This window comes from Corvus hawaiiensis, chromosome 3, assembly GCF_020740725.1.
Source record: "Corvus hawaiiensis isolate bCorHaw1 chromosome 3, bCorHaw1.pri.cur, whole genome shotgun sequence".
Classification (NCBI taxonomy): Eukaryota; Metazoa; Chordata; class Aves; order Passeriformes; family Corvidae; genus Corvus; species Corvus hawaiiensis.
In genome coordinates, this window is record NC_063215.1 from 72,436,583 (window position 1) to 72,497,530 (window position 60,948).

Sequence of the window (60,948 nt, forward strand, 5' to 3'; positions counted from 1 at the left end):
TTGCACCCAGTGCCACAGACATGAGCATATGTTGTGGCTTTCAGGCAGACATCAGTAGGTGGGAACAAGATGTCAATGAGGCATGACTTGCAAGGAAACATAACTTGTATCAGACCTAAAAACAGCAGGACAGAACAGGGGTGAGGGTGTACAAGCTCTTCATGGTAGGAGGCCTGACAGACCACAGAACTCATGTGCCCTGGTGCTTGACTGCTTTCTGTACTTACATCAGGTGGCTTACTGAAAGTTCTTACCCACAGCTGTGCCCTGCTGTATCATTAAATCTAGACGACCACAAGATGTTCCATGGCTCAACAGGCACTGCCCTCCCACTGCTGCTGTTTGCCAGACTTAAACAGAAGTTTGTGACATATTGATTCCTCTGGTTTACTCTCCTAAGTTTAGGAAGGACTCATTCAAAAGTTAATTTGGAAAAATAAATAAAGGCAAAAGTTTCAAGGGCAAAAAGCTTCAAAATAAAAATCCACATTTCAGATTACTGAAATCTAGTTCATGAACTTGACAAAGCAGCTGGGATTTACCAAGTTTTGCCTAATGTGAAATGTGAAGCCACCCTGTTTTACCATGTATGCTCACTTAAATCAGTCCATAGTAATCTCTAAGATCCATTTTTACACTGTTGATGCCCATAGGTCATTATTTCTGTCTACAACCAGAGTCCATAAACTCAATTCTGGCAAATAAGAGCTGGCTAAAAAGCACCAATGGAGGTAATACAATAAAACTTGCAGGACTTGATCAGTTTCAGGCCAGAGGCAAGTTTGGTAATTGCAGATTTGCTGCATCCACTAAAAGATGGTCTCTCTCTGGTGCACCCAGATCTCTGCCCACTCTAGAGAACATCACAGAGTCATGCAGCGGAAGTGACTCTGATGTGCTTTACTTAATTCTTGTTTAAGAATACAGAATAATGTTGTTAGTTCCTGTGTTCAAGGCTTTCTTTGCTTGCACATACAAAGAAAATGTTAGTGCTTGTAAATAAAACTGTCAACATGTGTAACAGCAGCGCATATTATAAAATCACAGAAGATGTTTGTTCTTATGACAACCACACTGAAAAATTATATATATAGTCCAGACTCTTCATTACCCCAGCAACCTGTAAACTGTGATTATCCCTCTCCCTACTAAAGGCTTGTCCTCAGTCCTTGCTAAAATTTTATAACATTGTGGCAAATTTCTTTAAAAGAAAGAGGCTTAGTAGGCACTACAGCTTTGTAATATGCTGTTGGGTTTTGATTGCAATTGTAAGACTGCTTTTTCTGCAGATGTTTCCTGAAACTGATTTCACAAAGAAATCCTATATTAGGATTTTTATGTTCGGGGGTTTTTAAACATTTTTATACCACTAGCAAAGTAGCATGCATAGATTTAAATTGACACTAAAACATAAGATTGAAAATACCCTAGTGTTTAGAAAACTGTGTTAAGCTACATTCAGCTCTGTTATAGTAGATAATATTTATGTATACAAGGAATAGGTTTTTTTATTGCCTCTTAAAATTATCCATTATATACTTCTGACAGCCAATTCCTTATCCTTCTAATATGGCAGTAAAAAGCTAAACTACAACTGATTTTGGAGACAAGCATTTCAGAGATGAAGAAATAAAGTACCCTCTGTAACTAACATAAAGTGTTCTGAACTGAAAACGGAGTGAACACTATGACTTAAAAATATGATAGTTTATTTCTAATTTGTATAGTCCTTTATGTAGCCCAAGAGTGTGACAGTGCTTGATTCTTCCAAGGTTTTAGGGCTTTTCTAAATACACGTGATGGAAACTTTTTTCCAGAATCAAAGGTACAAAATGTAAACAAATACAATGAATTCAACTTAATCTGTTGAACAGAAACAGTTCCTTTGTGAAAAGTACAAACCTCTTGTGATAAAGTATGGAGTACTGATACTGAGAGCAAACTATGGCAATGTAAACATTAACATTAGCTGTTCTGACATTTCTTCTCAAAATGTCTAGCAAACGTATTGCTCCACTGATGCTGGAAGTAGGAATAGGTTCTTATTTAGTCATCTGTTCCCAAATTATGGTTGTACTGCCTGTACTCCAGAGAGGAAAGAAAGGAGCAATTACATCATCTCTCTGGAACCGGACTGACAAACTGCTGCCTACTTCATCTCATGGTCTCTGTGATTCCTAGACACCATCCCTTCGAGGCATTTTCAGCAATGCAAAACTCTGGCCCCTTAAGGACAAATGTAATGGAAAGCTAATTTGAATTAATTTGTAAGTAAATAATAAAGGTCAATCTTAAAACTTTTAAGCTCTCTGAAGTAGTTATCCCAAACTTAAAGCTTGTCTCCACACTCTGGTAAAGGAGTATTCTCCAACTGAAAGGGTGTAAGAAGAACCTGAGTTAGCATCTGAATTGAAAATAAAATCCTAATTTCAACAACCCTGCACATTAAATCAGTGCAACACTCATGTTTTTCACAGGAATATGACTTTTTGCAATTCTTGAAATGAATCACAGATAAACATTTAACTGTTGGGAGCAAAAGATTGGTTCTGAGCTGCCCCAACAGTGGGAGCAGGGGGTCCTGCAGCCCTGCCCAATTCACCCACATAGTGCCAGTGCAGCATGGGCCCAGCCCGCGGGGTTATACTGGGATATAGTGGGCCAAACTGGTTTATACAGGTCTGGACTGGGTTGTATGGATTGGACCAGATTTAGACTGGGGTTATAGGGGGATGTGCTGGGACATACTTGATTTGTTGAGTCTAGAAAAGAGGAGAGTGAGGGGAGACCTCATTGTGATCTCCAGTATCCTCACAAGGGGAAGTGGAGGGGCAGGTATCGATCTCTTCACTCTGGTGACCGTGACAGGACTCAAGGAAAAGGCCTGAAGCTGAGTCAGGGGAGGTTTAGGCTGGTATCAGGAAAAGGTTCTTCACTCAGAGGGTGGATGGGCACTGGAAGAAGTTTGGACAACAAGAAGAGTTTGGACAACACTGCTGGGTGTCACTCTTGGGGATGGTGCTGTGCAGGGCTGGGAGTTAGACTTTGATGATCTTCGTGGGTCCCTTCCAGCTCAGGATATGATTCTATGATACCGAGCTTAACCGGCTGATACTGCCTTGGCCTGGGTTATACTGGGATGGACTGCGATATACTGGCCTGGACTCAGTTTAGGCTGGGTTAGACTGGTTTATACGGGTCTGGACTGGGACAAACTGGTTTCACAGCGCGCCTCCGCCGCCGCTCCTCGCGCGCCCCTCCTCACGCGGCCCTGCCCGCGCCGCGCGCACGAGCCCAGCCGCCCCCTCGCGCGCCGCCGCCACTTGTTTTGGAGGCGCGCGTGGTCCTCTCCGATTGGGCGCCGGCGCCCCGCCCCGCCCCGCCCCGGGCAAGGGAACTACATCTCCCGGCGTGCCGCGCGGCGGCGGCCCGGGAGCGGCGGGCGCTGGAGCAGGGTGGCGGCGGCGGTGCCGCTACTTCGCGAGAGGAGCCCGGGCGCGCGCGGCGCTGCCGCGGACAGGTCGCGGTGAGCGCGGCGCCCCCGCCCGACGGGTCCCGTCGCCCGGAGGAGCGGCCGCGCCGGGAGGAGACGCTGCCGCCGCCGACCCGCGGCGCGTCCCTTTCCTTCCTGTGCCGGCGGCGGCGGGGCGAGGGCTGCCCCCTCCTCCGTCAGTCGCGGCGGCAGCAGCAGTAGCAGCATGAGCGGCGGCGGTGCCGGCCGGAGCGCGGCGGCGAGGGCACGGCTGGCAGCGCGGCTTCTGGTGGTGCTCGGCTGCGTCCTGACACCGGAGGCCCAGGTAGGAACCGGCGGCTGGCGGGGACGGTGCGGCGGGGTGGGACGGCAGGGAGCAGGAGGGACCGTGGCTGGGCAGGGATGCCCGCCGGCTGTGAGTAGGGCTGCGGAGCCTTTCCGGAGGGACCGGAGGGCAGAGGCGGAAGGTGAAGTCACTTCGGGGGATCGTGGGCAGAGGGCAGCTCTGGGCCGTGTCTTCCGCAGGCTCCCCGCGGAGAAGTCGAGAAATCTGTTGCTGGTGGCTGTAGCACACGTCCTTCCCCTTCCGTGCCCTGTGGCTGGCACTTGCCGGGATCCAGCCCGGGGCCGGTGCCGCCGGTCTGTGGGGAGAAGTTGGTTGACCTGGGAACCACAGGTAGCACCAGCTAGTGGGATGTGTTGAGAAGCTCTGGGTTGGCTCACGCCCGTGGCTTCAGGCAGAAGCTTCGGTGCTCTGATGAAGTCTGTGAGAAGCCATATGTTCAATGGTGATGCCAGTGCTCGGGCTTGGCTTGTGCTTAGGTCGTTTGTCCACATTTCAGGCAAGAATGAGAACGCTCCTCCTTCCTTCTGTAAACTGCCTTCACAGCTTTAGGACAAGTGTCTGTAGTTAGGAGCTCACTATTCATCTGCCGTGTGACCGTGACTGAAATGATAGTTGGTGTCAAGTAGGAGAGGCTTTCAGCTGGGCCAAAGACGTTGGAGTGAGTTTATAGAGGAATACACAGACCACGTGAAGCAAAGCTTGTCCTCCGGATTATTATTTTTCTTATATTTTCTAAATTTCTGCGTTGTATAACATGCTATACTGTAAGTAGCCATCCAAGGTGGTGATGACAGTAGCATAGATAACTTTAATTGCAGCTTTTTTGGTAGTAAGTTGAGGTTGTCTCCAGTTTAAAAATCTAGTATTTTAGTAATTATTTTAGCATAACTAAATGCTAATTGAAATAAAGTTCTTAAAGAAGCACTTAGTAAAGTGGCATGGGTTTTTTTGCACTGCTTGGCAGAGAGATTGGTTGTTGCTATTTCATAAAATTGTTAGCATGTTGTGTTCAGAGTTTGGCTTGTGCAGAGAAAGGTAAGCTAGCCATTAGTTCTCGGAGTCATGTTACCTAGGGCTGTTCTCTCATTCTGCAGCTATGGCAAAGTAGAACATCTAAGGAAAAAAACAAGGTGTCCCAGGTGATCTTCTAATTGTTAAAGCAATTAAAGTACAATAACCTGATAACACTAATAAGGTTGTTTATATGAATAGGTTGCTTATTTTTATATACATTCATTCAGGTTTTTCTTAAAGTACTGACTGTGTTTCTCTTTCCAGATTTCATAAGGAGAAATTGATGCAGGTTGGACATTGACCTTTTCTTCTGAAAGGTTGATTTATCTTGGAGAAGATAAGTTAAAAGTTTCACTTCTCCAGTATAGCTCTAATACCTGTTTAAGAGCTAAACTAGATTTGACAGTACTTTGATAAGCATATTGGAAATGTAAAAAAAATAGCAGCTTTGCAATCTCAGGTGACTTCTTGAACACAAATTATAGTAGGCTAATGCTTTTAGAGTTTATTGTAGAGTTCAAAGTAATTAATAGATGGAAAGAAATCGTGATACTTGTCCATTGTAATAAAAGTGTGATAACTTACAGTACAGTTTAACTTTATATTTGTGGACTAAGTTAACTAGTATAGTTTAATTTAAAAAGGCAAAGTACAAATTGTGTGAATAACAAAGTAGGTCTTGCAATACATAGTTTTAACCATGTAGTGCAATGTTCTTATTTTGATGTCTCCAGTTTGAAAAAAAGAAATCATTAGAAGATCCAGGTGTTGACAAAAATGGAATAATTTTCTGCATGTTCTTGGAGTGTTCCAAGCCTGCACTTAGGCTAATTAAAAAAACCCTCTAACTGGAGTACTCGAAGCCAGTGTTGCTGTTGCATTACTGTGCTGTGAACTGACTCCACTGCTGTGCAGTATTACTGTTTTATATATGCTGTTAAAGTATTTTATAAATTGTGATTTGGTACAGATATAGCTTAGTTTAATTTTAGAGCATGCTTTCCAAGGAAGCATTGATTTTGCTATTTTATGTATACAGGGAGCTAACTGTTCCAGTTCTGAAAATGTTGTGAGAAAAAGAAATGGAGAAGTTAGTTTGCTTGCTTACTCTGAATTATTTTTTCTCTTCATAATTTCCTAGATAATTTCTAGTTTTTGGGGAGGATTCATTTCTGAAACTTCATTGATCTAGGTAAACTGTTCTGAGTTTTCAAAGATGTTCTTAGAATTGAGATCTTAGTTAAATAAAAAGGCTGAAGCTTTTTATTGTTCCATGAGGATTTGACACTGAGTGTAACTATTGCATTTCTCTGGGACATTTTTCCCCTGAAAAAGCATTTTCCATTTTGCATAGATGGTAAAATTATTTTTGTAAGCAGTGGATAGTCTTATGTACTGGTCATCAAAATAGTTTCCTACTCTTTATCTTCTCAGTTCAAAAAAACTTTATCTTATCATCCTATTAATACAGTCCAGTAACATTTGAGCAAAATGTTTAGAGTTATCTTTCTGCCTTTTTATATTACAATGAAATGTTATGCTGTTTGCTTTGTGGTATGGTGTTACCTGTAAGGGCTGCACCTTTACAGATTCCTGCCTCTTTGTGATCAATAAGAAAATTTGGAATTTTTAATTGAATTATTATAGATTAAAATGCATGGGGGTTTTATTTCTGGAATAACAAGTTTTTTCTTCTGGCTTTGAAGTTGGCAGTTATGTGGGCTGTGAAAAACCTGTAATTACACATTGGCTCTTTGTTAGTTCTTTGCCCAGGTTTGAAGTCAGATAACATTAACAAGGCAAGCATAACAGCAGGAAAAAATTTTGGTTAAAGTAACTTTCCTGAAATTAGTTTTACTTCATTGCCATATCTGCTCTACAGAATTGTGACAGCCTGTTTAGTGTCTCAAGAAAAGTAGGATGTATGTAAGGTGAATTTTCCATTTAAGTGCTTTATTGCCATATCCTCACCTCTTTATTCTCGCAGAGAGTTGGGGGAAATCCATTTCCCAGGCCTCCTTTATGCTTCATAAAGAAGCAGAAGCCTACAATTTGGTTTCTAGTGGCTTTTGTACATCAAGCTTGGTTATATAAGGGTATCTGTTTTGTAAAGTACAGGAGTGATTTATCATGCATAAAACAGATTAGATGATTTCATAATCTCATCTGTGTGAAGTCTGTGGAGGAAAAAAAGCCCAAAAATCTTTTTTGTCTCCTTTTGCACATAACATTTTAATAGTTAGAAGTTCTTCTAATCCCATGCAAGATATAAGATGTGTGGGAATTTCTATTTTAAATACATTCTAGGCCATCATGGATGTCAATGAATTTCCTGTGTGGCTGAAGGAATAGAAGCAGTAAACACCAGTGTTTGGTTCCATTGCCTTAATGTGGTCTGAAGCCTTCAGACATGTCTGTAGCAGTTTAAGAAGCTATGCCTAAAAGAGTTCATTTAGATTTATTGAAATTTATCATTCATAGAATCACACTTTCAGTGTTTCCACCTTTCCATCAGACACTGCCAGGGTCTGAGCAAGAGTGTTGCCGTAGCCTAGTCTACGACGTTAGTTGGAGCTGTCCTCTCTGCTACACGCACAGTCCTGCCTTCCATTTCTGTGTTGGCAGTAGAACTTCTGCACTTGTAGTGTGCTGCCTTTCGTAGAGGTGGTCTTAACCTAGTGCAGTAGCAGTACAGCTTGCTGTCCTAGCAGAAAAAGAGGGATGAGACCTGGAAAAGACACACTCAGTTTCATGATAGATTCACAGCATTACAATATAGATCCCTGCACTTGGTTTTCCTAGTATTTTTTTGTTGAATTTATTTGTGAAATTACAAACTTCTTGGGCACAGAAGAACCTAAACTCCTTTTCCTTATGCCTCTAAGGAAACTGGATGGAGTGTTTTCACACTTTGAGAAGAAATATGAAAATAAGATGACAGTGTGTGATTGTAGGGTTTTTTTAGGCAATTCGACTCATGAGCATTTGGTAGGAGAATACTTGATATGCAACTCTGCTAATATACCACATGTTTGTAATTTGGAAAAATCTTGTTGCTCATTCTGCAGAAAGTTCTATGTGCTGAAAGTGTCAACAAATTTCAGGGATGAAATTGTTCATCTTGCTAACATTGATTCAGCATTGCATTTAGAGGTGGGCTTAAGCTCAAAAAAGTTCTGCAGTCTTACTTTGAGTTTGTGAGGTATATTACAGAGTATTTTAGTGATGAGAAATATTTGCTATGGAACTATATTTCACTCGTATTTCTTTCAACTACCATCTTTTTCTCTTTAAAGGATTTTTCTGCAGTTAATATTCTATTTCTATATTAAAAATAAATGTTTATGTATTTTTCAATAGCTCACAGGAGTCCTAGATGATTGTTTATGTGACATAGAAAGCATCGATGACTTCAATACTTTCAAGATCTTTCCCAAAATCCAGAAACTGCAAGAACGTGATTACTTCAGATATTACAAGGTACACTTAGAATGGTGTTTTCCTGAATAATTTAAATAAAATGCAGAAAATATACGAAGGATTGCATATTAAGTCAACTTGCTAGTGTTAGGCTGTCTATTAGAAGCCCACAGCTCTTTAATTTGGTTGAAGCTGGTTTTCAGTCCCTGACAGTTGTGTTGGTAATAAGTCTTGTTTGCTGTGTTAATCCTGGAGTCAGTGACAATAGATCATGACCACTTTCATTCAATTGATAAGCGGTAATTTTAAAGATAGTGCCTTTGTACTGCTGCATCTAGGAAAGGATCATATATTAGCAGTTTTCTGACAGCATGCAGTGCTTATCTTCTAAGAAATGTGTATAATTTGAAATGGAAATATTGCAATGACTTACTTTTCTTGTAAGTTGCTGTCTTATTTCTGATTTAGTGTTTCCTATCTAGACAACTGTTATTCCTTTGAAAAATAGGTAAAACTTTCCTTTTTCAAGTAATATATAATATCACTCTTTATTACTTGAAGCATTTTTTTCTCTGTATTACTATCTGATGCACAAATGAGGATCTGAAGCCTGATACTCCTGTTTTCAGATATGCTTAATTTAAAAATGAAGTTGCATTTTGGCTGAGCTAATCAGATGGCTGCCTGCCACTGGAAAAACGTGGTTACACTCCTCTAGGGCAGCATCCTGCCCCTTTGCTACTTTTAGCTCTCAGTTAGGCCAATGCATCTCTTTAACCTGGTGGATATTTAGTTTGGGTGTTTCAGTTTGTCATTTGGTAGGGGATTTCGTTGGTAGGGTTTTGTTGATTTTGTTGGGGGTTTTTTGTTGGTTTTGGGTTTTTTTTCTCCTCAGGATATAGAAAGTCATCTAGCCGACCTGGAATTGGACAAATATTAAACTTATGCAAGATGGGGTTATGAGTGTGCAGGAGAAAAGAGCACTAGACTCCTCCCTTTCTAGCCTGAGCAAGCAGTAATGTGTAACTGCAGCCTGAATCTCCTGCTACATGATAGAGTTCTAAATTCGCTTTTCAGGAGAAACAGGATATGTGCGACTTCAGTACTAATACATCACATAGCAGTGGTAATGAGATTCTCCAGAGGCAATAGAAAAATACAAAACAAAGTATGCGAAGATGAGGAGCAACAGGTATATGAGACTTCACACAACAGTAATTTTATTCTGCAAATTTAGAGCTTATGTGCATTTCAACAGCAGTTCTGCAGATCATACTCTAAAGGTGTATCACAATCCTGCCTCATCTTTTATACTGATCTTCCTAATAGATGGGCAGATCCAAGGACCTGTGTGCAGTGCACCCAGCACCACACTTCACTTAGTACTTCCAGTGGTGGCAGGGAAGAATTTGTGTTGAACAAGTGAACTGCATAAATCAGTCAGAATGTTCTTCACCCTTTCCTGTTTGAATAAGCAACAGCTTTTTTGATATCCCTGTGCAGAATGTTGGAAGTGCTTTTAAGCACATAAATGAATGTGAGAATTGTGAAGGTAGGTGTCATGGTTTAGGAGTGGTACTCCCCAAATCAGTGCCCCCACTGAACCATGCACCACTCACTCTTGTTCCCCTGTTTTCCTCTCCCTCTCCATGCTATGTCAGGATGGAGATGAGAATTGGAGGCACAAAAGGTAAAGATCATGGGTCCATATAAGAACAATTTTCTGGAAAGAGCAGTGAAATAAGAAAATGAACAGTAACAGCAACAGTACTAATGAGAGAGGGCATAAGAAAAGAAATTATTCACATAGAGGGGAAAAAAATAATAGACAATATCAGGTGACTCTCTCTGCTATGTTTTCTTGACTGGAAGGAACTCCTTCTCCCTGGAAGACAGTCCCTTTCCTCTGCCCCTGGCAATGATGTGAGGTGTTATGCAAAAACCTTCAGGTCCTAGCCATGCCCTCTCTCGGTTACTGCAAGTATGAACCCTGACCTGGCCAGAACCAGGACATTATTCAATGATCATCTAGGTCAGCTACAGCATAGGGGGAATATACTTGTTCTTGGAGTGAAAACACTCCTACTCTGAAGTAATTGAATTTGTAATAGGAACTTGGATTGTGAACTTTTGTAATTTCTGTCACAGTATTCCTATTGTGCTGCTAGTTCAACAGCTGTAAAATAACTCAAACCTTAATGTATAATACTGAATGGATGAGGTAGTTTTTACACAAAGGCCAGAGAAAACTTCATAAAGTCTTGCAGAAATTGTGCTAGGTGGTTTCTAAATAGTACAACAGTTCTCAATGAAAGAAATAAAAATTTTTGTCTCTTTAGTTTTATGCATCAAAACACACAAACTGTGGAAACCTCATGATCAAGAATCTGTCTTTTGATTTGTGAAAGGACTGAATAATACTCTGAGTGATAATGATGAAATCCAATACCTCATAGCCTGAAGAAGATAGGATGGTCTATGTAGACAGTACATGATTGGTATTGATTAAAGTGCAGGTGCTATACAACCTCATTTTGTGTGTGTACTGGTTTTTGGTGCTCTTCAGTCATTCTGGGACTAGTATATCTTGATTTGTATGTGTTCTTTCTGAATTAATCTGCTGTTTAGGCCGTGGTATTTTATTTATATAGTTTATATTAGTTTATTTAGTTTAATGCAGTTTATATTATTTATTTATATTTTACACTATATAATATAAATATATACTATTGTATAGTATATATTTATATTATATAGTGTAAAAGCAGTGGCTGCCTAGTTACTTACATTTTCCTCAGTGTGTAAGCATTTTTTATTGTGAGAGTTTACTTTGAAGAAGGTTATGATTTAACTATGTTAGCTGGTCTTTTTTTGGTAGAAATTGGTAGGAGGCAAAAGTTTTATATAATAGGTCTTATTGTGAAGGTGAAGTGGAATGTAAAACTGTTTTGTGCTTTATTTAAAAAAATTTGAGGGAATGAGTACAAAAAATAATTGTACTTTTTTTTCTAGGAATGATATTTGTGCATTGAATAGAGGAAATGGGGGGGAAGCAACCTAAAATCTCTGCTTTTGTTGTATCTGTGCTAGCAAGGTTTGAGCTGTAAAGAGAAGATGTTTGTGATCACTTCTAAGAAGTTGTACCATCTGCTAAATGTCTTGTCAGGGGTTTTTTGACTAAGGAATCTCTTTAACATTTTAAAATAATAATCTGTTTTTAGTCTAATTTTGAAATCCAAAATCGTCCAAGCACTTACTTGAATTAGTAAATTTTACTAGTGAGAGATTTAATTTTTGCTTTAACATACTATGTGTTTGTGTTCACTCACTGGAGACCATTATCATTAACAGTTTTACTGCACAAAGCTTCAGCTCATGTAGTTAGAGAGAGTAATTAGAAGAAACCAAATGACAGACCAAACCCCTCCAAAACCCCCTAAACTTAAAGTACTTAATATAACACTTTTTCCTTGTATCCTCTCCTTTAATTTAAAGGATTTCCTGATACTGAGAGCTTTCTTCTACAGATGTCTTATGTAAGTGTTGATTGTAAACTTCTGGTTTTGTGTGTTTAGGTCAACCTGAAGAGACCATGCCCATTTTGGGCTGACGATGGCCATTGTTCTATAAAAGATTGTCATGTAGAGCCTTGTCCTGAGGTATGGATCAAATAATATATTTATTATGATATATAATAATATCAAATAATATAAAAAGGGGGTTTTGGCTTAAAATTTGCCAATTTGCGGTGGCTAGTACTATAGTAACAATGTTTACTAATGAGAACTTAAATTTAAATAAAAGTGACAAAATTCTTTTCCATCCCAAAAGTAGAAATACGACCAAAATATTTTAAGGTCTTACTCATTTTATGAACAAAGCAGGTAGCTTCAAGAATAAGTCTCTTCTAAGCTCTAGCACTGTTTTGGATATAACATGTTGAGAAGCTAAAGGAGCAAATTAATTTTTCAAAAAACAAGTTTGCTTTGACCTCTGTAGGAGTGTTAGATAATTGGTAGGTTTTTATCAAGCATAAACATTTCTATGAACAGTGTAAAAGCTGTGATTTATTTTTTGTTTTTAGAGCAAAATACCTGTCGGAATTAAGGCTGGGAGTGCTAATAAAGTAAGTACCCCTTTATTTTCTAAGTTCTTTCTATTTTTTAAAAATCTTAACTTTATAACAGCTGTGTGACTTTTTAGTACAAACCTTCAGTGTTTGCATACTGATGAAATAGTTAAGATACCTGATTGATGTGGCTTTACCTTTTTACCTTTATGTATAGTAGTGTTTCTGACATAGCTGGTACGGTCATGTCATTTTGAGTCTGTCATTGCTGGAGAGATGATGCAGACTGAATCAATGGATGATGGGGGACTGCACTGCATAGCCACAGAATGACTGGTGCAAAATTGTTGCTTCAGTTCTGAGTACAGGCCACCTTCTAGAAAGCTATAGGCTAAGGTGCACAGAGGCAGTAGCAGTGCAGTCTTTTTTAAGAATCATAAGTAATCACAACATCTAATATTACGAGAACTGAAATGATTGCATGTAGTTCTGCTAGGTCTTATTTTCAAGAGGTCATTAGTCCAGAGATTATTTGGTCATTAGTCTAAAGACAGTTTAGGCCAAAGTGGCCAGTGCAAACTTAAGTAGTCAGTCTGTGCTGTTGGCTTTGCTTACTTCTCTCCAAGTCATCCTTCCTAGATCACCAAGTGATCTTAGTAAAGCCAAAAAAAGTAGAGAGGCTATATATGCCTAGGAAAGAGGTCAGAGCAGAAAGACTAATAACCACCCACCCACACATCCCAAACACAGTCCCCAAGAATGAGGATTTTAGCAGTTGATGGGATAATGGTGCCCAAATGAGAGATCTTCCTGAGTGCCTCGACTGTGTTGTAGATACTTACACTTGATTAACATATCATATCTCCATCCCCCCCCAGTGCTTTCTACCTCACTTGGCAGACTAAGTGTAGTCCACCATATCATAAAGGACTTATGAAAAGGACTGTTGGCATTAGGTTTAGACCTCATGCCAAGAAACATTATCAGAGATAGCTGAAATGAATACTTCATTGTGAATTGATGACTTGTGTCCTGCTGTCTTGAGCAGTACAGGCAAGTCTGTCTAAGCTTTAGCTCAAGAGGAAGTCATGTTTCCTTTATACATACATTGTTAACTCACTCTGAAGTAAAGACTGCCTCTTCATTTAAAGGTTCCTGGTTATCAGAGAAGAAAAATCTTTCTCACTGACATAACTTAACTGTCAGTCAATTCACCATTCCAGCACAAGCAGCAATAGTTGTTCTGAAAAGCTGACACTATCTCTGGGCAGCAGATCTTGTGTTTTAGCTGAATAATCTGTTGCCAGTTCTCTTTTTCATTGACTCTTTTATCTTCCAAGCTTGATTGTAGAGAAGATGACTCTTGGAATAGCATAATGCCTCCTAGAGAGAGGGACTGCAAGACTTTAGACTGTTTTAGAAAGGATTCTTGTAGCAGGCATTTGAGCTTCCTGATTGATTAATCTTGAAAGCCATAAATAAGCTGTTAAATAGTAACCAAGGGTATGCTGTTCTTTAGATACTTCACATAAGCATATCAAATTGGATTTAGGAAGTGAAAAAACAGATGCCTTTTGCTGTCACCACAATAAATTGGGATAGCTTCTTTGGGAAGCTGCCATTTGCTGTGTGTTTGCTACAGTGGTTTCCTTTGAGTTGCCTTGTAGGTTGTTGAAACCAGCTACAGTACTCAAAGTTAGGCAATTCTGTACCTTTAATCTGCAGTAGAAGACACTAATGCATGCTGCTTTTCTGTTAGAGAAGCAAATATTTCTGGGGGAAAATTGTCATCAGAACAGACATAAATCTTACCTGTGCCATTTTCTTACTTCTTATGGTTCAGTTAAAAGATCTTTCTTGGAGCCAATTAAAAATCTACAATCTCATTTAATATCCTTTTAAGGAAATATAAAATTTGTTTTAGTATGAATGTTTTGTTTCAAGGACTGGGCAAGTACTGTGCTATTAGCCTGTGCTAATTTCCCATTTGGGGGAGTCTTGCACCTTATGGCTAATCTGCAAAGTACTGGGTTAACAAAAAAAGGGGTTTTTTCCCCAAGGACATACATGTCCAGTTTCTCTCTTTCATCCTGATAGTGTTTATCTTGGAAAGCTGAAAATAACCAAAGGTGTTGTTAACAGTGAGAATTATAATCTCTTGAATAGATATACTCTTGGTGGAATCCTGCAGAGAAGTTTTCTGTGGCTTCTGTCCAGTTTCCCTTTGCCTTTCTCTCCTTGTGTAGAGGAGCTTGTAAACTTCTAGCTTTATTTAGGCTTTTGTGGGGGATTTTTTTTTGTTTGTTTGCTGAACAATGATGAGAACGGTTCTTTTGAAAGCTCATCTAGCTGCAAAGACCAAGGTTACACTTGTACAACTTCCCCACAGGAGTGCAGTTAGCAATAGAAGATGTCTTTTAAATTCTTGACACCACCATAAGCCTTTTGAAATAGTGCTGTAGAGGCAAACAGTAATTTCCTTTTCTATAGCATATTTTGGGGCTAGACATTAAGGCTGTATTAATCTTCGAAGCACGGGACAGGATGCAGTAACTCAAGGTTACAACATGTAGCTTTAATTTACTTCCTGCCCTTCTCTTTTCTGTTTTTTTTTCCAGTAACTGGTCTTAGGAGATCCTGGTTGTCAAGAACAGATATTTTGTCCTGATCTTGTCAGTGGTCACAGAGCACTGATCCAATAACTGTTCCTGTTAAACACTAAGGAATAGGGAAATCTGGAAACACATTTTGAGACTTGTTCATTTCGTTGGAAATTTAGGATTATAATCTTGGCAGTAACCTTTTTTCACTTCAGGGTAGGGATTGGTTTGCAACTCTAGACATGCAGAATGTTTACTTCAGCATCTCAGTATGTTATTTCATCAGCAGTATCTATTTCAGTCTAGGTTAAAGCCATTCCTTGTTCCCATTTTTCCGTTTAACATCCATACAATGCTGAAGAATGAGGTCCCGTGCCTGTCAAATCCAAGAAAATTGAGTGAGAAGTTCCTTCTAGAGTAAATATTTATGGACACGGCTCCTAACAAGATTTAAATTTTTTGGTTTTTTTAATCTCCTTCACTTCTTTGGTCTTCAGTAGGTTCTGCTGGTTTTCTTTATGTTGGTTCAGGCAAATGCATTTTTAAAAAGCAACTCATTTTGCTTACTCATCTGAACAGTTTTAATTAAATACTATCTTTTTTTGAGAAGTATCGTGATACGTATTGTGGTGGTACTTTGCCTCTGGCATCTTGACCACAAGACTGTCCTCAGAAATGAATTATTCTTTCTTTTAAAATTTATCATTTATTTATTTTATTAATTGACTTAAGGCTTAGTCTGGAAAAAACACATATTCTCACCCCCCTCCACGCCCCCCCCATCCAAAAACCCCAAAGAGGAGGAAATTTTGTTTATCTTTTAAGAGAGCACTGCTAGTACCTTTTATGTTCCAAAACTTAGAAGAACATTTTGAGCTTTAAGCTGACAGACTTGAATTCCCTGCTGATATAACCATATTATTATAGAATAGTGGAATTTAATCTTTAATTCTTCAAACGTTTTCCTTAGAAATGTTCCAGAGGTAAGTATTTTAGTGGATTACTTTTTAAAAAATATTTTAGAATCAAAGTTCATCTTACATATTTCTATTCTATCTTTAAAATAAGTAAAATTTGAGTCTTCCAGACCTGTGCACATCTGAAGCAAGCCAGTGAATTGGATTAAATGAAACATGAGGGGGAAATGGCCAAAACTAATAAATATACCTACTGAAATAACCAAGGAAACTTGGGGTATGATTATACTTGAAAAACAAAGTGTGTTTATAGGTATAGTGCTGCATGGCTTTCAAGGTCCTTTTATGAGACTGTAAATAAGTATCTGGAACACTTATGTGGGTGTTTCATAACAAAAGAACTCCATTTAATTTAAACAAAAGGCAAAACAAAACTTTGACATCTTTAGCTGAATTCCCTGTAGTAGTTAAATTCACAGAATGAAATCAGCTTGATGAACTTAAGTGAAAAAAAAAAATCAAAGTAAGAAATGTTCCATAATCATATACTGCTTCTAGAATAAGAGGGGTTCCCTTAATACTAGGGTGTTCACTGCTAAATTTAGAAATCCTTTCACAACACCTGTTCTTAGAGGATTTAAGTAATTCATTTGCATATTAAATATGACTTTTCTTACAGTATTCAAAAGCAGCAAATAATTCCAAAGAATTGGAAGACTGTGAGCAAGCTAACAAGCTGGGAGCAGTTAACAGTACCTTAAGGTATGCTGTTATTTACATCAACAGTACCAAAATAGTAAGAAAGGAACATTTTAATTTCTGTCTGGTTTTGGCAATGTGCTGGTTTTTGTTCTTCATTCTTTCCATAACCCATTAGAAAGTAAATGTGAAATGATGGAAGAACATCTGAAGGCTAAGGTGTTAAATGATAAGTAGACCTTTTTTGTTGTTGTTTAAAGTACAATTTTATATTATTTAAAAGATGTATCTTAAAGCATCAAGAGTCAGAAGAAACTTGCAAATAAAAGCACTGCTTTTCTCTACTCTTTGTTCTTGACGACTGTGATGGATTAAGGGGTTTTGTCCTGCTTTGTCCCACTGTTGCACTGATGTGCCTGTTTGTGATCATTCAGTGAACCAGATCAGGGAGTTGAGTTACTTTTGTTGTTGGCAAAGTTATTTTTAGCTTGGATCAATTGTCTCATCTTTCTTATTGCATGGCACTTTCAAGGTTGGGTGGGAGGAATTCTGCAGGATGGTGTTGCCCCTGGGTACAAAAGTGTGTGGAACAGCATCTAGAAAACATAGCACTCTGCTGGATTCCCCACTTTTGAAAAACAGAAATAGAAAAATCAATTCTTCACTGTTGATGGAGGGATGTGGTGTCTTTGCCCACAATTTTCAGCAGTTCTCCCTGGTAAAGATGTTGAAACTCTCTTGTGCCACAAAAACCTGACTGTTTCTGCATGGTGTGTGGTGTTTTAGGGGAAATAAGAAACTATGAATTCTGTTCCATTTCTGTAAGGCAAAAGAATGTGAGATTGGAAATGGACAGCAAGAGATAATGCCTTTATGAGAGTAGGACAGATGATTAAAGTTTGGAGAGGACAGGTAATGGATCCTTTATGTGGAGGAGGAGTTTGTGCTTTGCAGGAAAATCTCCATGTTTTCGACCTAGCAGTGCATCATCCTCTTGGTGTTTTGGGTTATTTTCCTTTATAAGTTGTATTTCTTGTGGTTATCAAATCTTGTCTGTTGGTAATTACCACAGAATTTCCTCACCTAATGCCTAGTATAAAGTCTCCTACTGTGATTTGGCAGAAGTTTAGAAATGTATCTTGTTGTTGAATTGCCTCTGTTTGTAGAATTGAGATGGTACTAATTTGATCAAACAAAATAGGTTGTTTTTGTTGTTTCAAGGTGCCTCACTCCACCCTGGAGCAGAGTTCCCAATCTTAACTTTGCTTACATTTTTCTGTCAGGAGTGTGGCATCAGTAGTTCAGTGCTGCATGCAGTCGTAGAAGAAAGGTTTTGGCACTGTTTGTGTTTCATAGTGTGGGAACTTCAAAGTACTTGTCTCTCTAGTACAATGCACCTTTGAAAATGCTAGAGTGAGTGGAATACCATTATTATTAAAATGGCTTAGGATAAATCATATTCACAGAGTCTTTAGCTTAAAGAGGGATTTAGACATTTATTCTCCCAGTAAAAAGTAAGGCACTAACTATTGTAGGTTTCATTGAAAGTTCAGGTTATGAAAACAGGGTGATTCCTCCCTCCCTTACCCTCAAAGTGACAGCTGCTAAAGTAGTACTTTGAAATGTGTTAAAAATATATTCTGTGAACATATTTTCCCAAGTTCTTACTGGAGGAAGAGAAGCCACTGCACAGTTTGTTCAAATAATGGTGAAATCTTTGCCTCAACATTAAGGTGACTTTTGAAAGTATTGCAGTTGATGCTTGTTTGAATTTTTGTGCAATTAACAAGGGGTAACTCCATATATCCTCAATTTTCAGATATACTAACTCAGAATCAACTTCCAAGCTATATGTGGGTTGTATTTCTTTCAGAAGCTCTTATTGGTGTTGTTTATTTAGAAGTTTAAAATCAAATTTTTTTTCCCCTCAGTAACCAAAGTAAGGAGGCTTTCATTGACTGGGCAAGATACGATGATTCACAGGATCATTTTTGCGAACTTGATGGTAAAATGTTTAAGCTTTTTCAGAGTGCTTGTTTTATTTGCTGTCTCATAAAAATGCAAAAGATCATGGTTTCTCTACAAATAACCATTTTTAAAGTTTTAATTTTGCCTTAATCGACAGAAATGTGACAGTTCGTATCATGCACACAAAGTGCAAATTTTTTGCAATTTTACAAGAAGTGTTTGGTAGCCTACACAGTGCACATTCACTGTTACCTCCTTTTAGTATATTGAGAGATATTTATGTAAATAAAAAAGACAACAAATGGGAGGGGGCTAACATTTTTTAAAAAGCTTCTTACAGAAAAATTGCATCTAGCACAAATATAAGACAAAGGCTTGCAGCTGATTGTTTCTTACTACTCTATTGTTTTGTTGCTATTCTTCTGTGCTTGGACTGAGTTTATTCCCCTTCTGCTCTTGCAGTTTCCAAATGATCTCTGCACCCATGTTTGTAAGGACTTTCTTATTGTTAAAACATTAGGGTACTGGATTGTGTCTTTACACCATGTATGTGAGTCTTTTTATTTGCTTGTAATGTTCAAAGCTCAAAGGAATGTTTTCCAGACAAATGTGAGAATTGCCAACTTCAGGATTGACTATTAAAGTCCTTTTTAATAAACACCTTAGGAAGCTTTCTATACTAGGAATATTTAGGGCATAATGCTAGATGTTTTCATCTACCTTTGGACTTATGTTTGGTGTCACCTGAGAAAGTAGCAGCTGCAGTGGACTTAGCAGCTGCAGTTCTCTTTCAGCACTTCTGCTGCATCTGATCTGACCACTTTCTATATGAGCTGTTTCTGTAATAGCTGATGAGCATTACTGTAGATCTGAACTGTTATATGAAATTATCTGCTGTCTCTACTATCTTCAAGTTGTCTACATTCATTTTTTAGTAGTACTGAGCTGTGAAAGGTATAGTTGAGGAGCATTTCTTTGAGAAGTAATACTAACTTAGTAGTTCCTGATTCTAACTCCATCTCTCCTTATATCATGCCCTGCTGAAGGAGGATGTCCCCAGCTGTGTTCTTGCAGTGTGGTGGGTTTTTTTGTACTGTCTCTGGTGTGCATCTTTCTGCATGGTCAGCTGATTAGGCTTACCTAATAGCGGGAAAGTAAGTTGCCATCTCCCAGCCACTGCCCACACTGTTGTGATGAACTGGCTTGTCGAGTGAGTTTGTGATCTGGAGCAGGGAGAGTGAGAGAGAGTAACTACTGGGAGTCATGGGGAGGAAGTAGAAACCCTTGCTCTCTTCTTCTCTCTTGCTGTTGGGCTTAATGATAAACTAGATAAGGGAATTGATCTAGCTGAAAAAACTTAGTAACCCGGGTCAGCTTTCTGCCTTTCTGTTGTGTGGCTCCACAGCGCACATAGACTCAGTTGTATGTGGATAACAAGAAGAAAAACGGACCCTGAAGTAATCAGGGAGTGTAAGAGCTGCTTAGGTTAGCCACACTGTCAAATAAATAAATAAAGCTGTAATTTGACTTTCTCTCGTCTGGCAGTCATTGTTATGTGTCTTGTATCAGCTCCTTTCTTTGTTTTTGCTACTGCTGCTGAAGTGATGCTTAATTGCTCATGCAGAATCACCTTTTTCAGAGCAGTTTCACTGTCTGTTTCTATGGCTTTTTTTGTTATCTGAGGGAAGTACTACGTGGCACTTACTGGCCATTCTTATTCCTATGAATAAGTCTCTGGACTATTGGCTTGTATTGTATGTGGGGTTTGTTTAAGCATGAGTTGGTCTTGACCTAGAATTTCAAAGAGGGGCAAACTCCTCCTGCTTTTTACTGGTTGTAGCTTGAAACTATTTCTGTTTCTACAGTGTTTTTAAGCAGAGAGAGTCCTGTTTCACAAATTTCTTTGGATAAGTTGCCTGAAATTTGTAGCAAACTTCAGAGATGAGGGTATAGCTTGTTGAAAGGTTGCTTGAGTAACATGCTGCTTGTTGTAACCAAGAGATTTGTTCTGCAATATGCTGAAAGGTTTGCTCAGTTAAGCAATGTGATTCAGACTTTTCTGCCAGTATACAAGGGTATTCAGAGGAAAAATGGATTTAGCTAATAAATTTACAGTATGTACCAACTACAAGATGTACTACTTTGATCTTCTTATTATTAAGAACCTACTGTATGCAGTATACCCATTGCAAAAAAGCAACTCCTTCAACCAAATACTGCCAGACAAACCCTAAATTTGAAGGCCATTTAAAACATAACACTGTTTATATCTTAGCCTAGAGTCAGGGAATACAGTGCACGTCAACTGTTCATGGTAAACTTAAAGACGCCACCTAGATGATCATCAAACATTATAGAAATGAGAGGCACACAGGAAACTTTGGAATAGGTTATATACTTTTGGGCTTTGTATTCAGCATTTATATTGCTGCATTTTTACATACAGGGCACTTACAATCCAACTGGAAGGTAGAAGAGTATTATATGAGACCTCTTGTTTATATTTAGTTGTGTGACTGGTTAAATTAAATCTTTTTCAAATGATCAGTTAGCATATGTAACAAAACTTTTCCTATTTAGATGAGAGATCTCCAGATGCACAGTATGTGGATTTGCTGCTGAATCCAGAGCGTTACACTGGATATAAGGGACCTTCTGCTTGGAGAGTATGGAACAGCATTTACGAAGAAAACTGCTTCAAGTAATTGGGAGGGAGAGGAAGCCTGTTTCTTATACTTGTACCTCAATTTGGCTAAAAACTGATCTTTGTGTTTTCTAACTTATTTTTTAGGCCTCGATCTGTCTATCGTCCTTTAAATCCACTGGCGCCTAGTAGGGGTGGGTCTTGCCTGTTTTATTTTCCAATGCACTTCTTTTAACATAGTGACTGTTGCAGTAAAAGTGATACAAATATCAATCTCCAGTCTGTAGGTGTGCTTTCTGCTTATTTGATTTCCTCTGTAGAAGTAGCTGTACATTTTCAATATTTAGACTAAGGCTTGTGGTACTTTATTACATACCTACCTAATCTTATCCCTATTAGTAGTCTTATTAATGTCAGGTAAGCTGATATGAAAACTAAATTGTAGGTCTCAAACTGTTTACTAAGTTTCACACTAATTTTCCAATTTGGAAATTTGTATTCTTGTTTCTTTTTTCAAAAAGCATTTAATTTAGTCATTTTGGTTCATACTTACACTGGTGTAATGTAGTTGTACATTTTTCATCCATAACGTGTAGTGTAGTACAGCTGTACAAATAATTACATTACTTGAAGGAGTTGATACTTAGGAACGATCAATTATCTGCAAGAATGTTTTAAAAAAGTATGCTATTGACCTGGGGTTTGTTTTCAGTTTTAAGTTGAAAGCTATAACCTGGTGTTTCAAGTGAATCAGCTTTCCCCTGCCAGTGTGTCTCATTTCCCTTAAAAATTAACTATTAGGCAATAGATTAAATTTTTAAAAAAATCACCATCCGTTAGAAAAATCAAGGTATCTCAATATTTATAATGACTAAAAGCTGATATATTGCTGATGCACACAAATAAAAAGAATTTTAACAATGGTTTAATGCAGGGATCAGAATTTCAGAAAGGAACTCTGGCCTGATCCTTGAGCAATGCAAACTAAAGACTATGACTTCCTAACCACCTTTCTGAAGCTAAAATACAGCTTTCAAGAACATGTGAATCGGCTGCTAATAAGATTTCAAGTTCTTGGTGACTTTCATTATTACAGTGCGTTAAGTATTGTGTGGTCTTGAGGAACAAGAATGGAGGGATGGAAAGTAGCCTATTCTTTATAAATTCAATAAGAGTTCTTGCACTTTGAGTGTTTGTAGTAAAGTCTGTTTCATTACTATGTTGCTGTGGAAATTATCTTTTTAATGCTTATGCATTTCTTTTTTTTTTCCCCCCCCTCTAAGGAGGAGATGATGGTAAGTCATTTTCCTTGACCTGCAGAAATGAAGTAAGCATTAGAGATTTTTGGATTTTGGATTTATTCACTTTACTGTTATTGAATTAGAGAGCAGGAAAGTTAGGTTTTTGTGCAGATTATTGATCAGAAAATGTTTTTAATTGAATCATACTTCCATTTGGAGTAAGGGGATGATAAGAGCAAACCACAGTTCTCAGTTCTTATTCTTGTAACAGAATATATGTTGTGATAATGTTATTAGTTCTTCCAGAACCCCACTGATACTGATGTCAGATCCCTTAAAAGAAGAGGGACTATTTGTTGTGTACCTTCTTGAATGTCCTTGCTTTTGGGAAGATGGAGAGAGAGTGGGAAGAAAATATTTGATCTGCCTACAGGGAGGCAGACTTTAAGATTTTTCAGTAAACTGAAAGCTCTCAGGCATAAGATCTAAGTCTTAGGGAAATCTTTGGGCAGGTCAAGGTGAAGGCTGCCAGAATTGCACTCTGCCATCCTGTCTTTCACCAGTAGGACATATAATCAGACTTGTGCTTCCGTACACCGCTGAATGCCCTGACCTGTAGCTTAGTCGTGGTCATTCTTGTATTTCTCCTATTCTGACCCCAATAGCTTTAAACTAACCTCAAAGTTAGCTGCTTCTGTGCCTGTTCTCATTTTAATAGCTAAATTACTTAACTTCACATCCAGATAGCAGCTAATGTTGTATGCATAGTAATATAAAAATACTGTAATATTGGAAATTAATACTCTTCATTTAATGATGTACTTTGTATTTACAGGAGAATCTTTCTACACATGGCTAGAAGGTGAGGGCTCTTGGATGAGTTAATATAGTGTTAAATTCACTAGAAGAAACACTGTAGCACTTTTTTCATTTCCTCAAATATTTTTCATAGCATAGGCTTTTTAGTAATTTGTGCAGTACTTCCGAGTGTTGTTCAAGTATTTCTTAACTTGAGGGTCTTTGGAAATCTTCTCATTTACTTAGATGGTATACTCCTTAACCTTTTAGGTGTTTTATCTTTTATAAAGGGAGAGTTCACTTTGTGCCAGTTACTTTGAATTTTTTGGTTATTTTACACATTTAAGCAGGGGCATTATTAGTAGTAGTAGTATTGGTAAGCATTATTATTTGGAAACAGCTTTAAAGAACATTAAAGACTTCGATGGCTCTATTCCCAGTTTATAATCTAAGTATGTGTGTTCAGAAGGCAAAGCAATTTTGTTTTTATTCATGTCGAAATGGAAATTTTTATTCCTGTGGTAGCAATCAAAATCACATTCTGGAGGTGTGCAGAAAATTAAGTGAGTTAAATGTACTTAATTTTAAAATTAGTTTGTTCTGCCTTTCCTAAGCCTTTACTTGTGTGGTGGTATTGTAGGAAAGCATACAAATTTACATGCCTTTAAAAATGTGATGTCTGTAAATGAGGACACATGTCAGCCTCACAGGTAGGCTTCACTATCAGCTCTTCCTGCTTCCATTTGTAGAGATTGGAGTGCCAGGAAAGTTGCAAAAACCATATCTTTGAGAGGAACAAACTCTTTAAATTTCAAGTGTAGTCTCCATCTTTGGTTCTAGTTGGAACTATAAGTAACTTCTGCATATAAATTATATTTTGACCACTCAATGCCACTGTATTTCCATTTATGCTGTAGAAGTATGACATATTTTTAATATTAATCAAGTCATATTTTCCAAGGTTTTGTCCTGTGCATTTAAATCTTCAGTGAATTTACAGTACAGCTATGAAGAAGTGTTTTTGCTGTTTTCCAGTGCTGTAAGGTTTTCTAGGGCTTTTGATGTTTTTCTGTAGGGCCACTCCTCTAATTCAGTGGTAGTTCTAATTGTAATTAAGATGGGTCACAGTATATTTCTGATTTCCAGACCGTCAAAATTCAAGATTATTACAAATTTATTGCTCAAACACTGTAAGCATCTTATTTTTGTGTAGCAATTTATCTGTGCCAATTGAACAGATCCTTATTTGACTGTTTACTAGAACACTAAAATACCAAGCAAGAAATGTCAAATGTCATTCTTAGTATTGCTTTATATAAAAAATAGGAGGTAAACTTTCCCTATTATGTCTATAAGGGCTTATCAACAATAGTCAAGTGCTGTAATTGTAATTCTTGAAAGTTAACAATGCAGATTTGCACCACTAAAATGTCAGGGTATATTCATTCTGTTGTTTCCAGTATATAGTTTGGCATCTGTTTGTCTTTTTTCTTGGGCAGGTCTGTGCCTTGAGAAAAGAGTGTTTTATAAACTGATTTCTGGACTTCATGCTAGCATCAACTTGCATTTGTGTGCAAATTATCTTCTTGAAGGTATGTCTGGGTAAAATTGCTGAATGGAATTCTACAGTATATGTAATACACATCTTGGTTTTTCTGAAAATTCTTGGTGTATACTTAGTTGCTTTTATTTTCTAAATGTGTCTCTTTTACTGCTTCTGCCCTTTTTTTTTTTTCCTCTGTGTAGAAACGTGGGGGAAGCCTCGCTGGGGACCAAATGTGAAAGAGTTCACTCGCCGCTTTGACCCTGCTGAAACGAAAGGAGAAGGCCCAAGGAGGCTCAAGAACTTGTATTTCTTATATTTGATAGAGCTGCGTGCTTTGTCAAAGGTTGCCCCTTACTTTGAGCGTGCAGTTGTCGACCTTTACACTGGCAATGGCCACGAGGATGCTGAATCTAAAGCTCTCTTACTAGATATCTTCAGGGATACCAAGTAAGGCATAGGGGTTTTCTTATCAGTGGTTTGAAATTTTCAGTTGTATTTGGAAGTGAGAATAGGTGACTCCTTGATAGGATAGGACAAGGAGAGTGGTATGAAGAAATAAAGTTTAAGTAATGGGAGAGATCAAGGGGAATTTGTATGTTTGATAGGAGAGACTAATAGTTTTGAGGTTTGAATATACCAATCTTTAAAAACAAACAAACAAAAGCACTCAACCCCAAGCCATACAATACCCTGGGCTATTCCCTCTGTGTTGTTTTTTCTGATTCTTCAGTATAAAATGCACATGATTTATTTTGAAAAGGAAATTAGTATATATAGTTTTTTAATGGTCCACTGAGTAATCTGGTTTTTATCACAGACTTAGCTTCTGGTGGTTTGGCCATCCATTCTTCCTTCTATTTATTCCATAATGTCCTTAAGTTCAGTTCCTTTGCTCTCTTTTTTGCTAGTTTTTGTGATTCGTAACATGTTGTGTGGTTTCATTGCTGTCCCTAATCACAGTCTTGCTAGGTAATTGAGATGTAGTCAGACAATGATCAATTGGAAGGCAAACATTAAGCCAATTTCAGTATTAGTTGGAAAAAAACTGTGAATAACAGATTTCAAGTTAGTGATTGAATAGTAAAACTGATATTACTGAGTAATTCTTTAAGGCCTGATCTGCAAAGACTAGGAACTCTGAAAAATGTTACACTGATGGCATCAGCTGCTTACCAAGCTTAATTGAGCACTGTAGTTTATGCCAGCATTTGTTTTGATTGCATTTTGTCTTTATTAGGTCCTTCCATATGCACTTTGATGAAAAGTCCATGTTTGCTGGAGATAAAAAAGGAGCCAAGTCACTAAAGGTAAAGCTAGTTTTCTGAATGACATCCAAAATACCCATTTTTAAATTAAGCTGTTTTATTTTGGAAAACCCTTCTGCCAACCACAAACATACTGCTGAGAGTAAGGTTTTATCCCTGCCTTTTCTAGAGTTGTATCTGAGGCCTTTTAATCAACTTTATAGTAAGGTGCTGTCCTGATCCAAGCAGACTGAAATCTCTGGCTTTGTGCCTTGAGTCTGGCATCAGGACTGTGGTGGGGCAAATGAATTAGTATTACCAGTAAGTGCAGTGGTGCTTATTTTTAAGTAGACTATCTGTTTCATAATTATCTGGAGAAAAAGAACCAACCCAGTCATGTTTGCTTTAAAAAATGATGCCTTATATAGCATAATATAACATAATATACAGTATGGTACCATGTAATATAATGATAAACATTAGAAAAACATAGTTCCTAGACATGGGAACCCAATGTGAAAGCTGTGCCTAACTAGCAACTTCCAGTGTTAGCACGCAGGTGTTCAGGTTGGTATGCATTACAAGTCCACAGCTGGAGTGGGGCTTAGTAACAAAGGCCTGTTTTAATATTTATTAATGCTTCTAATACCTATTTCAGTAGCAGTATGGAATGTCATCAGCATTACAAAAAATGCTATTAGAAAAGCGACAGTGTTTTATCAGCCCAGCTAGTGTTTTTTTTTGGACTTCAAAAAATTAATTGAGATCAGCTTAATTAGTTCTGCACTGTGCTTGGTCCCACTCTGCCTGAAGTTGCAAGGCAACAATCTACCCATAGTTTTGAACAGGAAATATCTTTTGTGAATTGTAACCTGTTTGTCAAAAAGGTGGCTCGTTCAAAAGAGAGTTAAAAAAATGGGCAGGGAAACAGATACAGTACTTACAGCTTAGAAAATTTTGAGGAAGTTGGTAGAAAGTGTACAGAATCGAAGTGTTCTGTATTTTGGGGGAGATTTTTTTGTGGAATTAGCTGTTAGAAGCAGCTTGGAAACAAGATTCTGGGTTTACATGGATCTTTGTTATGGCCTGACTGCATAAGGCAATGGTTTTGTTCAGTTTTGCTAAGAAAATTGATATTCTAATGGTACTAGATTTTTATTGGTACTAAGTTCATTAACCTTCTATTTTTGTAAAGCTAAGATGTACATTAACCAAAGCTTTTAAATTTTGTTTTTAACTGATAGGAAGAATTCAGATTGCATTTCAAGAACATCTCCCGCATAATGGATTGTGTTGGATGTGACAAATGCAGGCTGTGGGGCAAGCTGCAGGTACAGGTTATTTTGTGTAGGTGTGTGTGTTCTGGCAGGGGCAGCTTCCAAGATAAGCATCTCTTTCATTTTGTCAGGACTCTTTTACCTTAGCATTCAGACTTTCTGCACATGATTGGTCCTTGATATCCTTACCTATATAATAGAAATAGATATATATTAATTACTGTTGAACATTTTTAAACTTTTTTTCAAGGTGTGTTTTTCATTTAGTCAACAGCTGTTCAGTTTACTGAAAGGTAGAGTTTGTGTTCTAAAAAAGATACTTTTAAAGCAGATGCCTCATGGTGAGATATTACTAGCAGTCAATATCTTACCTGTATTCAGTGATCAGATGAGCCTTGCAGAATCACTTGTGGAAAATCTTCCTTTAAATACAGCACTAACTTGTTAGGGAATCCAGTGTGATATTTAACTCCACAAACTGGGGTGTAAGGAAAAGAAGTAATTCAGATTTTCAGTTTATGTAGAGGGCACCAAATGAACACAAAGGTGCTCAGTAAAGCTGAAAACCAGTTTCATTTTCTTGGCAGTTACTATTTTTATTTTACTGAGAACAGTATTTTAAACCTCAAGACTAATGTCAAGTCCAGACTGAGAATAGTTATTTTGGAGTGCCTGCTGTATGGTACCACTGTATTGCATTAAACTTACCAGAGTGCAGTTTTCAAGAGTTTGCAGCATCAAAAATTTGGTGGTCTCTGCTGAATTTGTGGAGTTCTGCTTACCCTGTCCTAGTTAATACTTCTGATCTTATTGTTTTTTCCTCCTCACTCAGGATTAAAAAAAGCCAGATTTCCTGACCTATAAAGTTCTCTTGCAGCCAGCTTCAACCACTTTTTGTTAAAATTCAGTGGTTGCTTATGTAGCCCAATTAAAAGTGAAAATAAGAAAAGCTGCTTCTGTTCTATTCCAGCATAGAAAATAGGGGTTGAAATTGAAACTGCAATGTTTACCACTAGGATTGAAGGTGGGAAAAGAACATCTGTTGTGATATCTCATAAGAAAACTTAGTTTGACTTCAAAGGGGAAGGGGAGAGGGAAAGGGGAGATGTGCTCCTGCAGGAGTGGGGCATCTGTAAGGTAAGGGGTGGGAGGGAGCTGGAATTGTTGTAATGGGCATATTTTCATATGCATGGCCAAGAAGAAAAGAGATGGGAAAAGAAGAGATATAAAAGACAAGGATGAAGAGTAAGTATACCTGAGGAAACAAATGTTCTTAAATAAATAACTGAACCTGGTACACATTAGTGCCCTGATTTTTGTGCAGTTTTTTGGGTTGAGGGTCAGTATGTAAGAATTGGTACTAAAGTTTGCCTGGATTAGTATGTTTTTATCTTTTTTTGTGGTTTATGACTATTTAAAGGAATGATCTTATTGATGTTAAAACATTGGACTTCTTTTATAGACTCAAGGCTTAGGAACTGCTCTGAAGATCTTGTTTTCTGAGAAAGAAATACAGAGCCTTCCTGAGAACAGCCCATCAAAAGGTTTTCAGCTCACACGGCAAGAAATAGTTGCTCTTATAAATGCCTTTGGAAGGTAAAATGTTGCAATTTTAATAGTAGAAAAATATGAAACTTCAGTATCAATACTCAGGCTCTGTAGAAAGATGGTATTGTACATTTAGCTGTAGGTTTTTAAAGGCTGAATTGGTGATATTGATTAACTTAATGCCTTCAAACTGAGCATGTGGATTATTAACCTTGGTCATCATTCTGTGTTTGGAACGAATTCATCCCCTCTATCTCAAGTCTCATAAATCCACCTTCCACAAGATGAAATTTAAGTCTCTTAAATTTGATTAATTATTTAAAAATGTATCCCCTTTGAATGATGAAACATTGTAACAGCTTTAAAAGAAGTGTACATAGAGCATGCTTTGCTCATCATGTTAGTTCTTCAGATCTTAAATACAACAATCTGTTCCTGTTTAAACAATCTATTTAAACAATCTGATAAAAGAATGTAATAAACTTTATTACCTGTGGTTAGGGATTTTTAGATGTTTAATGAAGCTGGGACAATTAAACATTATATATAAACTTTAATCCCTGTCATATATTATGTAAATATAAAATGGAGAGTCAGATACTTTTTGAGAGAAAGTGTATTTTAAGTGTGTTACTCTTTGGAACAGAATTGTGTTTGAGAAAAAATCTAAAGGAAAATGAATGTCATAATTTGTAGTTCTCTTTTGCTGACTTGGTAACACTTGGGTGGTTTTTGTTTTACAGGCTTTCCACGAGTATAAAAGAGTTGCAGAATTTTAAAGTTTTATTACAACAAACTAGGTAATGAAGGTCTTTGCACAACCTGTTAGTGAAGATCATTTACATGACTGCATTGAGCAGAAGGAACTGATCCTTACAGGACTCACATGAACTGATAAAAAGTAAAATCAAATACCAACTTGAATATTTATGTTTCAACTAGGAATGGTTATTAATTAGAAAATATATTTATGAATGAAATATATAGTTTTTAAATGTGTAAATTATGCTGATCTGTTTATTTTTTAAGTTTTCTGCTCATAGTTCTGTTGTACTTAAACTTCATAAATTTTCTTATCTCCTTGTCTTTCTGAGACAGCTGTTTTATATGAAAACATATGTACCTCCACCCTGACTTGGCCTGTCTGGAGAGAGGGGAGCACTTCCTGTCTCTCCCCATTTACTGAACTTCAGTGTATTCTGAGGATTTGGTATGTTAGTTCTACTGTCAAAAGGAAGGGAGGGAAAAAACCTCCAAACAAACAAAAACAAACAAAAAAAAATCACAGTAAAAAAACCTCCCAAACACAAAAAAATGAACTACAGAAGGAAAATAAGGCTCTTGCTGAGTTTTAGCTTCTTACTGTAATAATTAAACTTACTTAAAAATAGCAAATTTACTGAGCAGAAATTTTTTTCATGCTGAGCTTCTTTGCATCATGGTGATACCAACATTTTTTACCCTTCTCTTGTGCTTTTCACATTTTCTTTTTTTTTTTTGTTTTTAAATTACTACCTTGTCTCTGCTCTGATGCAGCCGAGTTGAAAGTGACTTTTCTGCAGCCCCTTGCTGCAGCCCCTTACCTGCACGTATGTGGAGGTTGGGGTCAGGGCAGGGGGAGATGGTTAGTGGAGCGCTGCTAGCTGAAAAACTTCAGTCAATCAAATTTCTGTTTACTCCACATTATTTTCTAGATTGTAATCACAAGTTTGGTTTCCAAAAGTTGTCTTTTTAATGTCTAAAATGTTAAAATAGCACACATTGGTCTTTGAGCCATGGAAATAAATTTGTTCTTTGAGTCATGTTTGAGTGCTATGTTAAAAGGTCAGTGTAAAAATAACTTGCTTTTGTAGTCACTTTTAAAAAAAGATGCTTTTTAAAATTCGTAATCATACTGACATTCAATACCACATACTCTTATCTATGCAAACCCTTACTGTATCTTCTTTACAAGGATATTCAGCATAAAGAAACGGGTATGTTAATAACATTACTTTCATAAAATAAGAAATAACTCATGTATCATTGTCCACAGATGTCAGTCATAACTTACCAGTGTCAAAACAGAATTTAAAAACAGCATTACCAATTAGTAGCAACCAAATATTGGTTTAAATTTAAAATGAAGTAATTTCTTTTAAACCAGCATGTTTAAAAATGAAGTTAGGAGTTTTGAATGTAGGAAGTGCTGGTACAGTGTAGATACATCTCTTGCTTTAAAAACAAGTCTTCACAAAATTAAGTGCTCTTAAACATTTTTCACCCTATTAGATACTGAGTGACCTATTTATATAATTGATTGTAACTGTATTGGCTTCCTTAATGTGTTCCTTTACAACTGAGATTTTCTGAAGGCTGGAATATGCTCTGTCCTTTGTTTCCAGACTAGCTTCAAATTTCTACCTGACTGGAAATGAAGTAGACTATTCTGCTGACACTTGCTTTTATAAAAAATACTGTTGCTTCAGAAAGTTAGCCCCCTTGTGTCAAACTGGGATATGCTAAATGAAATGAAAACAAAAATAGGGAAAAACAAAACCCAGACAAAAAAAAAATCCAAGCCGCCCTTACGAAGTTTTGGTGATAGTTGCACAAATCGGCGATGAGCTGGCATCCTGGTGGAAGCTCCTGTTTAAGCCGGTAGGTGCTTGGACATGGTGTTAGGGGAAGCTGATGCCAGTTTGGGGATGTTATGTTTTTACCTAGTAGCCTCTCTGGCCTGTGGGCACCTGTGGCTGAGCAAGTTATCACAGGCTTTCTTTTTCTAGTTAATGCAGAAGAGCTGGAAGTTTCTGGGTGGATTCATGTGGCCTCTTCCAAGCTCTGTATTTGCACCCTTAGAGTTTATTTTTCTCTCTTAAATTGGAGTGGGAATCTAGATAAGTAGCTCAGATGTGAACAGCTGTGTTTGGTAAATGAGTTACACACTGAGTATCCAAATCTTCTGAGTAATTGTATTATGTTGAAAGAGTATAATTTTTAATTGGCTATTAATTCTTTGCCTTTTGGCTAGACCTGCAAGGGCTAGAACTGTAGGCTCACTTGTGTGAGGAGTGCTGTATAACTGGGATTTATCTGTATTGTTATATGTTATAGTGCCTAAAGCTTTAGGCAGGATTTTCTAGTTTAAAAAAACTAACGAAACTGTATTGACTGCACTGCCCCAGGAAGGACCTAAGTCTCAGAAATGTTTCTTCCTCTCTTCCCCTTGCTTCATGGGGAAGGTGAATTGCTTCCAACCTCCTCCTGGGGATGCAACTTGCTGTTTTTTTTTTTTTTTCTTTTTCCACCTGTGCCTGGCAAAAATCGACAGACACTGAAGCAGAATCATGCAGTTGCTCATGGGACAGGTGAGAGATTCAGGCATGCAGATCCTGGACACACCTGGTCCTTGCAGCCCTTGTTGGCACAAGGTTAATACTGTTGGGTAAGGATGTAGAGAGATGTGAAGCTTTTCTTCTTGTCCTTTGTCTCATGGGAACACAGGAATGCAACTGAACAGCAAATTGTGTGTAAGTTCTGTTGCACCTGAAGGTACGTCTCGCTTGATGATCAAATATGGAAGGCATTTCACTTCACTGCCGTTGTAGAGATAGGACATAAGATTTTTCCTGTAACAAATCTAGTTGAAACAATTTTCCTGTCACCATCTTTTCTACTGTATTTGATGTACATTCTGTGACTGCTGCCTATGAAGTTTTGCTGTGTGAGTTGGATGACTTAGTTCTTTATATGTTAAATTAACTTTTAAAAATTTACAGCTCTGTTTTTATACTAAAGAATAAGGTTAATTACACCGTCCATGACCTGTAAACTATTTTAAATTCCAGCTCCCTGTTGGAGATCAGCTTGTCAACAGTCTGCCATTCATTTCAGAGTAACAGGACATTTTCTTGTACAAATGACACAATGATTGTAGTCCCAGAGAGGTAGTGAGAAGACAAAGACAAAAATGTTTAATTGTTCCCAAGTCATGAAGACTTGTGTGAAATCGTGAAAAAAGACTTGGTGCAAACTGCATAGGTAAAAAGTAGGGCACTGTTGCTGAATAACTTGTTCTTCAGTGCCTGGGGAGGTAGGTCAGAATATAAATTTAAAACAATGAAATATAGAGACTCATGTAAGCTGGAATAATAAGTGTTTTCCTAGTTTTCAGCTGATGATCTGTACTGTCATTGTATGTGCATGAAATACACTGTGCCACACTTTCTTGAGTTGTGTTTGATGGTTGGGTTGCCTTTATCTGACCTTGCTTTGTGCTTTTCTGGGAAATGACCTGTAATATGTTGTAAATAATCTTGATGCTCATGTTTATAAAGTAGCAATCAGCAATTCATCACTTTACAATTTCTCCATATAGCTACCCTAATGAAATGTAATATTTATTAAAATCAAAATCAGTGTTGGAACTGCTTATTGAGATCTAAACACTTCTGAATCTTTGCTATGTTTGAATCTACAAAATGCAAATTAAAGTATTTTCTGCTACAACTTTTTGTGGATGTGATTTTTGGGGTTTCATTTGAAAATACATTTTTTACTTTTCATTTACCTTTCAATGACACTTGGTAGTTATTATATAAATTACTTTTGTGATAGTCATGCAAGATTAAAATAATGAGCAGATTTTCACTCTCACTTAAATTTCATTCAAAAGCTGAAGGTAACCTGTGTATTTCTTGCTGTTTGCAGTGCACTGTAGTGTGTCTGCACATCAGGAATCCATTGTAGAATTACAGTAGGTTTCTGTATGAATATGGCCGAATTTAGCCTCTGCTTGGGTCCGATTGTTTTAAGAGATAAAAAGGCTTATTTAGAAATTCTGTTCTGTCCCTTTCTAAGAATAGCTTATAAAATCAATTCTGTAAATATTTTTTTGTTTGTTCACCCAGTGGGGCTCTTCACATAGAAATTATTTCCCTGAAAGAGTCTCTCTTTCCTTCCATGTATGCATTTTTAACAAATTATCTTACTGAAAATTTGATACATATATTTCATCCTCAGCTTAGATGGGTAAGTGCCTGTTACAGAGGTGATGATAAATTAAATTTAGGATCTTACCTCTCACATTGTTTAAATCTCCTGTGTTTTAGAGTATTTAACTCATTACTATGGTTGGTTACAGTCATTTGCCATTCTACTTTTTTACATGCATACTGTGGCACAGGGATGAAGTTTGTTCTAACTGTGGAATTCTCTTAAGTTTTTGTTGTGCAGCTGTAACTACTGTGAACAAAATGAAATTCTCTTGCACTGGGTCTTCAGGCAGTTTTGTACAAACATGATTGTAGGACTCCAAAGGGTTTGATAAAATTTCAGTTCTTCTCCCAACCCTGTGGCCCTTCTTTTAATCTGACAGTTTAATTGGCTTTTTTTCTTCAGTGAATGTATGTGAAGAAGGCAATGTAAGCTTTGGGAGGGCAAATAGTTTACTTCTGCTGGAGGCAAGGCTCATGCTCACAAAGACCCCAAAACCCAAAGACCCTGTGAAAGACTCGGTGTGGGAGTATGGCATGGCTCTGCCTTTGGCTTTCAGGCAGATCTGATCACATTTACTCCCCATCCCTTCTTTTCTTACCCTGTATATTCTCTGTGAAATATGCACAAGAATTCTTGACTACTTGTACTTCCTGAAGTCGAGCCTGAGGAAAACATGAAGCCTGTCCACCACCCAGGGATGCTGTAATACAGCACAAAACAGAATACATTTATAGAAGTAAAGATTACTGAAAGTAGTATGTTTTTCTCCTAGGGAAATGTGGATTGAGTTACAGTATTTGTTTCACATAGGTAAGGAGAAAGATGCAGAGTTCTTCACTGTTGAGCACTGGGCATAATAAAAAGACCTGAAGTAGAGTCAGGGTTCCTGTTTGCCTTAATTAGTAATAATTGCTTTTAGGCTTGCTCTCTCCAATGTCACATCCTGGAATGGTATTTATCCACTATTTTCCCCCACAACTCACTACATTTATCCCTGAAGATACAAGGCTGAAGCATGGCTTTGCTGGCTTTCTTGTAATGCAGAAAGGCACACTTGAGGTTTTTCTGCTTTTTGCACTCCTGGTTCTTGTTCTATTCCCACACTGCAATTCCCAGGTTCTCAATAAATAAATAAACAAGTCTGTACTGTTGTCTGTATCCCTGTCCCTGGTGAGGTATTTGACTTATTCTATATAATATATATGGATCTGATTGGTGGACATGATTGCAGAACTTTAATTTTTCAAGCATACAAATTTTCAGCTTGTTTTGCAGTTCACAATGCTCCAGTTGGAGGAGATGCCCATCTCTACTCTTCTGAGAGTGTCCCTAAAGCTGAGAAGACACAATTTTCTTACTTTCTTAGAAGAATACAGGGTACAGATAGCTTCTAGCCTCCAACTATTACTGAGTAAGCAGTGATATCCAAAGAGTAAATTGTGCTCTGAGAACATAGCAATAACTTGAAAAGACAGTATTTAATTGGGTTGATATTTTTTTCCTTACAGGCTTTTATGTGCATGTAAAAATTGCAACTGTCATGCATTTGAAAAATCTATTCATGTGTTTACAGTATATTGATCATAATAATGTATTTCTAACTTTATACACAGTGTAAAAATAAAAATACTTAGAAAATAATTATGCCATTTCACTTCATGAAATTTGCTCTTTTAAAATGAGCATAAAAATGATTAAATTATACCTTCTAACAACTCTATTCAAAGCCAAAATACCATGACTTAGAACAAGGTATTAATTGGAACAGTCTTCAAAGTTTAAATCATTAGCTTATACTTCTCCTTGAACTATGAAAAGCTCATGGCAAGGTTCTTCATTTATGTGTGCATAGGAAAATTTCTAAAAACCAAAAGGTGAAGAAAAGTTGCTAAGCTTTGTTTTTCAGAACATTAGTTTTAATATTGGAATGTCCTAGAATGCTGTAGAGTTGATTGAAGTTAAATAGGGCTTGGCCGGTCTGTGTCCGGTGCTGGCTCTTGTTGGAGGGATCCTATGTAAGCCATGAAGCTGTTGTTCTGATGGCTCCAGTCGTAGTAGTCTGGAGAGAAACTTAAAAAGAAAATAGAAGAATTAGTGACTGGCAGATTGGTTCTGTAGATGCCTGGTTAGAGAACATGGGGAAAAGGCAATCATGCAGAGGTAGTTCTCATGCTGAAGTGCAAAAATAAAATAACCCCAAACAGGTGCTCAGGCAGCTATTTATTTTTCTGATCTGTCAATTATTTTGGCCCAAGTGTTCATTATCTCTTTCCTGATTATCTTGGTTCGCTAAAGACCCTCCCCTTTCTGATTTGCTGTTCCAGAAGGTGTTTGAAAATCCCAGAAGTGGTGCTGCTCATCCCTGCCAAGTCCTGGCACTGCAAGGGCCTGTCAGAAATCTTCCTATGTCTGTGTCCCAGAGGCTAGGACATGGTTTGCAGCTCTGGCATGCTGTCTTTTCTCCCATGAGCAGTGTGACACATGCATGTGGCTGGTTTAGTTTCCACTGGGAGCTCTGTGTGTGTTACTAGTGTGGCTGGTTCCCTGATGGCTCAGTGTGGCAAGGAGGGTGCCTCTGGCTCTAGGATGGATACCAGGCTGGCACAAACCACCTCCAGCATCCTCCGTGGGCTTAGTTACTATGTGAAAAATTAATTAATGTAGGAATAGGATGACTGATAACCGTAAAGAGTGAGTGTGCAACTTTGTGAGCCCAGACCACGGCTCAGTAGATAGTAAGTATGCAGTCTCACCTGAGTGTGACAAGAACTAGATCTGGGTCTGTTAACTACGGCTGGCGATTTAGCCAGCATTTTAAGATGAATGGTTACACAAATCTATTCGCGCCATAGTGTAGCTGCAGGAGCAACAAAGGAATAACACGACTGAGACTCCTTTCAGGGCAGGATAGAGTCCTGTCAGTGCCTTTCCTGCTCTGAATTGGGTGCTATTGTTTTTTGTGTGAACTGCTCCTTCCTGCACAGGAATCCTTACCTAAACCTCACAGCTGTGCAGAGAAAACAGTATTTTTGTGCCAGTTCTGGGTTGTGTTTCAGCAGTTCAGTGGATTTTCCTGAGCTTTCAACAGCTGGGAAAGCAGATGCTCCTTTTCATTTCACCTTCAAGACATTTAGCCATGTTACAGGGCAACCTAAGTTGAGAGGCTTCTCGCTACAACCATCAACACCTGCTGCCTGTGCTGTCCAGCTTTTCCCTTCTCTCCCTGAACAGCAAGACTGCTCTTGCTCTAGGCAGCCTTGCTCACACACTTGAATGAGTAGAAGTGGCACTTCTGAAGCCACTCTTGGAAGAAGCAGAGGGTGATACATGCAACCAAAGTTCTGACCCGAGTTTTTCAAAGAGCAGCACGTTGTTACAGTTCTTAAATTATGTACCCATTTTCAATTTTGTGTCTTTGTAGTCTCTGTGGGGCCCTCAGATCCCCACAGTCACTCAGTGCTGCCTTTCCACTTCCACTTCCCCTCATCCTGCTGGGATTTATGCAGCAATTGCAGCTAGACAATTCACATCCGTCTTTTGTGGTGTGTCAGAGTTCCTCCTCCAGTTTCTGTTTGGGAAGCAAGTGGTTCACTCTTGTATCTCACCTGCCCTGTGCCCCCTGTGGTGCAATATTCCAGGCTAGATCATCATCACTGTCGTATCTGCGGGGGTTGTCAAAGAAGTAAGATCTGGGACTGAAGCCATGGCTTGGGACCATTCCTGCATTGGCCTGGGGGAAGGGAAACCTCAGTCAGTATTTGCAACAGATATCAAAAGCTGTTTATCAACTGCTTGGTGCCTGACTTCTAGGAGTTGCTGCCAACTTACCTCATGGTTTCCAAAATAAAACATACAATTTTGCATTTGCTGAAGACAACTGAAATAATTTTACATTTACTGTTCATCTCTACCAGCACAGTGATAGTCTACTGATCTCAACAGCTTTTCCTTATCCTTATCTCTTAGCTAAGACATGACCCATTCCTGAAACCACCTTCCCAGTCTGCATTCAACCATTCTGCTGAATTCCTGTCCATCCAGGAGGCTTCATGCTTTTAGCCAGCTGACTTGAAGTGAGCACTAGGAAGCAGCCAAGGAGCTGAAAGGAACATGAAATGCCTGAAGAGATTCGATTTTTATGTCCCACATTGGTAATGCTCCCTCCTGGTGCCTTACCTCCCTTCCCACAGGAACTGATCATGTTGAAGCTTGGCGCCCTGCTTAGTGAAACCACATCTGAAAAGTCCCTTAGGCCCTCACTGAGCAATTTCAGTATCTACCCTGTAGTGCTGTGAGGGTCAAATTCTGAGGTCAAGTCCTTTGATAAAACAGGGAAAGGGGTGTACATGTAAATCTTTCATTTAGAGAGTGTTTTCACTTTATTTCCCTGTGAATCATACAAGAAAACATACAAGATTCAAGAAGTCAGTTTGATTTCAGAAACAGTGCAGAGAGACATCTAAGACACTGCTGAGCCTCATGCACTGATCCACTGCTCCCATCCCCAGGGAACAGGGGTTCTGTGTGCCTGTGGATAAGCCAGAATGACATCTTCTCTCTGGCCTTAAGTAGGAGAGCAGTTTAATCTCCACCTTTATATTATATGTTAAATGACTTTGACAAAGATGAAATGAAGATTAAGTGCATCTCTGTCATGCCCTCATTTCCAACATTTTTCTGGTTAAAGGCATGGCAAGGCAAAGGGCCATATGCTGCAGTAACCCTCTGTCAGCACCAGAGCCAACTGACAGCTCGTTCCAGCTCATCTGTGGAAAGGAGATTCATATTTGAGCAATGCTGAATGCAGGGCTCCCTCTACTCAAACTTTTTGTTTCTGAAGTCCCAAATGAAGCAAGTAACCAAAGCATTATTTCTCAGGATTGTTTATTAAAAATAATAAATAAAGAATATTTTTGACTTTTACTTTACCAGACTTGTTGTTAAGATTTTTTTTACCTAAAGGAGGGTTTGCTTTAATTCTAACCCCATGCTTTCCGGCCAAGTAGCAGCCTACAGAATGCATTCGCCTAAAATCATGCGGCCCTTGGTCTCCCTCTTGTGGCAACCTCACATTGAAGTTCAGTGTTCTCTTGCTACAGTCTCTTCATTTTTTGTTCGGTTCTACTTATTTCCAGTCTTCCTCTTAATATTTGTCCTATGTTAGAAAAGAAATCTATATATGACCTAACCCATGTGACAGAAAATGTTTACCCTAAAAAAGGTATCCATAAAAGAAGTGATATCACTGATTGCCTCTTCTGAACTGTGTCATTATGGATATTTAAGGCTTTCTGCAAATCACAATGCAAAAACATTGTTTTACTGCACTGCTCTTGTGAGAGAATACTGCCTGTCTGACTCCATTTGAGCTCTTGTTTGATTAAGATTCCAAGTCGTCATGGGATCAGCTTTTTGAAAGACTACTTCCCTTATTTTCATTCTCTGTGAATCTCTCACACACTATCCAAACTTGGCCACCAGGTCTAGCCTTACTAAACTCACTTTAAATGGAATGAGATCTTTCTGTGGTCACTTTTTAGAAGAGCAGGACCTCTGGCCTGTATTTAAAAACATTTCTTCTCTTTGCAGTTGTCCATGTTAACTCCTAGGCAGGAGTGAGGTTGAGATATTTTTGATCACAGACACTGGGATCCATGGGGTGCAACATCAGGTATTACTTCCTTGTTCATCTAGGCTTTATCATTGTCTCTGAAATGTGCATATGAGGATAAAACCCACCACCTTGTCTAGAAAGTTATTCTATTATTTGCTTCTCTTACTTGTGCATTTACCATTCACATCCCTTTTGAGGAATATTAGCTTTGGTTTCATTTGGCCTACAGAAACAGAGACATTACCTCTGTGATCCTAGTGAGAGCTGGTATTCTCTGTGTGCCTGTCAACCAGCTAACCTGGAGATATTGCCTACAGCTATAAAAAGGTGCTTGTCCATCTATTAACTATCTAGATATTAAGGACACTTACAGGGAATTATTCTTACAACTCACACCTTAATCTCTGGTCTTCTGAAATAGCAAACAAGTCAGCAAGTGCTGATTATGGCCACTGGTCTTTGACTTGGAAAAATTCAGTGGGTACAGGGCTGAAAGAATTCAATCTATTATTTCATAATCCCATGGAACATTTAGCACACCACCATTTTCACTGCTCTGTGATGAAAGGTACCAAGTTTGGATAACAAATACGTTTTCCTCTGACTCCAATAAAGTGCTATATTATCTCAAAGGGAAGTAGTCCCTACATTTAGGAAAGTTCCTGATTTTTAAGGTAAACTGCCTGAGAAACACCTGGCCTTCCTTCTGAATAAACCTGATGAGTTTCTTTCATGAGGAGTTAGCATAAAGAAGTGGGAAGTTTCGGTTGCTTTTATTCTGCCAAGGACACATGGAAAAAGAGAAGTCAGAATATAAAGAAGCAAAAGATCCCTCAGCAGCTGAGCCCTTCAGACCTGCCTGGATGTTACACTAACAAATTCCACTTACCAGATCTTTTGTAGGGTTTCGGACACGGAAGAAATACACAACCAAGGAAGTAGGCAAGAGCTCCCAGATGAAAAGGATCACTCCAAACACTATGTAACCTGCATCTCCCAGCTGACATTTCAGATCTGCCTGTTGAAAAGTAAAAGAGAAAAGTGTCTAAAAATAAAGATGGCAGTTCATTTAAAGGTGCAGGAGACAATGCCAGAAATTCCATTCGGTAGAGCCAGATAAACGTGGCTAATGATTAAAGGCCTACTAAAAAATCAATATGCTGTCTTGGGTACATGACTTCCCTTTCCTCCTCTGCTATCTTTCCTTCAGCAATATCAGTTTAATGCAACGGTCTTCCCAACTTAAAAGCCTGGCAAGCAATTACTTGATGAAATGATCAAATTCAGACAATGAGAAACTAGTTTTCAGTCCTTTTCCTGCTGGGACTAATTGTAAAGGAACAATCAATGGTCAAGGTCATTGCTTTTTTTACAGATCTGTTCAAATTGGTGCACAATCTAAGGTTGAATAATCCCACTGTCACTGCAGCATTAGCTGTGATCTTCTCTCTAGATTTCCACCATTTCCCATAGCTACAGAGGGCAAATCCTGTCCTTTCCTGTGTTTTGTACAGAAGAGAAAAGGGTGTTTCTGACCAGTGACCTGAGGCAATACATGAGTACATTTATTGGGCTGTAATTTAAAAAGTGACTTTTGATTCTGGTACCAAATTGAGTACCCACTCCTTAGTTCTAGGCCCTTTACATATAGTTCAAATAACTTACCCCAAAACCCGTGCAACCCTAATGTCACAAGCCAGAATAGATGTACAAAAAATGTAGTAGTAACCCAAGGTCTAAAAAGCATTCCAGTGAACTCCCAGTGAACAACCTCTGCCTCCAGAGGGCAAACAGGAGCAAGCAGTCTGGCCATACCGGCCCCTGTTAGTCCAGACTGTAGGAGTCAGAACAAGAATTGTCCCCTGCAAGGGGTCAGCAGAAGCACCAGCAGCTCTTCGGGGCTCAACAAGAGGGAAAATGTTTGATTCAGGAGGCAAGTCAGAGCCTAATGCCCTTCTGCCTAAACCTGTGTTCTAATTCCACTGGCAACATCTGCACTCCTCTTCTGTGCACTGCAGTAGGGTTGATTAGAGGTCCCTTGACAGACCCTACTCAACTAACTCATAACAAGGTCCTCTGGACAATCCTATCCTACTCTATACCTACTTCTTAATTACAGTTTTACTTACTGCTCAAAGGAAATTTGTTAACAGCTGCAGGTTTGCTTGGCCACCCTGGCAATGCAAGGTCCTTGCATGGCTGGGAACACTGCTTCGGGTCTGCAGCTGCTTGCTGATTGCAGGGGAGACATGGGATTTTAAGGCCGAACAAAAGATACTCATGATCCAGACCCAGGCCTGCCATTTTGCCTAGCCTTGAAAGAGCTGGAAAAATACTGGGACCTAACCACATTTTTCAAAGGAGAGAAAGGAACTGAGTGCTGAAATCCAATAAAATTCAACAAAGAATCCCCTGCTATTTCCTTTAGTGTTTTATTACTGTTATTTTTCAATGTAAATTGTCACTTGCACTTACAGGTTGGGAAGAGTTGTAGCCTTATCCTCAAACTACAGAGATTATCATGCTAATGCCAGAATCAAAGTAAATAACCTCACAGCTCTAGATGGCAGTGGAAGATGTTATGATGTCTTAGAGCTGAGCATTTCAGTGGAATCAAGTACTGGTTTTCTGCTTGTCTAAGTACAATACATTCTTTATAATGGACAAAACACCTGTTTTAATAAAAGGTGCTCTTTCTTTTGACAATAAAATCGAGGTTAAAAAAAGATCAATTTTTAAAAAATTATTTGTCTAGTGGTTACTTCTTTCTTTTAGCACAGAACTGGGGTCTGTATCCTCACACCAAAACTATCACAAATTTGTATTCCTGGAGCAAAACAATCTTAGTGTATTGAATTAAAAAAAAAAATAAGGTTTGAATATATTTATTCCTCTTGTGATAGCATTTAGGAAGTCAATCATCAGGTAGAGAATGAGGTTTTCTCATTAACCAATATTTTCATACTTGCCTGATCTGACACGTTGTACCAATCATAATCAAAAGAGTTGACTTTCTTGGTTTGAGAAAACGATAAGATGAACAAGTTGTAGCAGGCTCGTGAGGTATAAAGCAGTATAACAGTCACTCCTATACTTGTCACCTGACAGACAGATGAGCCCTGGAAGAGATTTAAGCACAGGTTGTTATTCATAAGGGAAGTTGAGAACAACATTTCTTTGCATGGACTTCGAGAGCTGTCATGCTACTCTGTCTCATGCGATTGACTTTTTGTCTTTCCTTCTTTGGCCAATATATCTGATTCTCTGTATAATCCTGAATTTTATCAGTACAGTGGTTTCCAGGCAACATTAGCAGTTCCAGCCCTTACCAAGATGGGCTGACTAATTTTTGCATTTTATTGAACAAGTGCTATTTTCAGAGCAATGAAAACACATAAGACCCACGCTCAGTATGAGGTGGCATGACAGGATGCAGCCTTCAGCACTGCATTAGCTACAGAGCATCCTGTGTCAGGTGCTGGCTAGCATGATGCAACCTTGCATCTTTTTACAACTGCTTGCTCTGCACCAATTTCATAAGTACAGAGCAGGTCATAGCAGTCAGCAGTTACACACAGCACAGGCAGGAACAGAACATCCTGCCTTAGCTAATGTCAACACAGAGCAGACAAAGTGGAAGCACAGCCTATGGGCAGAGTGACCATGGCAGGGCAGTCTGAGTGGCAGCTTGGGCACAGGGGCAGGAATGGGACTACAAGTGTGAAATTGCAACAGTTCCTGAGCCCTAGAGAGAAAACTGGACAGAGCCAGGGAAAGAGCCTGATCCAGTGAGAGGAGTAAGTGCCTGACCACTGTGTCAAGTGGGGAGGGTCACTGTCAGGGGCTGAGACTCCAGCATAGGAGTCGCAGCAGGAAGGAAGGAAGGATCCAGGAGCCACGGCTACAGGGATCTGTGTGAGTCTGATCACAGAGGAAGGCAGATGTACAAAAATGGGACTGGCTTTGAAAGAAGCTCAAAGTAAATTCTTTGTAGTTGGCTCTGAAGTAATGCTTTGACAGCCAAAGGAGGAAAGATCAGTTAAAGTGCTGTGTGCATTTAGAGGAAGTTGCCTTGCAGTCATTTGCTTCTCTAGCCCTGCCCTCTGCCTCTCCTGGCAGATACCCACACCAGGATGATGGATTCCTTTCATCTATGTGAGAGAGGGAGGCCAAGAGAGAATTTGCTTCTCCCTGTCACAGGATCTTTTAAACCGGTGGAGGAGACTGGAAAGTCTGCATCCTATTCCCTCTGCTCACACACTCTGCTTCCAGGTTTGCAGCTGAGGGGCAGAGGTTCAAAGCACTGTGGCAGGCAGAGCAGACATAGCAGAAGGGCTAAAGGAGTATCAGGGGAAGTCACCAAGCCACCATGTCCTGAGTTCCTGGACTTCAGGAGACTACCAGGGCTCCAGTGCTGCTCACCCATGCTGTTGGGTATTGACCCTGCAGCTTTGTTGACCCAGCTCCTCTGCACTCCCCGGTGAGCATAAGTTAAGAGCAGCTCAGGGAGTGTTTAAAAAAGCCTGCGCAAAATGAGCTTGCCTGTTTTCCCAGCAAAATAACATTGGTTCAGTGAACAGCCAGGCTCCAAAAATACCCAGTGCAGTCAAAGTCTCTGAATTCCAGCTTATAACAGCCTGGAAACACCACCATTCCCCAGGCCATAACCTGCAGCCATGTCAGGAGTGAGCCAAGAGACTACAGATACTCAGGAACTGAAGCCATAGCAGGCAGTGGCAAAAGCTGTGGCAATACCAGCAAGCAGGAAAGGCTTTAAAGAGGAAATGTTTGCTAGGCACTTCTCTGTTCTCTTTCGATACTAACAAGTCAGTGATGCTGTCATGGAAACCAAGGGAGAGAGAGCAGAGAGAAGCTGCTGACTGGCACATACCATATCCCAGCTCAGTGGCATTTACAGATTGCAGATAGCAGAAGCAGAGAGCAGAACGGGGTTGGTATTTCCCTGTCTAGATTTCCTTACATAGCTGTCATTCTTTAATAGTTAATAGTTAAATGTGTGGAGATTTAACAGACTTCCATTCCACCAAATACAAAAAAGGGGATAAAACTCTCCTGGTTTACTTCCAGTCTAATATACTTAGTGACTCAGTGAAGGGAGAGGGCAGCAGTGAAAGTAAATCCACAGGAATCATTTCTCAGTCACAGGCCCCTGCAGGAAAGAAGGGGAGCCTCAAGCTAGTTGTGTGTCCCACCACATGACGCATTTAGCCAGCACAGAACTGGCCCAAGTCAGCACCTAAGGGCAGGGCTGTGCACCTCCTTGGTGCTGGCACAGCCCTGGCACAGAGTGCCAGGATGGTTCCCCATGCCAGGTCATAGAGATGAATGTTTTCACATGTGGTCACAAGATGTATGCCAGCAAATGGGAGATGCAAATAAAAGGCTGCCAGGACTGATGCCTACCTACACGCACTACAGAGCATGCATTATCTCCAACACTATTTCTGTCATATCACTGCAGAGAATGGATTTTTCTTCTCTAGCTAGTTTTTTGGCATAAGAGTAGCAGATAAAACCAGGATGTTTTATTCACTGCCAATTTCAGTCATCTGAATCCCTAAAGTATGTGCAGTCAAACCCTACTGGAAGTCCTCAGAGAAACTCCCATTTCAGGTCAGCAGAAAGGAGGAGCAAAGTGCTCTTTAACTCTCACTTCCACACCCAAACTTTCATCAGCTGAGTGTTCTGTCCTTCCCTGTCTGCAGTAATGTTAGAGATTCTTGGGGTTTTGTGAAATAGCTTGAAGTAAAGAAGACTGAGTTTCCTGCAGGAGGAGCAAACAGAACAAAACCAAAACCAAACAGAAACAGAACCAAAGCCTCCCTTAGGTTAATACTGCTTTGTTACAGAGATTTATGCTCCTGTGATTTACATCACAAGAAAAACTTTTCCTACTAATAAAAATAATCCATTGCCAGTGCCCTTTGGTCAGCAAATGACAGGCTTTGAAAGAAACAAAACTAAGCTGTGTTTTTAAATCTTCTATTCAGCCCTGAACTTTTAGCTGTTGTGCAGTGTGGCCAGATTTGATTAAACAGGAAGTGTACTTATTTCATCTGATTAAGTAAATGGAATTTTATGATAAGGTTTTCTAAATAGCAGCTGAACCTCAGATTTTTAAAGGATTTGTTGTGGTAATGGCAATGGGTTATTGGTTAAACTCATAATTTAAGATTTAACTGTCTTCTGCAAATGCAAGGACTTTTGAAAGCCTTGTTTCATTATTTATAGATACAAAACATCTTCACTGATTTTATAATAAACACTGCATGCTTATGTGATGCCACCCAGCTCCTTGACCACTGAATGTGTCCAAAGCTATAAACGTAACAATATTTCTTTAAAGAACATCCTGTAGAGTAATAGGAAAAACTTTTCACCCCTTTCCCCCCAGCTGACTAAGTTACAATGTATTAAGTCTTTTAAAACACATTCTCATTATCTGTAGGAATATATATAAGAATATGCAAATTTTAAAAGGGAGATTCATATTTCTCTGTCTGGTTCATCTTCAGCATACTGCTACCTTAAACAGTTAACTTAGTCAATGATTTGACAAGCTGAAGGATTTTGAAGTGTTGGCCACTTCCATGTAGCAGTACTGAAACGATCTTCAGACAAGGGACCCAGAAAAAGCAGTGTCTGCTTGAAAAAGAGCTGTGAGAAACCCCAGCCAAAAAGTTCTGCAAAATCTGCCTCAAAAATACATATTTGAGATCACTGGTTTTAACCAAAAGCTCCCTTGCTACCATTTAGTATTTAATTCATGTATTGAACAGGATTGCCAGCCAAGTGCAGGCTGTGAGGTTTAAGGCCTCCAGCTCCCAGGCTTTGTGGTTTTGCCTTGCACTGCCCTTGTATCTCAGAAGGTACTTGAAAAGAACTGAAAATGTACCTTACCTTGGACTCCAAGTAAATGTTGGCTAAAGACATCTTGGAGATCTTATACAGGCAGATGGAGAGTGAAACAGCACACAGCACAAACAATGTGTCATTAATTGCCACCCGGACAGAGACAATGATTTTTCTCTCTGAGTTCTGTGTCCTCACCAATACTGCACATGTTAAATTCACCAAGAGGAAGAGGAGACTTATGAAAAGAGAAGCCAGGTAGAGGGGCAACCTGGGAGAGTGAGAAGAAAACAGTTTTAGCAACACTGTTCAGCAAGTGTCAGTCATGAGATGGAAGTTGCACTCTGAGAAATGCAATCCGCCCGTGCTGGGCTGCCACAGCTGACAGAGTAACCAGCTGCCTGAGCCAAAATCAAAGTGCTCCAGATTGCTGGAGAGATTAAAGTAGCTCATTTCAAACCTGTTTTTACAGTTGCACAACAAGCTGTAAGTAAAGAAACTAATATCAAGCAGCAAACATGGAAGACTGCAGCAGAAATACAACAGCACAGTTCTTCAACACTATTTAAAATATACATGTACCTTCTTAGACCATGCACTTCATATACAGCAAAAACCCTCTGCCTACTCACTGCCAGAGGAAACCTCTCCAAAGGCTGAATTGCCTGGAATGGACTGGTTTTGACCCTGGTTTTACTACACTGAGTGCTAATGTTTGCCGTCAGATTTCATATCAAATTAGGTAAGTGTTTAACAGCAGGAAAAATCTCCAGGTTACTGGTTCCCTAAAATCCATCTCTGTCTCTTTTCCTAAACAATTTGGTCATGGTCAACCTCTTGAAAAAAACATCAAGAAATTTAACTATGCATATTGATTCTGGGTTGGCATCTTGCCATCTAGGCCAGGAAAAAGGTTTGTTTACACAACCACAGCAGAAGACCTGGAGCCAAAATGTGACAGACAGAAGCCCAGGAACTGGACTGGTTTTATCCATCTGGTTTTTTTCCAACCTACCCATCACTGATGCCTGCAATATAAGCATACTACATAATCAAGGAAAACACCTTCTAGTTCCTCTTTATGCCTACACAGAACTCTGGGGCTTTCCATTTAAAAAACCCCAAAAAGCATGTTTCCATTTCAGGTATTTGCTTAGTTCATCGTCATTGTTGACCAAGGCAATGATCATGAACTTACTGATAAGATTCATAATCTGCAGTCACTGAACAAGAGGTTTTGGCCACAGCTTTTCATGCCTGTTGGGAACTTTGAATTTAGCTGACAACAAACACACAGACTGTCCCCGAGGAATCCAGTTCTCATTGTTTAATAATACTTTACCCAGTGGGGATCTTTTCCTTTCACACATTCATATTCTTTTGCGTTAGCATCAATGCAGCTACAAAGCTGAAGCACAGCTGGCTTCTTTTCAGAGGGCAAGAAAGGAGGAGATATATCTTTGAGATACTTTAGTGTGTTACAGGGAGAACTGAAAGCCTAAAAGCTTGTGAATCAATGCCCTTCTTTCCAGCTATATCTGGCAGTGAGCAAGGATGCTGTTTTTTCCTTGCCAGGCACGGAAATTCCCTCTCAGCAGGAAGATTGTGCTCATTCTTAACTTTCCAGGGCAGGGCTCTGTTTTTAGGATAAGCAGCCGGAGGTAGTTCCTTTAAACCTCATAGTCTAATGCTGGAAGCATTGCAGTCCTGAAGCTCCTCTCTCACATGGTTTCCTCTGTAGTGGTGGTACATTTAGAGCTTTTATTAGTATCTCAAAAATCTTTAAATAGTGGTCACATGTCTTCCTTTCCTTCCCCTTCCAAAGTCCCATCTCTGGTCCCCTTGTGGGGGTTTATGAGGAAAGGCACACTCTTACATGTGGGACAGTAAGTGCATGCTCTCCTTTTGCCCACCTCAGCCCGAAGGACCTCCTGCTGCAGCACAGCCTGCATGCTGGCATGCAGCATCAAGCTGGCTTGCAAGCAGCAAGGCTGAGGCTTCCGGGCCAGGCTCCTCCTTTGCAGACTTTAGCAAAAAAAAAGAAAAGCGCTGTCACGCTCTCGTGCCCACACACTCCCATAAGTGCCAGGGTGAGCTGTTGTGGCCAGTCAGTTGTGCAGCTCTTCACATAATGATCTTCCAGCCCCCTTATTAACATGACGTGGCCATGGAAATGGCTGCCTGATTTGACAAAAGATGCATTGTTGCTGAGCTTATGGATGAGCATTGATGGACAAGCAGGCTGTCTCTCTAGGGGAAGTTTTAGGGTGTCAGCAGATAAAAGGCAGAAAGTATCTTTACAACTCAACTACAAGGGCACCTGCAAGGCATGAAGAAGCATATGGAGTTTTATAGAAAGCAGAAAAGCTGGGCAGGAGTGGTGCTTCCAGATTGCACCAGTGAAAGTGCAAGTGAAAGTTCAAAAGCCTATTGTGCCTAATCCCCACTTTAGGACTAGGCTTTAAAGGAGCTGCGTGTAATCTGGTTTGGCTGGGGAAGACACATGCCAGGGTGTTCTGTTCTTTTTGTGTCACGCTGAATGCACCCATAAGTTTTTCTTTGAGCTGAAAATAAAACCTCAGATAAATGCAGTGAACTTTGCCTTGTTTAACAAAATCTATTTGAAACTACTGCATTTTGTATGTGGTTTCCTCTAAAACCATGCAGTGTCTGAGACTTGTGGGTAACAAGACATGCACACATAGCACAGCAAGCGTCATCCAAACCTGGTGACAGTAAGAAATCCCCAAGCCCAGGGATACAGGCAGAAGGATGGTTTAAATATGAAATTCAGCTTGCACAGGCTTCCCCTTGACCTCTTTTACTAATATGGTGAAGGCTGTGCTGAGTAGTTTGCTTAAGAATCTGGATCCCTGATAGAATTTTATCAACTTTTTTTTTTTTTTTTTTTTGGTGTCTGAAATGATTCTGATTTCTGAGACTGTGTCAATGCATAGACCTCAGTCCTACCTCTCAGTTGCCCCATTTATGTTGCCATTATCTACTGCAAAAATGACAATACCAGGTAATAAGGTCTGACACTTATTAAAGAAAATGGGGGGAAAAATAAAAAAGTGGACATTCAGTAATGAAGAAAAATCAGATTCAGTAAGTGCAGATTACAGATCCATCCATAGACCTTGCATCTTTCCATCATCCATCTCTCCTTCAGGATCTGAGCCACCTGATCTAATGAAAGATGTCCCTCCCTGCCCATGGCATGTGGGTTGGACTAGATGATCTTTAAAGGTCCTTTCAAACACAAACCGCTCTGTGAGTCTGTGTTCTCCCACTAGCTTGTTAAAATTAAGATTCAGAACTTCATCTGTGGGTGTGCACATACTACACCACTTCAATTGCCCTGTGTAAGATAGGAAATGAGGTCAGCTTTATTAATATAGCTCTTTTAGACAGACTGACCACACTCATGCCGAGATCTAGATGTGAAAACAAAATACAACTGAACACCCTTACCAACAGAGCTGAACAAGAAAGAAAATGCTAGGCCAGATCCAAGAGTGATTTGTATTAGAAATCCAGTAGGGAAGAGTCAGGGCAGACATGTAGCTGTTGTGAGGAGAGCAGTCTGTGCATGAGTAATTCTAGCCACAGTACATTAGTACTTAGCAACACAAATGCCCCAAGAGCTATGTGCAGGTTGTGACTTCATAGGCATTGACTAAATATCACAAGTTCCCTACGCTTCAACAAAGACATTTTCAAGCAGTTTTCAGGAATAAAGCCTTGCCACAAACATCAGTAACAGCTGAGGTTCAAAGCTTCTACCTCTCACCTCTAAAGCCATGCAGGAACCAGTCCACAGACAGTCCTACGCCACCCCGACCTGCAGCCCAAGCTCCGTGCAAAGCGATGCTCTTTGTTTCTCTTGCCCACGTGCCCCATCAGGGGCAGGCACGCCCGCACTGGGGGGACCTGCCTGGGGTGTGCTCTGCTTGTCCGCCAGCCCAGACTCTGGGATTTTCTGCCCACAGGAACCAGAGTGCAAAAGGTGGGTTTAAAGCTGCAGTTCAGCCTGGAGTCCACATTCCTGAGTCAGCCATCACACCCCACATTTCCCATGCCCTCACCAGCCCAAGCACAGCCCACCTCAAGCCTGCTCTCACTGTTCTGCCATTATACCAAACAAGGTTCCCAAAGCACTTGGTCCAGATGATTGCTCCACAAGCTGTGTGAAAACCCAGAAGTCTAACAAATTTCCTAGGGCAAGGACAGTGATAACATTTGCCCTGTTGATACAGTACTATGCTCTCCTAGCAGCCAGCAAGTAACAAGTCAGGTTTCAGTTTAAAATTATTCTGTTTTCCTATCCGGAATTCGTGTTGTAAATTCTTTCTTTAGAATGGAGACAACCTCTCTCTCTCTCCCCCCTCCTTCTAAACAGCATTGCCCAACTGAGGCTTTTAAGTGCTGCCACAACAAACATTAATTTATTGAGCTCTTCCTGAGCTTTCTGGACATTACTGCCCTTTGGGGTTCTTTCAAGTACATCCTGACAGCTTCTTCTCCTCAACAAGATGCCAAATGAATCTCTCCACCTAAATGCAAATCTACCATAACCTCAACTCTATGGAGTCAGGGGAGATTACCTATAAACTCCCAAATGCATCATCAAATTGAATCCATTCTCCCTAGCTCTTTCCCTTCACAACTCGTCTGTCATCTTCCCAAAACTTTTAAGACTTTAATCACTCTGACTTCACAGGTTAAAACATACCCACTCCCACTCATTCCTGTCAAAAAACCCAAAACATCACTCTGCTTCTTCAGCACTGGATCTGAATTTACCTAGTGATACAAGTACACTTGTACCAGTAAACAAACCCCCAGAGTGGGTGTTTTCTGCTTGCGTTTGAAATATTTGCCTTTGAAATATGTGACTGTCTAAAAATTAACCTTGTGTTGGGAAAGGACACAGTCTCCTCCTAAAAATCATGGGAAGAAGGTGGCTTCAGAACCATCATCCTAAAACATTGGTATACAAATATGAATAGCTGAGGCATGAGTGCCACAAATCAGAAAAGATGTTTCTCAAACAACAGGGCTGCTCTTCTTTACCACATTGAATATTTGCATAGTTCTTACCTGTATTTCAGTAGCTCTGGGGAATATTTTGACTTAGCTTTGAAAATCACCTGCAAAACAAAAAAATATTGCATCAAGTATAGAATACACGTCAGCAAAGAAAGACACTGTGATTTACAGCAGTTCTGTCTCACAGGTCACAAGAAACGTCATGACAGGTTTCATTACATAACGAATTTGCATGGATTGCTTACCCACGGCAGGCAAGCTCTTAACAAAGTAGAACCCCTCAGCAGGTGATCAGATGCACTTGTATAGAAATTTCTACACTATTATATTCACATACTCTGGTTTAGGAGTAAGGTCCTTTAAACCAGTATTAACAAGAGGATCAATGTCAGCATAATCATAGAGGGAAATTATTATAGGCTCTTACATGACCTAACAGTACATGTCTCTTACATAGACCAGCTCACGTCAGGCCCAATGTTCCCATGAACAGCCCATCATAGCACCCTGGCCTGAAATTAGATATATACATTTACATTCATCATACATTGCCAAAAAATGTCATCGAGAGCCAAAATCATTGTTTTACTCTGAGGTATTATTTTGCTTCTGCTGTCTCTTCACTATACAACAATATGTGCTTTTACAGAGAGACAGCTCAGGCCCAGAAGTTAGTTTGCTGTAACAGAAAAGATAAAATACTGACAAGTTTTCTGTAATGTATCTAGGTGCCATCAGTCACAGGTGTTTAACCACTATCAGAAATTATACAAAAATACATTGCCATATTTTATATCTTATTTATTTAAAAATTACGTGACAGTATCACTGGTTTTTTATAAGCTAGCATGGTTTCCAAACAAACTCAGTTTACAAATGTTCATTTAAACCAACACCAAAGCACACTGGTTACTAGTAGTATAAAAACCCCATGACATATGACTTATTCTGGGTTGTTTCCTAATCATTTTCTCCTCAAATTGTGCTATCTTATCCATTTAACTTGGTTTTGCATGCCCTTTAGTAAAGTTTGCATAATATTTGCTATGATTATTATGCTTTCCCAGGGAAACGGGACTTACATGATCACAATGTGTCTGTAGACATGTGTCTGCCTCTCAATCTCTTTATCTGTCCTCTACTAATCTTAAAATACTTCAGAAAACTGATGGGAAAATGCCTGAAGTATCAAAGACATGATCCTTTATCACCCTTCTAAAAGTCAATGACTCAAAAGAAATAAGGAACTCTATAAATGTATCTAATATATGTCCTCTGTGAGGAGAAGCCTACACAGTGATTCTACACGTCACCTGATATTAGAGAGTCTGCACAGCAAAATATTGTAAGAAATTCTGCAGTTATGGGAACAACTGAGAGTCAATCATGAGACACAGATCTGGAGAAAATCAGGCTCTACTTGTTCCAGAGCTCCTGGAACAACTTGTCATTTAACTCCTATTCACCATAAACAGCTGCCTTGACATGGAAATTATTTTTGTGATGCATCAGCCTGCTTACCACTAGCTGAAGCAGCAGAGAACACTGAGTTTTTAAGCAAACTGAGAATAAAATTGAAAACTTGGGTGGAAAAACTCGCTAAAAATACTCTGCAATCATTGATACTGTTTTCAAATAGATAACCAATTTTTTCAAATATATCCCTGGTAGTATCCCTTATTGAAGAGTTTTGTGATTCATTCTCCAAATTCCTGGATCATGAAATCTCACAGGAGTTCAGGAAGAAGTTTTAGGCTGATTTATTTACTTGTTTTTGAAAGGAAAGGTACAAGGGGCTTGCAAATGTTCTGCATTTCTGCTGTGCATAAAGAGTAGCTGTCACTTTTAGAGAAGGGATGAGGTTCAAGACACTTCCCAGATGCTTTTTGCACAAGATTTATTGCCTACCCTGCTTATTCTGGAAGGGAGAGAGGGAACAGATTTCTGACCTCAATGAAACTAAACAAGTAATCCTTGTCTCTAGGGCCATTCCACAGTCCTCACCTATTGTGAGTAGCACTTACACATATTGTACTGTTAATTTTGACACCTCTCAGGAGTTGCACTGAACAGAAGAGTTCAGAGCCTCTGCAAAGAACTCCAAAAGACAAGCAATTTCCAGTGGGCAATGAGTTTTTCTGGGTTCACAAAACCTAGAAAATGTCAAGTTCCTGAATACCATCTCCAGTGGTTCCCCAGAAACAATCTACTCATTCCCATTAAGTCACAAAACACTCCTGTCACATAAACCAACCCAAGACCACTACCCAGCAAAATCTCCATGGATAACTTAGGTAAAACCAAATGTGATGCTCCTGCTGCAGATCCAACAGCATCTCAAGATTCAAGATCACCAAAACAGCTGTTACTGTGATTCTACATTTGGTGAACCTGTCCCAGGTGATACACATTCTGAAATTTTCAGAGCAAAATGACCATTAAGAAAGAAAAGAAATATTGTACCAAAAAAAAAAAAAAAAAAAAGATGCTCTATAGAATGAAAGCTACAGTATAAGGCATGGAGAATTCTTACCAATTCACTGCTAGGCAGGAGCACAGGCAGCCAGATTCTGCCACCTTTGCTTAAACACTGATGGGGCTTAGTTCATGAGTAGCCCTGCTGGAAGCAATGGGATCGTCATGGAATAAAGGGTTATTCAGCGGGAGTAAGGATGTCAGAAGCTGATCTCAATATACCTTACATGTGTGGGTGCAGCTTTTTGCTTTTAGCAGACACTTAGCTCAAGAGACTGGTTGCTCAATGGCCCCTCCTCACAGCAGTGTTGAGAAAGCTTCCAGTCAATATCTGAGTCATCTAAGCAAGTCTTCCAGCAAACCAGAGCAAACCAGACTATTCCTAAGAATAGACTAAACAGCAAACAGAGAGCAGGCTCTTTTAAAAAGCTCTTTCAGAGAGGCCCAAGATGAACATGGAAAACGTGGTGAAGGTCCTTGCTAATTTTCTTATGTCTAAAGGGTTACCTTTTAGTCTTAAAAGTATTTCCCCTTCTGCTTGTTCTTTGAAGGAGAAATATCCTGTTTTGACTCTCTGTTTCTGCCAAAGGATTGGAAACCTCAAATGAGATTCTCTCACCCCCTCCTCCGCTCCCCTGAGGTATATGTCTGGCATATAAAACTGCAGAAGTTCAAAAGGACTCCAAAAACCTCTTCATACAGCCAGCAAAAATTCCCATTGCAGGAGCTGATGTAAACAGTTGACCTTAGAGACATTTTACCAGGCCCCAGGAGTGGGGATGGCATGGGACCCATCAGCAGCTTGCCTGCAGAGAGCTCTGGAGAGCTGCTGGGCAGCAGAGCAGGCACAGGGCCAGGCTGTTTCAGCTGATGGGGGTTCCAGCTAATCCGCAGCCACTTTGGCTCTATAAGTATCAATTAAACAGCTGTCAAAGCCAAGTCAGATATTTCCAAAGCAAAAGAAAAAGAAAATCTCCATGGAACAATTTTCATGTCCACGCTCTGATTTAGCTGCACTGATGTGATGACTGGCACAACCCTCTGCTGTACTCCAGTGCTAGCTGATCAATTCACTTTTACAGGAGCTACAGATCAGCTTACCAAAAAGCCCCAGATATGTGGTGAATGCTTGCCTATGTCTCAAGCTGATCCTCTGCACAGGAATGAAGTTCAGCTTTATTTACCAAGTCTCATTTCAAAAACCCCGTAAGAAACACAGCATGCACTTTTTCTTCCCAGTTCCTTTCACCACAGTCCCTCTCTTCCTCTGTCACACTCCATGCAAACTTCCCTTTGAAACCTGAAAATATGCCACGACCTCATCATCAGCACATTTACCTTTCTTCTGCTGTGTATCTTTCAGTCCCAGGCCCACCTTCCCCTTTCTCTCTTTCTTCCATGTTCATTCTTTTATTTGGATCAGATTTCCCAAAATAGGAAAGTTTTCCCTCTACTCTCTAAATTCTATGCAGTTTGTAAGGTCTACAGACATGGGCAACATGACTCACTACCATACTCAGTCTTCCACGAATTGGTAAAAATAGTCCTAAAAGGATGGGGATGATTTTGGGGCTGACAGCCACAGTAAACTTTCAAGTGTAGCTTTCCTATCAAATTATTTTCTAAGTCAAATGACCTCATTCTTCATGTCAGATGCTGACAGCCAGCCAATCTGCAACTGCAATCTGTCTTCTGTAGATACAATACTAAGGGCAACATTTTACAGCAAACGTGTTTGCTGATGCTTTACCATATGTAGTTAGACTCCCGTGTAGCCCTAGATACATCTAAAACTTGTTTTGAATTAATAATAACCTTTACAATATATGTTTTATTAATTTCTGCTAAAAAAAATTCTCCTAAATAAAAAACCTTCTCTGTTCTCTCACTTGTGAGAACTTTTGAAATGCTATCCTCAGTAATTAGAGAATGAGAAATTTTCTTAATTCTCCTCCTAGAGCTAACATGTACCCTGGTTCCACTGAAATACACATAAACTTTCTGAAAGCCTTGTGCTGTTTTTACCCCACCCTGCCAGGCATGGCCAGCTCCCCTCTGAACTGTCTTACTCTGTGCAACTTCTCTTCATTTGAAAGTCCCTGATTTTATCAGCACTACCTGGGAGGCAGGGTAAGCTTCTCATCCTGATGCCAAAGAAAAGGGAAGATGGTTAGGGAGGAGGAAGGAGAGGTAAAATCTGCCTATCAGCCTTCTCCACCCATACTGTTTCACAGCTCTTTAGCTCAGCACTACTTTCCCTCGATCCTGGAGAAGTTCCCAACCTGATGACAAAACCTAGAGCCCACCCAACTGTTTTCTGTGCCGGGCCACAAGGGAGGCCTGGGATTTTCAGTGAAATTTATAGCTCACGGTCTTTGGCCCTGACCTTGTTCTTTGAGTCTGTAACCCTCCATCCTAGCCTCCCTCCTGCTTCATTTGTATTCTGTTCCCCAGGGAACTGCAAAGTCTGAGCAAACAGGACAAAGTGAAGCAAGTCCTTCTCTGCCCACCCCTCACATGCACTGAAAAAGGCAACTTGTTTTATTTCCCAGAGCCTCTTTACTCTTTTGCCCACAGCACTAACTGTAAAGCCTGAGGATTCATCTCAGTGTCCCCTTGCTAGGGACAGGGAAGATTTGGGTAAGCAGGACATAAATAAAAGAGTACCCAAATCCTGGAATCCTCACTGTCTTCATTATCCTGGGATCCCTCACTGTGGGATCCTCCAATTCTTTCACTTTAAAGTGGAAAATATGTTATTAAGCAGCAAAATAAACCCTTGGAAGCTGCATGTGTGGGGCAAATATCTCCATGGGATTTTTTGTTCTCTGGAGATGGAAATGCATTTTGGCTCTCTACGTGGTGGATCAGGATCAGGGAGCTGCTCCGGCTTGGTACAGTGCATTTACTTGCTGGTGTTGTGCTACTGTTTAAAAAAAGTTCTACTAATCTCATCTTCACTTGAGATTTATTTTCATGATTTCCAAGTAGGCAGAGGGCCTACTCTCCTGAGAGGGTAGGTCACACTATTATTTTTCTTTAGAAGGGAATGAATACAGACACAGGCTTAATAAATTCTAATACACTTACTTATTCCATTAGAGATCACATTAATTTTCTCCAGTATGGGATCTCTGAGAGGAACTAATATTCTATAAACCTTATCTGCAGCGCCCTTTCTATTCTGCCCTAAGTAGGGCATTAAAACTGTATCAAAAGACCCTGAACTTGGCTCTTAATCCAAAGATCCCTTGTTTTGAGTCAAAACTATTTTGATTATAACTTCCCTTTCGTTCATAGGTCCCCTGCTTTAGCAACCTGCCCCAACACACTAGAGCTTCTGCTGCTGCAGCTGCCGATGCTCAAGTCTGGGAACAAAACTCTGCTGTGCTGACATCATCAGGGCCTATTTGTCTTGCTACACATAAAACACAGCTGAAATTCCCTATTGCTTTGGGATACCTATTAAAAAAGAGAACAGTTGTGGCTAACTTTCCATCAAGTTCAAAGGTGCTTCTTATTCCGAAAAATGCCCCCAGGCACTTGCCAAATGAGTTTTTTGTTTGGCCAGGAGGATTTGCAGTATTTTTTAAATCACTTTTTTCTTCTCACATCTACATTTAAAAATTTTCCTAGCAGTGACACATTTAGAAATGGTGGGTGCTGTACAGCAGATAATAAAAACATATGAATTCCAGAGACCCATAGGGTCTCTTCCAGTGCTCTGTCCCTATGCTATATGCAAATCACTTCTTCCCCTCTAGCTAAGCACCAGTGAAATAGCAGGGGTTTGGTGCAATGAGACACAGCTGCAGACCCTTCTTGCCTGCCTTCTAGAAAATAAAAGGGTAAAAGTTGTTTCTAAACAGGTCTGTGAAGTTTTAAGCCATTACTGGAAACAAAATTTTATCTCTCCACCCCTTTCACACTAGTTCTTGCTTGCCTCCTGTGGAAAGCTAGATGCACGTTGAATACAAGATGCTGAATTTCAAGCCTAACCACCTTTTAATGGTTAGAAGTAAAGAATTAATAACAGTGAATTAAAAACATATGCACTTATTCTGTCATATATTTGTACAATGGCTATGCTGGTATTTCTTTAACTTTCATTTTGGCTGGGGAGATATTTGAGATTAAATTTCACTGACAGCAACTAGCTCCAGAGCAAACAACAATACTAATCTTATGTCTGTCTACAGCAACCCAAGATATTTAAAGATTATGACACATATCACAAGCCTCTGAAAGTCCCTTGCAAATACTGTTTCAAAAGTCTCACAGCAGCTCTTCAAGACAGGTAACTATTCCATTCTCTTTCAGAGGGGCTCAGGGGAAGATCATGAGGACTCAGGATGACAAAGCAGGAATTCTGTCTCAAAGGCAGAACCAACAGCCTTAGCATTTTCTCTGTTTCCAACCACTGACTTGTACTTCCTGAACACTATCAGACAACAATGCTAAAAATAAGTTAAAAGGACAGATGTGTGCATTCTGTGTGCTGTCTTTTCAGATCTTCCTTAGACAAAAGGAATGTTACCTGCAGCACTAAGCCTCCTGAGTGCTGACACTCTACTGCACAGACTGCTGTGCCCCCTGAGTCTGGGCTTCTCTTGGCCAAGAGCCAGGATGCTGCATTCTGCCTCCAGACTTCCACAGCAGCCCTCCATGTGTGTCTGAGGGAAGAGTCTGACCTAAGGCTATGACTTAGTCCCAAAACTGTGATGGGATGGACTGTGTACTGATGGGCATTTGGCCCTGGAAAACTGCACAGTTATCAAATGACTCTCACAATAGCTATGGGATAAAGCATGGGTCACCACATGCCTGAGCTGGATTTGAGTAGTATGCAGATGAAAGGTTCCTGTAATCCCTTAATATATCTCAAGTACCAGGGAGCGGAGCAGGGTGAGTTAGCAGGCGTTTCAGACATTGAATCCATAAAAGCAAACCTAAGCACAAAACTGGGTATGTGGTTCTAAGTATTTAATACCCTCTACAACTCAAGTGATCTTCTTAAAGCTGTCATGCTTACCATTGCTGCTTTTCCAGCTCTGGGATAGCAGCCCTTGCATGCAGCCTGATGTCTCCAGCCAGGCTGTTCAGAATTGATAAGGCCTGTCATCACTACAGAGCACTGTTAAACACTGTGGGGACTACAGAAGCATCAGCCCCAGGCACCGAGCTGGTTCCAAGTGGGGCACACAACAACACCCAAAGCATCCTGAGCACTGCCTGGTGTGCTCCAGGGCTGGCTGATGCTCTCCTGACCAACTGCTCCTGCACTGGGAAAGTGGACTTTGATCAGGGCCACATGAGTGCAGGCTTGGCATCCTGCTCCAGGCACTACAGTGGGATTGAGGAGATAAAGAATCCAGTCTCTGCCCTCCTGCAAGCTTCATGTGAGATCTTAGGCAAGCCCAGCAGCCTTTCTTTGTTTCAGCATGCCAATATCCCATCCTTCAGCCGAGTGCAAGATACCCATGGTCATTATAAATATTTCCAAGAAATTCTAGCTTCAGCAACCTGGAGCACTGTGCAGCTTAACTCATCTGGCTTCTTAGCTGTCCGTGGCACAGATACACTCTCAAGACCTCTTCCTGAAATGGAGATACTATTTCCTTTATGCCACTATACAGCCAATTTACCTTTACATCAGAGAGTCCTTGAAATAGAGGGTATATCTCTGCGCAGCACTCGGACTTATTGGGGTCCAGAGTCAAAGCTGTTTGTAATACAGATCATTACAGGAATTTGGGCCCACAGTAGGACTCTATCAACAGTTTCAATTGTTATACACTTAATAGAAATCTCACTCAGAAACACGTTAGTCAGCTTATGAAAAACTGGGACCAGGGAGCTGTTGCTGGCAAAATCAGACATTACAATTCTGACTGCACACAGAGATCCAGGCTGGTAAGCCAGGAGGTTTTTAAAGTCTAATAACAATAATAAGGTATAATAATAGAATGACATTTTGGGTGTCCAAATTCCAAGCTCTCCTATACATTTTTTCTCCAACCTTTGAATTAAGTGACACACGTTTTATAGACAGTAGACATATTAATTGATATTCTCGCAGTGATCACTTCAGGCTCCGGTTTCATTGTAACACTGATCACTTGCATATAGACCAAAGTTAAAATACCCAACTAGCCAATTGAAATTTGCTTTTTGCATTGCCAAGGTACATTTGTAAATTACATTTTTCTCATGATGCTTACATAATAAGGCTTTACCATTCAGTAAGATTTAATCAACTAAATATCTGTTGCTTACCTGTGTGAAGTAAAGATTCATCAGGGTCAGGGTGAAAAACTGGAGGCAGACTGGGAAGCAATAGAGAAGCCAGAAGATGAAGGGGCTGAGAGAATTTGCTGTGACAAAGTCTTTGAAGTAAAATGAAAAGAGCACTGTCCTAAGAGAGGCCCAAAACAGGCACAGAAACAGAAAGACAGTTTGGTAACTGAACCTCTTGTGCCTGTAGTGAAGGACCAGCCAGAGCTGGACGTAGATGAACACAAAAAGCAGTGAATAAAAAACAGTATATACAATGGTCAGGCCCAGCTTCACATACGGAGGGACAGCTGGCGTCAGGGTCGGCGGAAGGGTGTCATTTTTCAGTTGGTCCCACTCAGGGGCCTCCATTTGATATCGGGAATCGTCAGAATTATTTAAGTTTGGCTGCCGCTGTTGCCTCCTCCTCCTTCTCCTTTCATCTTCCTACAGCATAGGAATCAAGAAAATGAAAGAAAACAAGCTGCACTTCCTCTTTGGCAGCTCACTGTGGGCTGGTAGCACATGATCACAATTCAGAATGATTCATTAGGACTGCCTTTGTCAGCAATTGGCAGGGAACAGCTCAGAAAGCTGCTCTTTGCTGATGTCTCTGCACAAATCTTTACCATCCTTAAGAAACAAAGAAATCCACCAGCCCCTGAACGGTTTACTGCAAATTTTTTTCCTAAGGAAAATTTTCTGGATTTTAAATGAGTTAAGTAATGCTCTATATTCTACAAGAAGCAGGTGCCTGACATTTTCCCAGTGGCAGCCACATCATGTCTTTGTAGCTTTTTTTTTGTCTTTTTTCCTGCTTAACAAGTACTTCATTTAGCTGCATTTTGTTAGAAATCATTTTTAGCACCTTCGAGTAC

General features: G+C 39.6%; 2 protein-coding genes across 2 annotated transcripts; one reads left to right on the top strand and one right to left on the bottom strand.

The window, feature by feature from the left end:
- The first annotated feature begins 3,502 nt into the window (after positions 1–3,502).
- ERO1B (endoplasmic reticulum oxidoreductase 1 beta) lies at positions 3,503–33,294 on the top strand. The gene is made up of 16 exons (XM_048296832.1): positions 3,503–3,797; positions 8,193–8,312; positions 11,828–11,911; positions 12,337–12,378; positions 16,518–16,600; positions 18,469–18,542; positions 21,086–21,206; positions 21,297–21,343; positions 22,433–22,444; positions 23,226–23,252; positions 24,688–24,780; positions 24,935–25,181; positions 25,972–26,041; positions 27,223–27,309; positions 28,718–28,851; positions 29,547–33,294. Exons 1-16 carry the CDS (start codon positions 3,699–3,701, stop codon positions 29,605–29,607), a joined length of 1,401 nt encoding a protein of 466 aa, XP_048152789.1. The 5' UTR covers positions 3,503–3,698; the 3' UTR covers positions 29,608–33,294.
- A 1,948-nt stretch (positions 33,295–35,242) lies between these two features.
- Positions 35,243–60,575, bottom strand: GPR137B (G protein-coupled receptor 137B). The gene is made up of 7 exons (XM_048296833.1): positions 60,074–60,575; positions 51,374–51,423; positions 46,319–46,541; positions 42,367–42,516; positions 40,287–40,415; positions 37,389–37,513; positions 35,243–35,853 (listed from the first exon to the last, which is right to left on the bottom strand). The coding sequence occupies exons 1-7, from the start codon at positions 60,440–60,442 to the stop codon at positions 35,742–35,744; spliced, it is 1,158 nt and encodes a 385-aa protein (XP_048152790.1). The 5' UTR covers positions 60,443–60,575; the 3' UTR covers positions 35,243–35,741.
- Between the last annotated feature and the right edge of the window lie 373 nt (positions 60,576–60,948).

Excerpts from the sequence above, each read along its gene's own strand:
- ERO1B (XM_048296832.1), top strand. The coding sequence starts at position 3,699 with ATGAGCGGCGGCGGTGCCGGCCGGAGCGCGGCGGCGAGGGCACGGCTG. Across the intron at positions 16,601-18,468 it reads GCAGTTAACAGTACCTTAAG|TAACCAAAGTAAGGAGGCTT; the intron begins GTATGCTGTTAT and ends TTTTCCCCTCAG. Across the intron at positions 27,310-28,717 it reads GGCTGTGGGGCAAGCTGCAG|ACTCAAGGCTTAGGAACTGC; the intron begins GTACAGGTTATT and ends CTTCTTTTATAG.
- GPR137B (XM_048296833.1), bottom strand. The coding sequence starts at position 60,442 with ATGGAGGCCCCTGAGTGGGACCAACTGAAAAATGACACCCTTCCGCCG. Across the intron at positions 51,424-60,073 it reads TGAATCTTTACTTCACACAG|GTGATTTTCAAAGCTAAGTC; the intron begins GTAAGCAACAGA and ends TTTGTTTTGCAG. Across the intron at positions 46,542-51,373 it reads CCAGAGCTACTGAAATACAG|GTTGCCCCTCTACCTGGCTT; the intron begins GTAAGAACTATG and ends TCACTCTCCCAG.